The sequence below is a fragment of the Saccopteryx bilineata genome, chromosome 3 (assembly GCF_036850765.1).
Source record: "Saccopteryx bilineata isolate mSacBil1 chromosome 3, mSacBil1_pri_phased_curated, whole genome shotgun sequence".
Lineage (NCBI taxonomy): Eukaryota > Metazoa > Chordata > Mammalia > Chiroptera > Emballonuridae > Saccopteryx > Saccopteryx bilineata.
Window position 1 is genome coordinate 206,024,019 of NC_089492.1, and position 72,089 is coordinate 206,096,107.

The 72,089-nt window shown below is 39.4% G+C and overlaps 1 protein-coding gene and 2 pseudogenes across 2 annotated transcripts; all 3 read left to right on the forward strand.

The window, feature by feature from the left end:
• Window positions 1–8,250: 8,250 nt before the first annotated feature.
• LOC136329979 (small ribosomal subunit protein uS2 pseudogene) lies at window positions 8,251–9,093 on the forward strand (annotated as a pseudogene).
• A 234-nt stretch (window positions 9,094–9,327) lies between these two features.
• Window positions 9,328–16,410, forward strand: LOC136329981 (adenylyl cyclase-associated protein 1-like; annotated as a pseudogene).
• A 6,112-nt stretch (window positions 16,411–22,522) lies between these two features.
• On the forward strand, window positions 22,523–50,588 carry CDC7 (cell division cycle 7). Of its 2 annotated transcripts, XM_066268631.1 has the most exons (12): window positions 22,523–22,630; window positions 23,346–23,520; window positions 29,291–29,374; window positions 32,113–32,248; window positions 36,502–36,595; window positions 36,680–36,822; window positions 38,893–39,145; window positions 39,774–39,869; window positions 40,816–40,994; window positions 42,070–42,152; window positions 44,627–44,776; window positions 48,989–50,588. In XM_066268631.1, exons 2-12 carry the CDS (start codon window positions 23,406–23,408, stop codon window positions 49,381–49,383), a joined length of 1,728 nt encoding a protein of 575 aa, XP_066124728.1. In that variant the 5' UTR covers window positions 22,523–22,630; window positions 23,346–23,405; the 3' UTR covers window positions 49,384–50,588. The 2 variants fall into 2 exon arrangements, with proteins under 2 accessions (XP_066124728.1, XP_066124729.1); XM_066268632.1 differs by lacking the exon at window positions 29,291–29,374.
• Window positions 50,589–72,089: the final 21,501 nt, after the last annotated feature.

A 72,089-nucleotide genomic window follows, 5' to 3' on the forward strand; every position in this document is an offset into this window, starting at 1 on the left:
GGTGGTCAGAGAGAGAAGCACATTGACCATCTCATTAGCCAAAAGCAGGCCCATAGTTCCCATTGAAATACTGGTCAGTTTGTTGATTTAAATTTACTTGTTCATTTTAAATATTGTATTTGTTCCCGTTTTGTTTTTTTACTTTAAAATATGTGCAGTGTGCATAGGGATTTGTTCATAGTTTTTTTTATAGTCCGGCCCTCCAGCGGTCTGAGGGACAGTGAACTGGCCCCCTGTATAAAAAGTTTGGGGACCCCTGCTCTAATCAATTGAGCTACCTGGCCTGGGCCCCATTCAGTGTATTTTTTACCTCAGACATTATCTTTCTAATCTTTAGAAGTTTCATTTTGGTCTTTTCTATCTACCATGTCTTTCCTTAACATGCTGTTATATTTTTCTGGTTTTTTTTTCTTTTCTGAGCAACTAGAGTTTATTTATAATAGCTGTTTTAGTGTTCTTGACCATCCTGTCATTGGTGTCACTTCTATTTTGTTTCTGTTGGTTGATTTTTCCACCCTCGTTACTGGGTTGTCATTTTCTTCTTTGCATACCGGGTAATTTTTCAATTTTACGTTTTTGGGTGCTGGAGTTTTTTTATATTTCTTTAAATATGTTGAGCTTTGTTCTGGGACATAAGTTACATGAAAGCAGTTTGATCTTTTCAAAGCTTTCTTTTAAGCTTTATGAGGTAGGAGCAGAACAGCCTTTAACTAGGGCTAATTTGGCCTCTGGTTAAGTATATCCTTCTAAGGAACCTTCCTATGCCTGGTCTCCAATGAGATGTCTTCCCTCTGGCTGTTGGGAATGAAAATATTCTAAACCCAATAAGAGCTCCTAAATTGTAGCACCTGTTCTTACCTGGTGGGTCTTTCCCACCCTTGGATAGTGTCCTCACATGCATACACTGGCTGTTCTTCAGCTAAGATTCGGGGGAACCCTCTGTGGATCCGGCCTCTTCCTCTAGAGCTCCCTCTTCTCCGGTGCTGTGCCCTACTGACTTTACCTTGGGTCTCCTGAGTTCTCTGCCCCGGGAGACTGCAGACTCTTTAGATTCAAGTTCTTTTTTTTTAAATTTTATTTATTCATTTTTAGAGAGGAGAGAGAGAGGGAGAGAGAGGAGAGAGAGACAGAGAGAGAGAAGGGGGGAGGAGCTGGAAGCATCAACTCCCATATGTGCCTTGACCAGGCAAGCCCAGGGTTTCGAACCGGCGACCTCAGCATTTCCAGGTCGACGCTTTACCCACTGCGCCACCACAGGTCAGGCCTAGATTCAAGTTCTTATCCTAGCGCTACAGCCTGGAAACCATGCAGTCAGCTCGGGCAATTGCAGAACTTGCATTCTTTTTGTTTTTGTTTTTTAAATTTTCTTTCTTATTTTAAGAGTAACAGTCCTGCTCTGGCTATTGTCCAGAGTCTGAAAAACTTTGTTGTCTATCTATTATACAGGTTTGGGGGAGGGTAGACCCCACTGCTGTTAATCCATTTTGGCAAGAGTAGAAGTCTCGTTCGCATTTCCTGGACGCTAACGCGTTTGAGCACCTTTTCATATATGTTATCTTCATTCCCGTTGCTCTCTGTGGCACACTTTTCTCATGTCTTTTGCCCATTATATGTTAAATTGTCATAGATTTCTTTAAGGACTTAAGTTTTATTTTTAAAATATAGATTGTGGATATTTTTACTATTAGATGTAGCAAACTTTCATTTGGTAGCTTATTTTTTCACCTATCTATTGATGCCTGTGTCAGAGCACAAGTTTTAAATTTTGCTCAATTTTTTTTTTTTTTGCTGAATCTTTTATTATGATTTTCAAACTACACAGAGGTAGAGAGAATAATATATTGTGTACCCATGTAACCATCACCCAAGTTTAACAGTTACCACTATTTATCAATATTAATTTTGTTCCATTTATCCCCTTACAAAAAAAAAAAAGAAAGAAAGAAAAAAAAATTAAAAAAAAAATAAAAAGCCTGTATTTTCCTTTCTTAAAATATTGCTGGAATGTGATTAATGAGGGACTGCCATGCCCTGTTAAGAAACATCCCTCTGTCCTAACCTGCCCCCCCCCCATTATCTCCCAAATATGTTTGACGTTGTCCTACAACAACTGAAGGTCTCTGAAGGGCAGGACAACTTGATATCTGGCAGCGCAAATGTGGAATGGCTTTTTAAAGGGGTGTCCGGCCAGCTCCAAAGCCTCAAACTGCCTTAAGTCAAAAGGAAGTCCAGACGACCTCTTCTCTAGGATTCCTTCCTCTCACCAAATTTATAAGCAGAACAGTTCTAATTGGTTAAAAATATAAAATAGCATTCCTCTCAATTTGTCATAAAAATGTAAACATTTAGGAGGGATCTCTGAATGAAAGAGTGACAGGACATTCTACTTGAGAATAAGCCGTGTAGAGAAATAGAAGAGCAACTGAGAAAAGATAGTGACTTCCTTTCTACTGTAAAACAGAAATTTTTGCCTTTCATTTCTAAGGTTTTGTATCTATTATAAAATTATGCACTTTTTTTTAACTGGAGTACCAGGGAGCACAGTCTAAGCAGTGATACCCTCTGCACCTCTGCAGATGAGACTTGTCTGGGTGTGTCTGCAAATCCCTTGGGCCAAATCCTAATAAATGAAGGCCATGGAGGCAGAGTTTGCTCAAACCTCAATGTGCACAGGAATCGCCTTTTAAAAGTGCAGATTCTGATTCAGTGGGCCTGGAGTGGGGCCTGAGAACTTGCCTTTCTAACCAGTTCCCATGTCATGCTGATGCTCCTGGTCCCCAGAGCACATATTGAATGGCAAGGCTAGAAAAACAGACTGCAAACTCGGAGTCCAAGCCGGTAGCAGATGTGTGATGTGGCATGTAGGAGGAAGAGAACCAGGAGCACTGATGTCCAAGGGCAGCAGAAGATGAGTGTCTCAGCTCAAGCAGTGTGCAAATTTACCCTTCTTCCACCTTTTCATTCTACTCACTTTTCGTTCAATGGATTAAATCATGCCCATCTAATATGGTGAGGGAGATCTTTATTCAGTCTACTGATTCAAATGCTATTTTTTTCTGGAAATACATTTACAGACTTATCAGAAATAATATTTACTACCTATCTGGCCATCCCTTAGCTTAGTCAAGTTGACACATAAAATTAACCATCACCCTATGTTTGAAAAACATAGAAAAGCTTACTTTACTCTCTGCCTAACAAGATTATTGGAATATTACACTAAAAACATTTATGTGACAAGAAAATTACAATCTCTGGTTCATAATAGGCATAGCTTTCTTTCTTCTTTTTATAAAAAATTTATTTGTTGATTTTAGAGAGGAAAGGAGAGAGACAGGGACATTTATCTGTTCCTGAATATGCCCTGTCCAAAGAATAGAACCCACACCCTTTGTGTATGGAGAAGTCGCTCTAACCAACCAGGCTATCCCGCCAGGGCTCTTTCTTCTTTTTCTTATTATCTGCTTCCCTACTCAATGCCCCTGTATAAGAAAAAAACTTCTTTCCATCAATCATGAGAAGTTTTTAATCATTTTCTTTTTCTGCTGTTGCAATATTTTCAAAGCAGACCTCAACTAATTTTATGCTGAAGTAATTTTTTTTAATTTATTCATTTTAGAGAGGAGAGGGGGAGAGAGAGAGAGAGAGAGAGAGAGAGAGAGAGAGAGAGAGAGAAAGAGAGAGAGGAGAGACAGAGAGGGAGAAGGGGGGAGGAGCTGGAAGCATCAACTCCCATATGTGCCTTGACCAGGCAAGCCCAGGGTTTCGAACCGGCGACCTCAGCACTTCCAGGTTGACACTTTATCCACTGTGCCACCACAGGTCAGGCATGCTGAAGTAATTTGATAGGACCTTTGCTTCAATCTGTAAAATGTCCCTATGCTGTCTGCTCTAGTGAATCCCTGACACCTCGGTGTGGAACACCCACAGAACCCACTCAATACTCTGATATTTGCCACCTGGAAGGGTAGTACAAGTTGACCAATGAGGAACAGAATTTAGCAATGGATAAATATTTGCTGTTGCTTTTAAACCCACGTGAAAAGTTCTTTAACATATTTCAAAAGCAGCCTTAGAAGATTCTATAGGATCATTAGCCAATCACCCATAGGGTGGCCAACCCCTTAACACATCCTTGACTTGGCTTCTTCTTCCTGCCTGAATGCCTGCTCCTTGGAGTCATACTGTTGAATAAGGTCACTGGCCTTAAGGAGAACTCAGACATAGACACCATTTGTATATGTCTTAGCTTTAGCAAATGTTATTTTCCCATAAGTTAATGTACAGAATATTTGAAAAGTTATTATTGCATCAGTGCTGGGACTAAGTTGTTTAATGCAAAGAGTCTAGAATCCTGGGTTCCAACAGAGTACTACTTCTTTTCAGATGCCTTAAGTAGAATGTTAAATCTCTATTAATTTCTTTCATTGGACCTTCTAATCTCCTGTTGAAAAAGAGCAAATGCAAAATGACAAGTATAGAATGGCATGGAAGAGGGAAGTGGGCATATTCCATGAATACATTAATTTCTATAATTGCCTACTCAAGATTTAATAATAATTTAAAAAAGAGACAGGGAAATTTGGAATGCTGGTTGTTAGACCACTTTTCCTATAAAGTGCTCACTTTGTTCAAGCAAAATGTAAAGTTTAAGGGAACTTATTCTTAATTTTCAATATTTATGGTGACTATCCATGGGTAAACTGCAGTTGAAATGTGGTGGAAAAAACACATTGGCCAGGGGTCTTGTTACGAGGAACTATCTTGTAAAGTTAACTTATTTTGACAACTTCCAGATGTGCTTCCTCTGACCAGAAATACTGAAATAGTGGAGCATGGCACAGATCACAGAGACATGATTTCTTGCTATACAGAGGAGGAGTGTTTATAGAATCAATTGTTTTCTACTTAAACAAACTAAAATTAGAATATATTGATTTTAAATTAATATTTTTGGTAACACTGCTGTTTATTTGGGATGTTATGATTTATTATATTACATGCAAGAAGGAACCAATCATCCTTATTCCTGTGCCTCTGTTTTCCCTTCTCTTTAGTTTTTTGTTGTTGTTGTCATCCTCAGACATTTTCTTAGCCACGTGATGGCTGAAAGAGATGGTCACTCTACATTCTCAAAGCATATAGCTCACCATCTTCACAGAGGGCTAGTAGGTAAGAGATGCTCTTTATCTCCTTATAACATATTCTAAAACCATAGTTCATTTTTCTTTGAGGGAAGCCTGCTGAGGGTCTTGTAGGCAGTGAGGGTATAACCCTGGTATCAGAACACCCAGAGGAGCTTCCAGCTTTCTAAAGAGGTATCATAAAATTCTCAAAAAAGTTTATGATGTAACTTTTTAGAATTTCTTCAAATTGTAAGCCATGTGTGCTATTCTATCCTTTTTCTAGTTAGACTGTTTTAGAATGTATGAGTGACAACATAAATAGGACTTAAACCATCAAGAAAGATTAGCACCACTGTTATTAAAGATGTCAAAGTAGTTTTACTGGCTTTACCACAACCCATTCCCAGCTACGCAAGCACAGGAAGCAAAGACTCTGGATCTTTGCTTTCACTTTATTTATTTATTTATTTATTTATTTGTGTGGGCACGCACATGTGAGAAAGAGACAGACACTAAGGGAGAGAGAAGCATCGACTTGTAGTTGCGTTACTTTAGTTGTTCATTGATTGCTTCTCATAGGAGCCTTGAATAGGGAGCTCAAGCTGAGCCATTGATTCCTTGTTCAAGCCAGTGACCTTGGACTCAAGCCAATGACCAGGGCTTCAAGCCAGCAACCTTTGGGCTCAAAGCTGTGACCCCATGCTCAAGCTGGAGAGCCTGCACTCAAGCCAGTGACCTTGGGATTTCAAACCTGAGACCTCAGCATCCCAAGTTGATGCTTTATCCACTGCACCACCACCAGTCAGGCTCTTTGCTTTCCCTTTAAAGAGGCACTGAGTATTTGCTGGCTTCCTCCTCCTCATGTCAAAATTAAACACCAAAGTCATGATCCATCTATTGTCACACGGTTAACAAAGGCTTCAGCATATGATTCAGCATGTGGTTCATGCCATAGTTCCTCCATCTCTGCTTTCTGTATTTTTTTTTACATGGAGAAGGTGAAGCTATCCTGTCAAGGAAAAAAGATTTGTCATTAGAAAGCACTAGTGATAATCCTAAACTGTAAAAATTTCTTCTGTACTTTTTAGTGACATTCATTTAATTTGTGTGTTCATGCCACAATGCAAGCTACTTTAGTGATACACCAGGAGTTGGCAAATTTTTTCCAGAAATACCAGATAGTATATATTTTTTTAATAGTAAATACTTTAGACTTCTGGGCCACACATCTCTATGGCAATGATTCAACCCTGCCATTTAGGGCAAAAGCATCCATAGCCAAATAAAACTTTCTTTGTGGACACTGAAATTTCGTTTTCTCTCTCTCTTTTTTTTTTTTTTTTTTTTGTATTTTTCTGAAGCTGGAAACGGGGAGATACAGACAGACTCCCACATGTGCCCGACCGGGATCCACCCGGCACGCCCACCAGGGGCCACGCTCTGCCCCTCCGGGGCATCGCTCTGCCGCGACCAGAGCCATCCTAGTGCCTGGGGCAGAGGCCAAGGAGCCATCCCCAGCGCCCAGGCCATCTTTGCTCCAATGGAGCCTTGGCTGCGGGAGGGGAAGAGAGAGACAGAGAGGAAGGAGGGGGTGGGGGGGTGGAGAAGCAAATGGGTTCTTCTCCTATGTGCCCTGGCCGGGGAATTGAACCCGGGTCCGCTGCACGCCAGGCCGACGCTCTACCGCTGAGCCAACCGGCCAGGGCCGAAATTTCGTTTTCATATATAGTAATTGTCATGTGTCATAGAATATTATTCTTTAAAATTTTTTTAATAAATTAAAAATGTGAAATTTTCTCTTAGCTCACTATGTACACAAAAACAGGCAGCAAGACTGATTGGGTCCATAGACTAGTTCACAGTCCCCTGATGCACCAATATCAAATTTTGGGGAGTTAAGTTTACCATTGTGCTTAAAACTTCAATTGTGCCTGTGCCTACGTTCTAAATTCTATTGTAGTATTTGGGTGGAGGGGCAGGGATTTACAACCTAACTGTAAAATTCTTTTGGGGGATGAAATTTTGTATTTATAAATTAAAACAGAGAAGACAATTGTTCTAAATCTGAAAAATCACTAACACTAAACAGCAATTAACATTGCCATATTAAACTATCTTGACAAATTGTCTTTAAAGTAACGGGCATTTACATTTTTAAGTTTTTAAAATAAAAGCTGACTAATTATAATCTTATTCTGGAATATTAGAATACACAGAAATATTCAAAGTTTTATACAATATTGACTTGTCATTTTTAAATTTTACTCTCCAGCATGTTTCCTTCCCAGCCAAAAGACACTAAAACAAAGGCCCTGAGCTTAACATTTCTAGGGGCTTTTCAAAACCTTAAATCATCTTCTTAAAAGATAACAAGCACTTGAAAGTCAAATCATTATGAGTTCATAGTAATGGATATTTTCCCCATGAATGGCTGAACTGAAATTGTCAGCCCATTTCAGAGTTGTACCAGATGCTAGCAAATTTCAGTCCCTGGAGTTAAAACTTGACACATAACAGTACTTGCTCCTTGACCTCCCAATCTTAGTGTTTTACTTTATATTGGAGCCTAGTTAATGCAAAGGATATCTCAGCTTTCATAAATTTGTGTTTAAATTTCAAAAAAATATGACTTTGGTTCTATGAGCATCTCTGAATTTTAGTAATAATAACAGGATTTATTCTAGAGTATTTGAAAGCTGTATGTTTTAGGAGAAGAATATATTACTTGTTTTCTTTTCATACTACAATCACCTTCAACTATGGCATGTTTATTTCATCTTATAAATACATTTCTCCCTTGGTAGATTTCCATACATTTTTTTTTACAGAGCTTCCCATTCTTCATGTTTTTAATTTTGAAACTGGGTTACAACTACCTAAAGGTACACCACAAAACTGGTAGATGAACAGGTAGGTAAGGCAACAAGATAGCTAGATAATTATACTAAATAGCTAGGCTTCCTTTTTTGTTTGTTTTTACTTAATTCTGTGCTATAAAACTTCTCTTTAAACTATGTTACAAAAGAATAGCACAAAAATCAGTATCTTCCTTTCTGCCTACCCAGAGATGGTCCCATGTAGCATTGTTCTTGGTTCCCACATAACTTAAAGGGAAACTTTCATAATGTCTGGAGCCCTTGATGTACTGCAGATGAAGAAGGAGAATGTCCTCAACTTCTTTGCAGTAGGAACCTACTTAAAGGACATCAGCCTTGACTTCCAAATGAAACAGTACATCTGCAAAAGGCAAAGTGAATCTGAAGAGAACCTTGGAAAAGCCTCTGCAGGCAGGTCATGTCATTGTTGCCATTGAAAATCCCACTGATATCAGTGTCATTGACTGGGAACACTGGCCAGCCGGCAAGCTGTGCAGGAGCTTGCTGCTGCCACTGGAGCAACTCCTCTTGCTGGTACCTTGCTCCTTGAACCTTCACTAACCAGATCTAGGCAGCCTTCCGGACCAAGACTTACTGGTGGTTACTGACCCCAGCACTGACCACCAGCCTCTCACAGAGGCGTCTTATGTTAACTGCCTACTATTGCTCTGTGAAACATACTCTCCTTGGTGCCAGGTGGACATTGCCATCTCTTGGAACAACAAAGGGGCTCACTCAGTGGGTTTGATGTGGTGGGTGTTGACCCAGGAAGTATTGCACATGCATGGCACCATCTCCCGTGAACACCCATGGGAAGTCATGCCTGATCTTTTACTTCTACAGAGATCCCAAAAAGATTGAAAAGGCTATGACCAAAGAGGAATTTCAGGGTGAATGGACTGCTCCAGGTCCCAGGTTCACAGCTGCTCAGCCCGAGGTCACGGACTGATCTGAAGGCCTGCAGGTGCCCTCTTGTCCATCAACAGTTTCCCACTGAAGACTGCAGTGCTCAGCCCATCCCTGAAGGCTGGTCTGTAGTCCCCTCTGCTAAGACCACTGAGTTAGTAGGAACCACCACTGAGTGGTTTTAAGCCTCAAAAAGGAAGGAAATTCTGACATATGTCCAACATGAATGAACCTTGAGATCATTATGTTAAGGAAATATACTGGGCACTAAAAAAACAAATACTATATGATTCCACTTCTATGTGGTACCTAGAGTCAAATTCATAGAAACAGAAAATAGAATGGTGGTTGCCAGAGGTTGGGAGAAGCAGGAAATGGGGAGTTATTGTCTAATGACCGTAGAGTTTCAGTTTTGCAAGATGAAAAGTGTTCTGGAGATGGATGGTGGTGACTGCTACACAACAGTATGAATATACTTAATACCACTGAAATGCACACTTACAAATGGTAAGACAGTAAAGGTTATATGTATTTTACCACAATAAAAAAATTTAAAAATATATAGTTGAGGTCTATTATAAACCAAGACCTTTGTAATAAGTCCTGAATTCAAATGTTGTGAGTTTATCTATCTTTTCCTAAAGCTCATTTTTCTGGACCATAAAATAGGTCCAATAATTAAAAGAATTAATGAGATAACACATGTTAAGATCTTACTACAGTACCCAAGACAATGCCTATGACAGTGTCCATTAAGTATACAGCTCACAAAAATTAGGGGATATTTCAAAATGAATATGAAGTGATAAGAAAAGCGTTTGAGCCTGACCAGGCAGTGGCACAGTGGATAGAGCGTCGGACTGGGATGTAGAGAACCCAGGTTCGAAACCCCAATGTTGTCAGCTTGAGCACGGGCTCATCTGGTTTGAGCAAGGCTCACCAGCTTGAGCCCAAGGCTTGAGCAAGAGGTCACTCGGTGTGCTGTAGCCCCCAGTCAAGGCACATATGAGAAAGCAATCAATGAGCAACTAAGGTGCTGGCAATGAAGAATTGATGCTTCTCATCTCTCTCCCTTCCTGTCTGTGTCTATCTGTCCCTCTCTCTGTTTCTCTCTGTCACAAAAAAAAACATTTGATTTTTTTTTATTAAACAAGAACATCAGAAAAGCAAATGACAAGTCAAAGAAAGTTGTTTGATTATGCAAATGAGATGGAAAACCAACTTTTATTTTATTGGTAAAATGCACTATGACTATACAAAAGGCTGAAAGTACTGGAGTATCTGCATGTTCCCTGATCCCCTAATTTTTGTGAGCAGTATATATCCCCTTCTCTTCCTCTAATTATACCAATAATTCAAATATACATTAAATGGGATGGAGAGGAAATTCTTGGAGGCTTTCCCTTATAGCAATGCTATTGAACTTTCCTAATTTCTTTTCAGGACACCAGGATGTAAGGGAAGTCCCCAGGTTTAGTTGTTAGAAGTATGCCTCCCAGTGCCACTTCTATGCTCTTTTACCTATAAATGCCCATTTTCACCACTATTCTAATTTGAGACTAAGCTTAAATGTGATTAAATACTACCTCAATTACAGCTGGACCCCAAAGAAAGCACTGGGGGTTAGAACCACTTAACCAAGTTCTGTCTCAACTGTCACCACATTCTTAAATACAAACAGGCCTATTTCCAGGAGCAGCAGGCCAAAAAGAAAGGCGTGCCACCAGCTGTCAGAACTCCTGTGAGTCCACACCTTGTATACACAGTGTCTGTTCTGTTTATATTCTTCCACCATTGATCCAGAGCATACTCTCTTGTGCTGGGTGCGTTCTCACAGGAGAGATGTGTCTGGAGCAAAGTGCCATGGTAGTGGTCCTTTTAGGACCACGACTTTGACTGCTACCAACTCTCATTTTCAGAGGAAGCCAAAAAAAAGCAGAGTTGAGTGTCAATCCATCACCCAGACAAGCAAGACACACATAAGAAGCTCCTCCTGTGTCAGGGTTTCAGGCTGTCTACTCCCCAACAGGGACCCTTAACAGGGACCCCACTGCCCACTAATGCATCTCTCCCCACAATGGCTACATTAGAAGAAGGGATGTCTTTTTAATTGGCTAATTTGTTTCTACATCCACTCTTTAGAATCACTGACCTAGTTATTATTGCTTCAACTGTTTTCTTTTACAAAGGAGACCACACTTGGCAACACTAGAAACAACATTCATGTGGTCACATCAGCAATGATGAGAACAGGGTTGCTACTTTTGCTTTCTTGTAAACCTTTTAGTTCATAAACAAACTAGATACTTGCTCTCCTTTCAACATCTCCCAAAGAGAAACATAAACAAAACAGAAATGCCTTGTATACAGTGTAAAGCCTCATGGATGAGTATTCTAAAAAATTGAAGCTTTTCTAAGGAGACCATTTCAGATGATCTATTTCAAGTTCTCACTCTTGTTCTCTCTCTAAACATTTATTGAATAGCTCACTCAACTTATCGCCTCTTCCACCTATAGTTTATTTTATACACTCTCCCTAAAGTGATCTTAATAAAACTCAGGTTTATTTTTCCCTCTTCCCCGTTTAATACCCTTTGTTAGCTCTCTGCCACTCTCATTTTAGAATAGCACATAGTAAGGTTTAGGATGAGGTCCCTGTCTACTTTCTAGCTCAATGCCTACCAATCTTTCTCTATTCATACAAAAATAATTTTGAACAACTTATAACTCCCGGAACACTATTGTCTGTTTCAGTCCACATAGAATGCTTAAGAGAACGCCTCTTCCTTCTCCTGTTCACCTGGTGAACTCCTATTAATTTTTCAAAACCCAGCTTGGACTTTGATTGCCTCAGAAAAAGTGCACTTATTCCCATTTCACTCTTTCATTTACTTGACAAATTCAATAACATTTGACAAATATTTACTGACCTACTTAATATATGTCAAGTGCTGTGCTAGGGAATCTCATAACCACTGTTGTCATTCTGGCTCATACTCTCAGGTGCCAGGCACTGTTCTAAATAATATACATTTGTTAAGTCATTGACCTGAACAACAAGTCTATAAAGTAGATACTCTTGCTGTCACCATTATATAAATGAAGCAACTGAATCCAGAGAGATTTAATAGCTTTCTCATGGTTATCCTGGCAGTCCAGATTTAAAGTGTCTGTTCCTTACAGACCTTGTTCATATCATAATAGAGATAACAAGTCTACTGAGAAAGATTGACATTAACAAGCAATTATAACAAAAGGTGACCAAAGAAGGAATATAGGATGTTAAAGAAGCATGCACCTGGAGACCTAACCTATTCAATTGGTGAGGCTTCCCTGAGAAAGATGTGCTTAAGGCTGGGTCATGAAGGATGAGTATAGAAACTGTCCACTTCAACCCTTACACAGACTGTCAAGTTACATGAGAGAGGACTCTTCTTAGTCATCTCCTTACACAGGACCTATCCTATTGTGGGCATACCAAGTGTGAGATGGTATTTATTAAATGAATAAATAACTCAAAATGTTAGGAGTCTTCTCTGAGCTCTACCAGAGGCTTTAAAAACTTTCTTATCTAATATGTAAATAACAATCCTGCAAGGCAGGTATTTTCCTCTCCCACATTACTGATTGGGAACCTGAACTTCATTTCATTCATGGACTTTGTGTATCTAAAATTCCTTGCAGTTCCACTGCAGCTTCCCAATCAGCTCATGGACAGCTCTTTGACTCTTAAATAATTTATAATTTTATTTTTGAAATAAACATTTTCCCCATGAAACTCTAAGTGTTGTATCATATATATATTACAATGAAAGGCTAAGATTTTATGTTATACTGTGGGTGTTTATTTCATTTAATTGACTACTTCTGTCTTAGCCCATTCAGGCAGCTATAATAAAAATACCACAGACTGAGTGGCTTAAATAACAAACACTGATTTCTCCCCATTCTGGAGGCTGGAACAGTCCAAAGGAAGGCATAGGCAACTTGGGTGTCTGGTGGGAACATGCTTCCCAGTTTAAGAACAGCAGTCTTTTTCCTATGTCTTTACCCAGCAGAAGAGGTGAGCAGCTCTTGGGGTCTCTTTTATTAAGGACATTAATCTCATTTCTGAGGCTCCACCCTCATGATGTAATCAGCTCCCAAAGCCTTCACCTCCTAAATAACATCATATTGGGGATTAGGTTTCAATATCAAAATGTGAATATAAGGGGGATATGCACATTCTGTTTTTAGCAATTGTCCTAAGAGAAAATTTCTGTTTGTACTCAAAAGCTATATATTTGCTTTATCTTTATCCTAGGTTGTCTATCCTGGAAGAGTTTCTAAGAGAGTACCTCAGCTTAACAGTAAAGGTAAAAAAAAAGTGGGGAGGGAATAAGTCTTCAAATAACTTTTCTTTTTTATATACTCTTCCTTCCTTCCTTCCTTCCTTCCTTCCTTCCTTCCTTCCTTCCTTCCTTCCTTCCTTCCATTAGTAGGTACCTTTACAGAGAGAGAGGCAAACTTGAAAGTTGTGCTAGGAACTTATTCTTTGTTGACTATACAACTGACCAGGAATTCCCCACTTTTCCCAGAGTGAGAGGCTGCACCCAATTCAAATTTCCACAGGCTCCAAGGCTTCCATTTGCTAGATACCTAGTTTACCCTAGATGAGTTGTCTGTAATCACTTGGCATCTAAATACAGATTGCCTGGTGCCCAAGTAGTTTGAACTCCACTAATAAGATTATTCTCATGTGTTCCCTATAAGAAAAGAGAACAATAAGAGGGCAGGAAAACCTTTACTACAGCACGGACCCACAATCTCACTGGCAACAACAGATCTGTGGCTTTTCCTGCTAACCTTAGTTAATAAATTTCCCCAATAAAATTAATTATTTTACCCAGACTATGTGACTCCAACACTGTAGAATTCACTCTTAGCCACCTTGGAGGACAGCACTAAACTTTTTTTTTTTTTGAATGAAATTTTTTGCTTTACTTAGCAATCAGGAGTAGGAGGTTTTGAAAGGGTGCTGTGTTAGGGATAGAGGGATGTGTTCTGCTGACAATTGCTTCAGGACAAGTTAGGGATTTTTTTTTAAATACAACCAGATGCTCACAGGCCTGTGCCCAGGTAGAGAATGGATAACTGTCCCTCTCTCTCACTACTGCCTTCACTGGAAAATGCACAAGTGTTGGGGCATAAAGAGTAGAATTGTTAGTCCTGAATCACAACTACTGTTGTGTGAACATATCAGGTTCTTCTTTCAACTCAGCTGTTTTTCAAAAAAAAAAAAAATGCCACGTTTATGTAACTGAATCAATTTCATTTACCTCTGAGCCACCATTTTTCTGAGATAGTAGGGAATTTCATTCTCTGCATTCCTTCTAGCTCTTGCCAGGATTATGCAAAGGAGCAGGGATATGCAAAGGAGCTGTCTTACACAGCTCCATAGCACTGAGGAGACTGTTCAGCCCACCTGGGTCCTGCTCCTGTGCCAACGGAGACAGGTATCTTGGCAGGACAGGAAGCCAGTCTTCCTGTAAGCACTACCCAGTCACTTCTCCACTCAAGTCTTCCATGTTTGCCTGCAGGGGACAGGAGCTACCAAGCTCTGTCCTTGTGCCCATTTGAAAGACCTCATCCCCTTTTCCATTTACTTTTTCCCTTCCCCAAAGAATATTTAATTTATTTACTCATTTACTTACTTACTTATTAAGATTTTATTTATTGATTTTTACAGAGAGAGAGAAGGGGGAGGGAGCAAGAGGTATCAACTCATAGTTGCTTTACGTTAGTTGTTCATTGCTTGCTTGTCGTATGTGCCTTAACCAGGCAAGCCCAGGGTTTGGAACAGGCGACCTCAACATTCCATGTCGATGCTTTATCCACTGCATCACCACAGGTCAAGCCCCACAGAACATTTAGAATAAGATTAGAATGAGCACAGCAATTTGTATTTTACATGTTCTCTTTTCTACTTCCACTTTCTCTTCTTTTTTAATTTCTCCTTACCATTCCCTATCACTTACCTTTGAAGATGAAGGTTCAAAATCATTGGAGAGCAGCTATTTGCAGGCCCAAGGTGGTGCATTATAGCTGACATGCAAAACCTGAAAGATTGGAGAGGGCCCTAGGCCGCCTGGAGGCAGTATCGCATGCCTCTGACAGGCACTACGGATACAGAGACAGTGCTCCAAAAACAGGAGCAGTTACCTAAGTGCAAGCATTTGACTCCTGGCTTGCTGGTCCTGTGGCAGAGTATAGTACCAGATGATCAGCAACGAGATTGGAAGAGAAAGGCAGAAACATGTGTAAATGGTCCATACAAGTTTGAAGTTGAAGTGAGATCTCTTGGTTACAATCTCTCAGTGCCAGCCACCAGCAGGTGATAAGCTTTCTTATTTGTTGGCTCCCATCTCAGAGCAAATCCAAGAAGTGACAACCTTTCGGGAGAAGAACCAAGGAAGCAAGTTGTTCAATCATTTGTTAGCTGTCAGTGAAAGTATCCAGCCATATACAGGTTATGGCTCCTAAGCCTGGTCCTTATGTGAAAGAAATGAATGATGCTGCCGTGTTTTATACAAACTGAGTCCTCAAGAAGTACAGCAGTATGGATAAGAAGCATGTGGACTGGGTCTAAACTTACTTCAGTATATGGACAGAGCTGCAGACTTTCATTAAAAAGACCCATACCTCTGCAAAATGAGGCCTGTGGCAAAAGAACTGAGTGGCTTGCTCTCTGGACCCTCTGCTGGATCAGGTCCTTTTCCCACCCCATCAGGCCCATTTCCCTTAGTGCCTCCCAGTTCAGCATCAGAGGACTCTGCTTCATGCTCAGTACTGTTTGTACAGATTATCCAGGGAGACAGCATCACACATGCCATGAAACATGTCTCTGATGAAATGAAGACTCACAAGAACCATTCCCTGAAGGCTCAGAGTGGTCCTGTATGAAGTGGCCCCAAACCATTCTCTGCACCTAAACCAAGAGGAGTCAGCCTACTCCCTAAACCAGCTGCAAAGAAGGAGGCAGCACTACTTGAACCGGAAGACAAGAAATGAAGAGTGGATAATCAGGAGAATGTTTCCGGCCAGGTGATTGATTATACAGAGCTGAAACAAGTCAAGGTTGTCAACACAACTCTGCAAATCAAGGGCAGAGTTAACTCCATTATAGTAGATGACTGTGAGAAACACAGTCTGGTGTTTGACAACGTGTTGGGCATTGGGGAGATAATATTAGGGATGTCAACGTTCATGTAACAGGTAAAACGCCAACCATTTCCACCAACAAAACAGATATCTGCCACATTTGCCTAAGCAAGAATTCTTTGGATTGAGAGATAGTCAATGCCAAATCTTCTGAGACGAATGTCCTCGTTAGTACCGAAGGCGATGACTTTAATGACTTCCCTATCCTTGAGCAGTTCAGTACGCTATAGAACGGAGTTGGTCAACACAAATTACTGGATAAGCGATGTGCCACTGGGTTCTTTGCCCTCTCACCCACATGATGGGATAAATCTGTATCAAGGAGGTTCTTTACTAGATTTTTTCTACCTTTCTGCTGTTTTTCTGCTTTGAGAGGCACTGCTACCTGCCTTTACTGAATTACACTTCAGGCTGAGATTGGGTGGGAGGGCAGGTCAGCTGAGTTCCTGCAGGAAGGTGCAGCTTTTCCCTATCAGCTCAACCACATGGCCAGTCCATTCTTAAGGAACTACAGACCAGGGCTGATGTGTTTTAGCTTTTAGTCTTCGGGGGTTATTTTACTAGCAAACAGTTTTTTGGGAAGAATAAAGCAATCCCCAGGATTTAACAGCTCAGTAAATTCATACACGTTAATCCTTTCCTAACAATCAGCATGAAGGTAGCAGAAACTGGTGTGATTGCAGCTGGATCTTTAACCAGACTACTTTTTCACCATCGACAAGTGAGGGAAGAGTTGCACTGGTTGAACCTTGGCCATCTAGCACCCCAAGCAACATCGTCTCCTATCACTCACTATTCTTTTTACTCTGCTTTCCATCCTGCTCTGCCCAGAACCTGAGATGGTAGGTTCTCCTGTCCCAACTGTGTGGCAGTGCCCTGCACCCAGGCAGGTGAAAGGAGTATGGACTCTCTTTCTCTGGGAACCCTGCCTACAGAGATGACTTAAAAAGAAAAAAAGGGAAAACACCACACAGCTCCATGGAATCGGGCATTCCTTCCTCCTTCCGTGCTAGGCGCCTGTCATCTGTCTTCACTGTCTCCTTCGCCCTGTCACGCTCAAATCGCTTTTGGCTCTGGCCAGGCACTTGAGCAAAGGACTAAAAGTCTCCACTGCACAAAAATCTTGCTGGTTTTTTTAATCTTATGTAAGCATTAAGTGCTATGAAGAATAAAAAGAAATCTTTGAAAGAAAACATCCTTCTCCATAAGAGCATAGTCTAACTGGAGTGTGAAATGCACACAAGAGCAGTATAGTGCAAAGGACACGACACAATATTTAGTAAGGAACTAAATTGTTCAATACAGTTAATTAGAAAACAAAACAGGAAGTTAGAGGCGGGAACAAATGGTGAGGGGCAGAGACTTGACTGTGGGAGGGGTGTGAACACACAATACAATGCACAGAAGATGTACAATCATGCACCTGAAACATGTATAATTTGGTTAACCAGCATCACCCCAATAAATTCAATTAAAAAATAAATGACAAGAAAACAAAACTGCATGTGGTAGAATTACTTGTAGTCAGTCTATAAAGAGTTAACCATGAATTATGGAAGGGACAGGATCCTCGGCTCAGCTGTTTAGAGAAATGGACCCATCACTGACCTCAGAGGATGCATAGATAGAAAGAAAAGACAAAACAAGTAACATGCACACATACCTAGAGGCAGAATAAACATCCTGTGATGGAAAAATAGTGAAGGCATGGCCTGACCCCAAGTAAAAATTTGTGTTTTGTAGTAGGTACATGATTATGAATTCAACAATCAACCCATCTTCAATCTGCTACTGGAGATATAAGTGCAACTAATCATTAGAAACCTAAATTTTCATTGTTTATTAATCCCATAGACATCTATTGAAACTACTATGTGGACAGCATTATGAATAGTACATAGGGAAAGAGGGGAATTACCTACTATACATTAAATGAGCTAAGAATATCAAGCCTGCAAGCCTAAGCACTTTAGGTGACTTATCTTACATAATCAAATTTAATCCCTCTAGCAAAATCAAGCATGCATTTTGTCAATTTTACATTTTTGAAATAGTCTATCAGATAGTGAGTAACTTGTCCAAGCTATACAGGTAGTCTAAAGCTTATAAACAATTTGAAACACAAGATGCAGTCATTCAATATGTACTTACTGTGCACTTAATATAAAAGATACAAATAAGTTAAAGACTGTACAAATAAATACATGATTAAATGGGGGAAATAATTTTGTCAAAGATTATGATAATAGGCTTTGCAAGTGAATGTCACCAACTTCTAAATAATTATCACCCTTATTTCACATTATTGTAGAGTCAAAGGTGGGGATTCTAAAAGGATATGATGCTTAGATTCCATTTCCAGAAATCTGAGGTGCTGTAATGCCGGTGGCTGAGGCCAGGCAGGTTCACATTGGATTCAGACAGACAGTAGAACTGCAGAGCCAGAAAGGTTTGGGACATTTAATAGAGTCTCACAACAGTGGATGGGCAAACAGGCAGGAAAAAACTTCTCACAGCAGCAGGCAAACAAATCAGCAAAACAGCCCCTTACAGTGGTGGGCAGGCAATCCCCAATCTGTCCTGAGTCAAAGCACCTACAGGTTGTGCACACATGGCCCTGCCATGTGCTCATGCATTAATCATGCAAAGTGCAAGTGAGCAAGCCTAACACAGCTGTTTTCCCAACAGTGTGGGGTTCTCAGTTTTTAACAGCTTCTCAGGTGATTCTAATGTGTTGGTAAGGTTAAGGACCAAAGTTTTAGAACTGTGCTTCTGAGGCTTTAAAGTTCATACAGATCTCGTGGGGACCCTAATGTACTGTAGATTCTGATTCAGGAGGACTGGGGTGGGCCAAGATTCTGCTTGTCTTTCCTACTGCTGAAATGGAGGCACACATAACGTACTTACTAACAGAGGTCAAAGGAAGGGATACTGCTTGCTGCCTGGGGAGAAAGTGAATGAAGTAGAACAACTGGTTTCTCCCTGGCCTTCACTAGGTTTTAGAACCAAAATAACCTTTTCTTTTCACACCAAAATGGTTCTTTCCCCCAGCAAATTTAACTACCCTCTGGAATGCTCTTATCTCTGAAACCCAGTTTTTACTACTCTATGCACCATCTACTATCTCTAGCCTTCTAACTCAAAGAACCTCCATTATATCAATTCTTAAATTACAGAGTTTCAATCTTCATTTCACACTCTTTAATCTATCAATTGATCAATCAATCTATATATCAATATCTATTACCTTTCTAAAACCTTTCCTTCTTGCCTTCTAAAGATTCCATTATGCATCATTACAATAACTTTCTTGTAAACAGCCTTATTTGCCCTTCTCTCTGTGTCTAGTCATTCTTAGTTAGATCCAACTACCTTTTTCCATGTCTGTATTCTCTTGACTGAAGGTTACTTGAGAAAGTCATACCGCTATGCCATATGGACACCCTTTGAATTTATGACACTGCCTGACCTGTGAAGGCGCAGTGGATGAAGCATAGACCTGGAATGCTGAGGCCACCGGTTCGAAACCCTGGGCTTGCCTGGTCAAGGCACAGACAAGAAGCAGCTATGAGTTGATGCTTCCTGCTCTGCCCTCACACTTTTCTCTCTTTCTCTCTAAAATCAATAAATAAAAATTTTAAAAGTTAAAATAAATTCATGACACAAATTGAAAACAAGCACTAAACCCTGCTGGCAATACCGCACTTTCCTCTCACTTCTCACTCCCAGAATATACCTCTGATCTTCTTACTCCTCTAATCACTAATACCCACTTTTTTGCCTCACTCTCAGCTGAAGACCTCATCTCATATTTTATTAAGAATATCGATGTGATCGTGTAGGAACTACCTTATCCTTTCACCCACAAACAAACCAACTTCATCTTAATTCATCTTTTGTCTTTCCCTCAATGATGGGGATCTGAGTTTTTTCAAAGGCCTATATTCCCCTCCCATGTTCTAGATCCATTCCTTCATCCTCCTCTATAATTTCATTCCTGTTGGTATTCACTTTTTCTCTAACATCAAAAATTTCTATTTCTGTACAAGCTCATTCCCATAATAATATAAACTTTTATCTGCCAACACAACATCAATAACAAAATACTTTCCTTGCTCTACTTGACCCACTCTAGACACCATTTTATTTTTCTTATCTTCCCCCTCCCACACCGCCCCCTTCAAGAAATCAACCAAAAGAAGAAACAAAACCTAAAGACTTGTCCTTACATTCATATATATCTTTTGTTCTTCAATACACTCGTTGTTTGTGCCACACGACACCTTTGGAACTACACTTGCCAGAGACTCTAATGATTGCCATATTGCCGAATCCATTAGTCTCTTCTGTGTCCTCACTACTTGACTTCCATGCAGCATTTGCCATTGTTGACAACTTCCTTTCAATTCTAACAGAGCTTTCTTCTCTCATCTTCTATGATATCACTACCTTACCTAACAGGTCGTTCCTTCTCAGTCTCTTACTGGCTCTTCCCCCTCTGTTTAACTTTGAAATGTTGTTAATTTTCATAATCCAGCTCTCTATCTACAATCTTTGCTTAAATAATCTCATTTGGTCCCAAGGTTTAAACTTCACATATAAATTCATAACTGCCAAATTTATGTTTCAACCCATTACAGACCAATATATTCATCTGCTTACTTAACATTATCACTTGGGTATCTAATAGGTATCTTGGACTTATTGCCAATGCCCTCTAGCCAAAGACCACTAGGAACAAAACTATAGTTGGGAAAGTTGTGTTTATCACTTGTTTTAATAAGAATGCACACTATGGAGAACCATGGGGCATCTCAGCAAGAGGGTGTTAGAAATGTGGGCTTGTGTTAGATGATTTAGGGAAGGGTTCAAAGAAGAGGAATTTTGCTCTGGATTGGAAGCTGTAAGGAGGCAGGGGCAATCCTATAATTTGGTATTTTAATAAGTATTATCTAGAAGGCCTGAGTCTAAAACTTTAATTGATGAAAAAGCACCAGTCACTCATATTAGCCAGGATAGGGAAATACTTGCTCATTTTGTGGGGGCTTGGACAATGTTTGTTTTGTCTATGTTCAGACATGATTACAGAATGAACTTATTTCTGTCTTGATCCATCATGATCAGAGTGGCCCTGTCTGATGTTGATGTTCTGTGAAAGTTCCCCTCCTTCAAACATACCATGCTCATTCCTGACTTTACAATTTCTCTATCCTTTACCTGGTAATTTCTTTCCCTATAAGCTCCCATCATGGTACCTCCATTTGAGCCACTATCACATCCTTCCTTCTGAGCATTAATCAATATCTGAAAGACTGTTGTTCATTTATTCATTTATTTATTGTCACCTCTCACTGGAATTTAGTTCCATAAAGTATTTTTCTCTATTGTGTTCATCACTGTAACCCCAGCCCCCAGAAACTTGCCTCACAGCCAAGGACTCAATAAATATACTGACTGGCCCTGGTCGGTTGGCTCAGTGGTAGAGCATTGGCCTGGCCTGCGGAAGTCCTGGGTTCGATTCTTGGTCAGGGCACAAAGGAAAAGCGACCATCTGTTTCTCCACCCTTCCCCCTCTCCTTCCTCTCTGTCTTTCTCTTCCTCTCCTGCAGCCAAGGCTCCATTGGAGCAAAGTTGGCCCAGGGCACTGAGGATGGCTCCATGGCCTCTGCCTCAGGCGCTAGAATGGCTCCAGCCTCAAAGGAGCAAGGCCCAGATGGGCAGAGCATTGCCCCCTGGTGGGCATGCTGGGTGGATCCCGGTCGGGCGCATGCAGGAGTCTGACTGCTTCCTGGTCTCTAACTTCGGAAAAATACAAAATAAAAAAAGAAACAAACAAACCAACTGTCACTGGGCTCATTTCCGTGAATACAGTCATAGACAACCAGCATTGAATTTTGTTTTAAATGAACCAGAGCATTCAACAAAAAGTAATAAATTGATCGTATTTATTTTAGAGAAAGGAGGAGGAACATCAATTTATTGACTTATTTATACATTCATTAGTTGTTTCTTGTATGTGCCCTGACTGGGTTGAACCTACAACTTGGCCATTGGGAGAAGGCTCTAACCAGCTGAGCTACCAGGCCAGGGGCTCAACAGAAAGGAGGAAAAGCAGGGAGTTAAAGTGAGTCTTTACATAGAGTGCCCAATGCCTTGCGTGACCACTGTATATGGGGATGTATAGACTCAGGAACCTGAGACTTTTCTGTTTCTTATTTTTCTTCCCTAAAAATTGTGTAGGATGCTTAACTTTCTAGTTCACTCTTAATTTTTTAGTAAAGGATTATTTCCGGGTTTTATTTCTGTAATCGCTTTCGGTCAGCGACCGCCTTGGAAAAGTAACCTAACACCCTTGCGCAAGCGCCCAGCCGCGTAATCACGGCGGCGCCGAGGGATTTGCACTGCGCATGAGCAAATAGAAGCACCAAAGGCGGGAAGTGTTGCGCAGGCGCGTTTGGCAGGCTCGCTGGTGGGGCGCTTAGAAGTGGCGACGTAGGCACAGATGTCATATTCCCTTAAACCGTGAGTTTTTCCGGCGCTTTGTTCCTTGGCGTGGGATGGTGAGGGATTAGAAAAGAATCCTGGATCGTGACTTCGGTCTTGTCGCAGCACAGTAGTCCCGGCACCTCCTAGGATTCCCGCTGGTCTGCGGCAGGAAAGTCGTGCGCCTGCACACTAAGTATCCCGTGCGGTCTCGGGCCTGCGGGAGGAAGGCCCTTCTCCGCCTTGCTCGCGGTCCGCGCTGCCAGAATAGCCCATTCATTCCCCTTTCCCTTCTGCCCTCCGGCGCTCGTGGCCGGTGTGGTATCAGTTCTCCACCAACTTGCATGGGACCTTGAGCGAGCTTCCTGGCGCTCCCTTCAAAGTAGTCAAACGATTTCCTCCGCCTGTCCTCTTCCTCGGGTCAGACGCTTATCCCCCAGGAAGGCCTGGCCCCAGCCCCCGTGCGCTGGAAGCCTGGTGCCAGGGCGAGGACGGTTCCGGGCACTCTGCCTCTGCATGCCCGCCACCCGGAGGCTCCCCCGGTTAGAAACTTCCCTTCGGTCCCTGCGGTATTTCTAGAAGTTGAAAGTGAAGCAAATGGAATCCTTAAAAATGGCCCACAGTTTTCCTCTAGAGATTTGAACTTATGATTCGTTTTTATGTGCTTACCCCTTTGGGGAAGTGGCATTTTGCAGTGCTTGGTTCAGTGAATGATTTAAACTTGTGTCCTTCTCCGGTATTCTAATTTTCACAGCTACTTTGCTCCCCCTGTGGACATGACCCCTTAGCTGTTTTTTGGCATCCCACTTCTGTGATGGAGGCGTCTTTGGGGATTCAGGTGGATGAACCTAAGGCTTTTTCTCCCCTGCGGGGCCGGTTGCAGTCGGAGGCCTCGTTAAAAAAACATGAGCAGAATTTTAAACTGCCAGGTATGTGTTTAATTTCAAAGATGTTCGATTATTTTAAAAAATACACACAAAACTCCCTGAGTCTAAAAGTGAGTTGTATGTATAAATCAAAGCATTTTTAGATTTAGGACTGAATTGCATTTCAGAAGGAAGATTGTAGTCCAGTCGTCATTTTCCAGGTGAAGTTGCTTCTAAATTTTCGTGATTGTCTAAGAACACCAAGTTTGTTGATACTCAAACTAGTTCTCTTCCCTTGTGTACCTATGTCTTCTCACCATGTTATATTACGCCTGGATTTAGAAATTGATATCGGAGGGATTTTCACTTAAGTATTCAAAGGCAGTGTTCAATAATAAAAGTAAAATGTTTGTAGTAGTAATAAAGCACTAAATCTCTGTATACATAAAATGTTATTTGACTCTAACCCCAGACCTTGATGTGAGAACCGTGTCACACAAATCCTCATCTTGGACACTAAAATGTACACTTGCATTCCTGCTCTAGCACAGTGCCTGGGACATAGTAGATCTTTCTTATTGTTAAATAGAGGAGTGCCAATTAACAGGTTTTTTTCCTACAAGATAGCTAAATCTTTTCTATCTTTGTCTTAACCATATTTAGTTCTTGACCAAAAGATACTAATTTTGACTATTCGTCCATATATGTATACACTACAAAATAGACTTTACCTTATCCTAGAAAAATATGACATCACATGCTTTTGATTTCTGCCTAAAACTTAATTCTCCTGTCAAAATGAGTACCCTTCCTGATGTCCCTATTTTTGGTGATAAAAGCCACTATTACCCCATTTATTTATGCTTAAAATTTTAGAGTTGTCTTCAGTTAATGCTTGTATTTGCTTCCCAACTTTATCTACTTTTTATTTTGATATGTGGCATTACTTCTTCCCATTCCCACTTCCAACATATTCACTTTGCTTTTGGATTATGACAAAGTTTCTTACCTGAACTGCCTACTTTTACCTTTTTTTTATTCGGTGTATCCTTACACTGGTTCTAGAATAATCTTAAAATGCCATTTTCGTCTATGTCAGCGGTTCTCAACCTAAAGCCATCGGAAAATACATATTTATTATACAATACATTTAGGCGACCCCTGTGTTTTGGTCGTTCGAGCCCCGCCGGGGTCACGACCCACAGGTTGAGAACTGCTGATCTAGGTTCATGGATGCTGTCCCTCTTCTCCTTCATTTTCTTGGAATTGCCTTTTTTTAATGGTCCACCTTTCCCTTGTCATTGGACACATAATACAGAAATACAGTCATTGTGTTATTTCCTTGTATTGTTTAGTACTCTGTGTATTTTGTTTCTTCAGTTATACTGTGAGCTCCTTGAAGGCAGTATCTCATAGCTCCTAATACATGTTGTGCATTAGGCAAAATGGATGAATGAATGAATGAATGAATGAATGAATCTGACTTGGTTCTAGCATTATGCTCAGGTAAAAGCTACTATTCTAATATTCTTTTGGAAATTTGGGAAATAAAGAGTGGAATGAATTTCATTTCAGATTTCTAAAGTTTTATGGCTTTTATTTAACAGCATTGAACATTATAAACAATGCCTTTGATAATTAATGACATGTTGTTTTTCATGCAGTTATTTTTTATAAACCCTGAATAAAAGCTAAGGTTATATCAAAAACATAACCAGTAAGTAGAGTAAAGCTGAGGGGATCCAGGCACATAAGTAAATCTAGTGTGATTTTCTTTCTTTTGATGGAATTACTTTTGGATAATGGGACTTTTTCTATGTTTTTATATTTTCAGAACCTGAGTGTCCAGCACATAATAGGTGCTGAAAATATTGAATGAATGAATGGTTTAATGCAAGGATATAAATAAAATACTCTGTGTAATGGGTGAATAGCATGACCTTTTGTTTTGGGGTATTTGTCATCTTTTTATAAATTTAGGTGTGATAAAATTGTACATGCTTACTAAAGAAAATTTAGAAAATATTATACTACTGTCTAAATATTGCCACTGTTATATATTCTTTTAGTCTTCCTGTGTATATAAGTATATACTTAAAAAAATTTTTTTAATTTATTTATTGATTTTAGAGAGAGACAGAAACAATCTGTTTCTGTATGTGCCCTGACCAGGAATTGAACCTGCAACCTTTGATGATCCAACCAAACTATCTGGCCATGGCAAAAAGAATTTTTTTAAATTACAGTTGACATATAGTCTGAGATCCAGGTTCAAAACTCAACAGTTGCTGGCTTGAGTGCAAGCTTGCCAGCTTGAGCATTGGGTCACCGACTTAAGCATGAGATCATAGACATCATCCCATGGTTGCTGGCTCAAGCCCGAAGGTTGCTCGCTTGAGTTGCCTCCCCCAGGTATGAGTGAGAAGCAATCAATGAATAACTAAAGTGACACACTATAAGTTGATTTTTCTTATGTCTCTCCCCTCTTCCCTCTCTCTCTCTTTCTTAGGAAAAAAAAAAAATAAGAAAAACCCCAGTGAGTCTAGTATCTGACACCATAATTCTCTATGATCTACTTTATATTCCTGTGACTACTCTTATAACTGGCAGTCTGTACTTCTTAGTCCCTTTACCTTTTTCATACAACACACAATTCTCTTCTCATCTGGCAACCATCAATTTGTTCTCTGGAGATACAGTTTAAAAAAAAACTAAATTGGGGTTATAATCAATTTATTTTTAGTCTCCATTTTTTACTTAGCAGTATATATCTTGAACATTTTGTGTGTAATTAAATATTCTACCGCTTGATGTAAGATGCTTAATGTTGCACTGCATAGTGTGCTATAAATTATTTAACTGCTTTTTTTTATTGAACTACTAGATTGTTTTTCTATTAAGAAAAATGCTGCAATGAACAAAATACCTGCATAGTATTGGACCAAATGTTTATTTTTTCATTCTTTCAGTGAAGTGAGTTGATAGCTGATAGTGAGGTAGCTGCTACTGTCTTTAACTTCACTGAAGCTTCTAAACTTGAACTTCTAGCCTGACCTGTGGTGACGCAATGGATGGGGTGTTGACCTGGAACACTGAGGTCATTGGTTTGATGCCCTGGGCCTGCCCAGTCAAGGCACATATGGAAGTTGATGCTTCCTGCTCCTCCCCCTTTCTCTCTCCTCTCTCTAAAATGAATAAATAAAACCTTTAAAAAAATAAAAAAAATTAACTGTAACTTCTAAACTTTAGCTTTTTTTTTTTTAATAGCTATTTCTGAATGGCCATAATGATGGTAATCATTCATTCAACAAGTGTTCCAGGGACTGTGCTGGAACTTCTATTGGTGAAACTCCTATTCCAGTGGGAGGAGGCAGACAGCAAACAAATAGATAAACCAGATACTTTTATAGTAGATTAATTTTCCAAAGACAATAAGCAGGATGGATTGAGTAATAGAGGAAGTGCTAATTAAGTAGGATGTCAGAGAAGACTGACAGTTGAGCCAGCCAGATGAAGTTATAAGGAAAGAGGATTTTAAGCAAAGAACAAAACAAGAGCAAAAGCCCTAAAGAAATAATGTTAATAACAACTACAACAATAAGAGTCACCATGATCATTTATTTAATATTTATGATGTGCCAGGCATTGTGTTAAAAGCTTTTCTACCATGTTATTTTATCGCTTTATATTCATTTTGAAATATCCCCTAATTTCTGTGAGCAGTATATTTAATCTTCACAATATCTCAATGGCATTGGTACTGTTATTCCCTTTTTTATAGATGGGTAATCTAAGGCTCACAGAAAGCTATGTGCTCAAGAAAGTTCGGACAGGCTAGTAATAAGTGGGGCCAGGATTTTAACTTAGGCCTCCCATCTCCAAAACTGGTACTCTGAATTACCATTATATTGTATTGAAATGATGAAGCTTCTCCAGTCCACCTTATAAAGTAGACAGGAAGGATGAGGGTAAAGTAAGTTTTAATATTTCCTTAATGGGCGGATATAGTGGAAAGAATACTGAACTAACCTTATTTATTCTCCAGCTTGTAATGTTCTTCCTCCCCCTCAAATTAGCCACTTGTCATCTTCCTTCTTAAAAACTGTATGACTTTCAGTTTTTCCACCCCACCCTACTCTCCCCTCACAATAATCTATGCCTTTTACCTTTTCTGTGTCTTTGCATACATAGTTCTTTCTTCCTAAAATGCCTTCTTCCACTTTTTCTACTTGGTGAATGCTTCAAAATACAGCTTAAGCTTCCTGGCACCTTCAGAAGTATTCATTCCCCTCCCCCCTTCTATCTAGTAATATATGCATTCCTCTATTATTAAAATTCTCATCTTGTATTAAGAATGAGCTTTGAACATTTGTTTCTTCCACTAGATTAAGCTCTTAGGAAACAGAGGCTATACCAAATTTGTTCATTTTTTAAAATGTGGTCATTGCGGCCCTGGCCGGTTGGCTCAGCGGTAGAGCGTCAGCCTGCCGTGCGGGGGACCCGGGTTCGATTCCCGGCCAGGTCACATAGGAGAAGCGCCCATTTGCTTCTCCACCCCCACCCCCTCCTTCCTCTCTGTCTCTCTCTTCCCCTCCCGCAGCCAAGGCTCCATTGGAGCAAAGATGGCCCGGGCGCTGGGGATGGCTCCTTGGCCTCTGCCCCAAGCGCTAGAGTGGCTCTGGTCGCGGCAGAGCGACACCCTGGAGGGGCAGAGCATCGCCCCCTGGTGGGCAGAGCGTTGCCCCTGGTGGGTGGTGGGCGTGCCTCGTGGATCCCGGTCGGGCGCATGCGGGAGTCTGTCTGACTGTCTCTCCCCGTTTCCGGCTTCAGAAAAATACAAAAAAAAAAAAAAAATGTGGTCATTGCTGAGCATTTGTTAAATACAATGTTTATTGTGTGAATGAGTCTAGGGACTTACCAGCAATACCTCTGTGAAGTTGGGCAGATGATTTAAATTCCCTGTATAGGCTTTCTTTACCTAAAAATCATGTAATATTTTCTATTCTGCCAGTATCACAGTGCTATTGTGAAGATCTGAAAAGGTAATACATGTGAAAGTGGTTTGAAAATATCTTAAACTGTTATATTGTGTGGAGTGTTGTGATAACTTAAAAGTAGCTGATGCTTGGTCTAGATATTGAGATAAAATCTGATGACTCAATTATGTAGTTTTCTTTTGTATTCAGTAGTTTATTGCATTTTGTATTATTGCTTCTCCTTATTTTAACCCTGTATATTTTTGTAAAGAGCTTGTATTTATTTAAAGTAACAATTTGTCTGCTGTCTCAGATAGAGGATACCACTAGTAATGGGACAGTTTTCAAAAAAATATTTTTTAATATCCCAAGAGTCTTAGTAGACCTTCTTCTCTCTTAGGGTCTTATATATGCTGTGAATATAACAACACAGAAAACTTTCCCAAGCTTGTAAGATTTTGTATCCTCGGAGAAAGGAAATACGTAGTTTTCAAGAAGACTGCATTATGTCTTTGTCATGCCATCTAGTGATCATAGCTCAAATTTTTAAATTTAGCTTCTTCATTGTGTTGTACTTTAGGCAAAAACAATGTTATTGGTTTGTTATACTAATTCCAGAGTTGTAGAAATTGTGTGTGTGATTCTGGAACTTATTAGTTCTGTCTGTTCAAGAAGTAAATTCAAGTTACAGCAATTTGATGGGGTTTTAATTATTCTTAATGATTTTAAGACTTAATATATTCCTAGTTATTTGTAACTTAATCGTATCTTAGAACTTACTTGATTGAATATTTTAATTTAAGAAAGTATGAAATATACTTATTAATTGTAACTATAAGTTGTTTTTTACTTGATAGGTGTTAAAAAAGATATTGAGAAGCTTTATGAAGCTGTACCACAGCTTGGTAATGTATTTAAGATTAAGGACAAAATTGGAGAAGGTAATTTGGGGATATATTTCATTATCTTTTTAAGGCTTTTTTTCCCCCTTCTGATTTCCTTGTTTATCTTGATGTTCATTATCTCTTATTGAAAAATGTACTGCTTTTTAAAATATTAAGACCATGTTTATATTACTACTATTAGTAGTAATGGAATAGTGACAGATTTTCTTTTCACCTGAAAAGAATGATAGAATAAATAAATATTTACAGGAAAATGAAGTCCTATTTTTTTTTCTTTTTTTTTGTATTTTTCTGAAGCTGGAAACGGGGAGGCAGTCAGACAGACTCCTGCATGCGCCCAACCGGGATCCACCCGGCATGCCCACCAGGGGGCGATGCTCTGCCCCTCCTGGGCGTCGCTCTGTTGTGACCAGAGCCACTCTAGTGCCTGAGGCAGAGGCCAAGGAGCCATCCCCAGGCCCGGGCCATCTTTGCTCCAATGGAGCCTTGGCTGCGGGAGGGGAAGAGAGAGACAGAGAGGAAGGAGAGGGGAAGAGGTGGAGAAGCAGATGGGAGCTTCTCCTGTGTGCCTTGGCCGGGAATCGAACCCGGGACTTCTGTACGCCAGGCCGACGCTCTACCACTGAGCCAACCAGCCAGGGCTGAAGTCCTATTTTAATCTTTATGCTTTTATGCTGTTAAGAGTATTATATATTAAAAATACATTATTAATGATAATTACTAAAAATGAAAAATTTAAGATTCAGATGGAGAGCTTTTATAAAAGGAAGCCAAGTCTTTCCTTTTTCTCTATTGCAGTTAGGTAGAATTGTTTATAGAATTGTTTATTGAAATATACATGAAACCTAAGATAGCAAAATGATGAAAATAAAGTGGTACAATATTTACAGGATGGTTAGTGTGAACATAAATTGAAAGACTGACAATTATTTTGATTGAGTGAAGGGTGAATTTGGCAGAATGATGTGAACGGATTGAGGATAAAAGATAATAGAATTTTTTGGTGGTTATGTAGAGAACTGCCTGAATATTTAAAAACTTTCGTATATTTCATTGCTTGCTTTTCATAAGGAAAAAATGTCATAAGAGAAAAGTCTGGGTCAGTGGGGGCAAAGACATTAGAAGATGATATGATTTGGGATGTAAGAAGCAGATCTTTACATCTTTTTTCCTTGTCTTTTTGAACACTGTCTGAGTATACAAAAACTTTGTTCTGGAAAACAGTGGTGTCCTAATAAATTGATAGCTGTTTCTGAAGCAGTGAGGGAAGGAGTGTGCTCTAAGGCAGTGGTCCCCAACCCCCGGGCCATGGACTGGCACCGGTCCGCAGAGAAAGAATAAATAACTTACATTATTTTCATTTTATTTATATTTAAATCTGAACCATGTTTTATTTTTTAAAAATGACCAGATTCCCTCTGTTATATCCGTCTAAGACTCTAAGACTCACTCTTGACACTTGTCTCGGTCACGTGATACATTTATCCGTTCCACCCTAAAGGCCGGTCCGTGAAAATATTTTCTGACATTAAACCGGTCCGTGGCCCAAAAAAGGTTGGGGACCACTGCTCTAAGGCATATAGTGAGTAGTATAATTCCCTTTTGGTTATTCATGATGAACATGTTAAAGTCTCTGGAAAATTTTGTAGTAAAACAATCTATCAATTTGTTTTTACTCAGTATTTCTCAAGTTTAATTGACTACCAAATCTTTTATTTTTTTCTCTTTAGTTTAATGCTAAAATTTAAAGCCCAGGCATTTCTGTAGTTTTTTTCCCCTAAGACTGTTACCATTTCTATTGCTAACAAACCAGTATCCAAGTCTTATGAAAGTAATTTCAAATGACATTATTATAGAAGAATACTTATTAGAATGGGTCATGGCATTATGCTAACCCAGTCAAACAGATTTACTATAGAGCTTTGGTTAAATTAATATATACTGCTCACAAAAATTAGGGGCTATTTCAAAATAAAAATGAAGCTATAAAATATCCCCTAATTTTTATGAGCAGTATAGGATCCCCTAAAGAACTGAGGACAGTTAAGTTGTTATAATGGCCCTAGCCAGCTGGCTAACTGGTAGAGTGTTAGGCCAGTGTGTGGAAGTCCCGGTTTGATTCCTAGTCAGGGCACACAGGAGAAGCAGTCATCTGCTTCTCCATCCCTTTTCCCTTTCTCTCTCTCTCCTCCCCTCCCCCCCTCTCCCCATCTCCCTCCCCCTCCCACAGCCCTGGCTCTGTTGATTCAAGTCCATTTATTCCTGGTCAAGGCACACAAGAGAATCAACAGTCTGTTTCTCTACCCACCCGCCTTCTCCCTCCCCCACCTTTTTCCTCCCTCCACTTCTTTCTTCTCCTCCTGTAGCCATGGTTCGATTGCTTGGAGTGCATTGGCCCCAGGCACTGAGGATGGCTTTGGAGCCTCCACCTTAGGTGCTAAAAATAGCTCAGTTGCTAGCATGGCTCTAGATGGGCAGAGCATCAGCATCAGATTGGAGTTGCTGGTTGGAACCCAGTTGGGCTGCATGTGAGAGTCTGTCTCTCTATATCTCCCCTCCTCTCACTTGGAAAAGAAGAAAAATTTTTTAAAAAATTATTAAAAATTGAAAATAAGTTGTTTCACAGATCTGTTTGCTCTTTGTGTTCATTGTTATTAAAATATTAGTGACTGATTATGATAATTTTATGGGTTCTAGTTTTGATCTATTTTAGCATTGTTTTATTAAAATTTTTAAAAACCAAATATTGAAAAATATAATAAATTGTTTTATAGGTACTTTCAGCTCTGTTTATTTGGCCACAGCACAGTTACAAGTAGGACCTGAAGAAAAAATTGCTCTAAAACACTTAATTCCAACAAGTCATCCTGTAAGAATTGCAGCTGAACTTCAATGCCTAACAGTGGCTGGGTAAGCAATTTAAAGACATTTTATTTGAACTGGCTGTATATAATATATGCAATTTTAAGTAGCTATCAATGGAGATGGTGATAGTGTCCATTTATTCCATGCATTCTTTAATCAGGTGTTTGCAATTTGCTAGTACATTTCCTCTGATCTTGGAATGGTTAGTTAAATTTATACTAATTTTGGCAAAGCTCTACTCCCTGTTCTTTTATCACTTTTTTTCTCATCTTCCTGCCAAATCTTTAACCATGGTGTCCATGGTCTAGATATTTAAAGAACATGTGGGAACTCATATTTCACTTCACCCCTGCTATAGACAGCCTCATCTCATATTTTATTTTGAGCAACAGAATTATCTGGCTGTCTTTCTCATTGGTGTCTCTTTGCTTGGTAAGTCTTATCAGCATGCGGACATGATGTATTATCTCTCATCCCGCGTACAGCCATCCCACTTTTAGCTGCTCTGTCATTTCTTTGCTCCCTTTCACAGACACTTCTCAAAAATGATCTACATGTGTTGTTTTCACTTCCACACTTCCCTTTCATTACACAGAGTGTGGCTGCTCTTCTCTGCTCAACTGAAACTCCTTTTGGTAGTCAGCCATGACTTCTTTGTTCCAGTTTCTCTCTGTTCACGTGAACTCTAGGCAGTATTTAACATAACTGATTTGAACCATTAACTTCTGACCTCTGTTCTGCCACATGCTTCTTTTTCTCTTCCTGTTTTATGTGCCCTTTCAATTTCAGTGTCCTTTGCCAGTTCTTCCTCTACCTGACCCCTAAATGTTGGAGTTACACAGTGCTCGATCCAGGACTTCACTTCTCTAGACTCTTGCTAAACTCTAGTATCCTGTATTTCCACATGACTTAAATACATAGTTATGATTTCCATATGTATATATATATAGCCTCAGACCTTTTAACTGGGGATTTGTGTATATCCACCTGCCTGTTTGACATTTTCCACTTGGATACAGAATAAACGTTTCAAACATAATATACCAAAAACTAAATTTTAATCCATCTTCACCTACCAAAAAGAAATCATATTGTAACAACTGTTTTTCATCTACCAGTATCAACGAATGGCACACCATCTCTATTTAGTTACTCAACCTAGAAACCTAGTAATCATCCTCAGTTTCTCTGTTTTTCTTTTAAACCATATTCATCACCAAGTCCTGGCCATCTGCCTCCAAATTATATTTGAAAACTCATCCACATCTTTCTATTTTCTCAACCACTACTAGATGCCAAGCCTAGATTACTCTAGTAGCCTGCTTCTCTCCCACCCACCCCCCGTTAATCCCATGGTTGCAAAATAGCCAGAGTGATATTTAAAATATTTTATATAGCCTGACCTGTGGTGGCGCAGTGGATAAAGCATCAACCTGGAAACACTGAGGTTTCCGGTTCAAAACCCTGCCTTGCCTGGTCAAGGCACATATGGAAGTTGATGCTTCCTGCTCCTCCCCTTCTCTCTCTCTCTCTCTCTCTCCCCCCCCTCCTCTCTAAAATGAATAAATACAAATAAATAAATAAAATTAAAAAAATAAAATAAAATATTTTATATAAAAATATGTATGTATGTAATATAAATTGGATACTGTTACTTCACTTAAAATCCTTCAGTGGTTTCCCGGGGTACTTTGAAAAATAATACTACCTTGTCCCATGCCAGTCTCCCCACCTCCCTCTCTGTGCTCCAGTTTTTTTAGTTCCTCAAATTTGTCTAAAGAGCTTTCTTAGCTCAAGGCCACTACCCATACTGTTTCTTCATTTGGGAAGACCCTTCACAGTGCTGACTCCTCATCTGAGCAAGGGTAGCACCACTTCCAAGAGGTCTTCCCTGAATTCATTTAAACTTGCCTGTTTTTTATTGTCACAGCACCTTTTGATCTTTTTTGAAACTCTTATAATTTGCCATTATTTGTTACCTTTTTTATTATCTGATAGTCTACTCCATGAGGGCAGAAGTGGTGTGAATTTTACTTCATTGAATTCCTAATGTCTAATGTAGTGTCTAGCAAATAACAGTGTCCACTAAATATTTATAGAATGAATGAACAAGCTTATTCTTGTTTCACCCTTCTGTTTATTATAGAAGATGAGGATGAGATGGTTTCTCTAAGGCATCATAAGAACATTTCTTTTTTCACAACTTTAAATAAGAACATTTCTTTTTTCACAACTTTAAATATCTCCCTCTATCCCATTTTCTTTCCCTGTACTTCAAAACAGTGCACGCTAAAGAAGTCTTTAGGTGATCCTGCTTCTCTTCTAGTTTCCACACTGGTTTTTTTTTTCTTTGACAGATATTTCAAGCAAAATGCCTTTTTTTTTCTAGAGAGAGAGAGGGACAGACAGACAGAAAAGGAGAGAGATGAGAAGCATCAACTCATAGTTGCGGCACCTTAGTTGTTTACTGATTGCTTTCTCATATGTGCCTTGACCGGGGGGCTGCAGCCAAGCCATTGAGTGACCCCTTGCTTAAGCTGAATGAGCCCACGCTCAAGCCAGTGACCTCGGGGTTTTAAACCTGGGTCCTCCGCTTCCCAAGCCAATGCTAATCATCCACTGTGCCACCACCTGGTCAGGCTCAAGAAAATTGTCTTAGTGCTCTAATTCTATTGATTCTATTTTCCCTCATTAAATACTGTTTTACCTCTTTCTTTCCACTTAAATTACTCTCTGAAATATTACCAATTAACTTCTTTTTGCCAAACTAAAATTCTTCTCTCTGTTCTTCCTCTCTTTGACCTGCATGTTGATTGCCCCTTTCTTCAAAACTCCTCACTTGGGTGACATCTCTGTCTGGGCTTCTTCCTCTTCCTCCTTATTTGCTCTCCAACCAGAGACTTTTCCAAGGTTCAGTTTTCTCTCTAGTTATTTTCACTACTTTATGTATCACTTCTCTGCCAGTACTATCGCTGAGTTTTTACTGAGATTAAGTCCTATGTTTATAAATCTTTTATCAACATGATAAGGTCTTACTTTTGAAGCTTCTTTTTCTGATTTCTGTACTTACTGTATTGATATCTATGTTGTTTTACTTAGGCTCAAAGTCATGGAAATCAACTTTACCCTGTTTTCCTTTTGTGAGATGCTATCAATCTCACATAGTAATTAATAGCATAGATCTGGAGCAAACTGCCTGGATTCAAATCCCGGTTCCATGATGTACAAGTTTAATGGGGAACTTTCTTAACCTCTCTGTGCCTCAGTTTCTTTACCTATAGAAAAGAGGGAGGAAATAATATCACTGTTCTCATAGTTGTTGTGAGGAGTAAATGAATTTGTTAATATGTGTGAAGTGCTTAGATCAGAGCTGGACATATGGTAATGTTCAATATATGTTACCTACTTTTTTTGTGACAGAGAGAGGGACAGATAGGGATAGACAGACAGGAAAGGAGAGAGATGAGAAACAGCAGTTCTCTGTTGCAGCACCTTAGTTGCTCATTGATTGCTCTCCCATCTGTGCCTTGACCTGGGGGCTGCAGCAGAGCAAGTGACCCCTTGCTCGAGCCATCCACCTTGGGCTTCAAGCCAGCAACCTTGGGCTTAAGCCAGCAACCATGGGGTCATGTTTATGATCCCATGCTTAAGCCAGCAACCCCGCGCTCAAGCCAGATAAGCCCAAGCTGGCTACCTCAGGGTTTCAAACCTGGGTCCTCTACATCCCAGTCCAGTGATCTATCCACTGTGCCACCACCTGGTCAGGCTATGTTAGCTATTTTTTAATTTATTAATATTACTGTCTTATCTGCTACTAATCTTGTTAATTCATTCTGATTCATCTTTTTCTTCTTATTCTGTCACTTAAAACTATAATTATCTCATGTTTGAATTATAGTCACCTCATATCTGGTGCTATTTTTGTTAAAAAAACTTTGTCTTGCTTGGCCTGTGGTGGCACAGTGGATAGACTGTCAACCTGGAACACTGAGGTCACTGGTTCTAAACTGTGGGCTTTCCTGGTCAAGGCACATACAACAGGCAATCAGTGAACAACTAAAGTGAAGCAGTTATTAGTTGATACTTCTTGTTCCTCCCCTTCGCCCTGTAAAATCAATAAATAAAATCTTTTAAAAATTTGTACAAATCAGTTAAATGTATATACTGTCCTATATGATAACAGTTTTAAGCTAGTCTTTTATTCATGCATTGCTAAAATTGCATTTAAAAAAGAATAAGCATAAAGTTTCAGTTTATTTGACCTTTCCTCTAAAGTTCACTGTGCATTTTTCCACTAGGGGGCAAGACAATGTCATGGGAGTTAAATACTGCTTTAGGAAAAATGATCATGTGGTTATTGCTATGCCATATCTGGAACATGAGTCCTTTCTGGTAGGTTTTGGTGTTTTCTCAAATTTTTTTTAACTAAATATTTAATTGAGAATAAAATTATGACCTTTTTAAACTTTATTTTAGGACATCTTGCACACTCTTTCCTTTCAAGAAGTACGGGAATATATGTTTAATCTGTTCAAAGCTTTGAAACGCATTCACCAGTTCGGTATTGTTCACCGTGATGTTAAGCCCAGCAATTTTTTATATAATAGGCGCCTGAAAAAGTAAGTATGAAAAGTTACCAGAAAATATTTACACTAGAGTGAATCTGTGCTATGGGATCCATCTCCAGGCACAGAGCACACTGCAACAGCCATGCACAGATTTTGCCTGTTTCAGATTTTCATTGTGATTAAGGAAAGGAAATATAGTAAAGAAGAAGATAAAATTGTATTCTTAAAACAGTTTACATCAGGCCCTGGCCGGTTGGCTCAGTGGTAGAGCGTTGGTCTGGCGTGCAGAAGTCCCGGGTTCGATTCCCGGCCAGGGCACACAGGAGAAGCGCCCATCTGCTTCTCCACCCCCCCTCCTTCCTCTCTGTCTCTCTCTTCCCCTCCCGCAGCCGAGGCTCCATTGGAGCAAAGATGGCCCGGGCGCTGGGGATGGCTCCTTGGCCTCTGCCCCAGGCGCTAGAGTGGCTCTGGTCACGACAGAGTGACGCCCTGGAGGGGCAGAGCATCGCCCCCTGGTGGGCAGTGCGTCGCCCCCTGGTGGGCATGCCGGGTGGATCCCAGTTGGGCGCATGCGGGAATCTGTCTGACTGTCTCTCCCCGTTTCCAGCTTCAGAAAAATACAAAAAACAAACAAACAAAAAAAAAAAAACAGTTTACATCATTAGATGTTCCATTGCTCAGTGGAAATGCCACTCAGCTGAAAGAAACTTAGAGAGGGTCTAGTCCTCTTTGACCTTACACGTTTTTCCTATTTCCAGACTTCATTTTTCTCTTCTAGTAAATGAGGGGATTGTACCACATTATAGCCGATTTTCTGTTTCAACCCTAAATTTGTATTTATGTATATTTTTATGCTGATTATATGTATATGTAGAAGCATTAAAAACTTAAATATTGCTGTTCATTTAATGGATCATCTTAAGTGTGGTAAGAATAGAACTATTACTTTTTTCCATAGGCCCTTCTACTGCTGAGTTTTCTCTTTAATTTTTTAATTAAATCAGATTTTAATACCATGACTTTATCTTTCTTTTAAACTTGTTTAATGAAAAATTATTTGCTATGATGATGTATCTGGCACCATCGGAGAAGAAAGGATTATGTTTATATCCTGAATTCCTTATCTGTCTTGTCATTACAGGTCACTGGAAAAAGGGGATAAAAGATTTGTGTGTGTGTTGGGAGGGTACATCTTTTCTTGTTTTTAATTCTAGTTAGCTATTAAATCCTTACTTTGTCTGTAAAACTTATTTCTCTTTTTCTTTTATTTTAATTTCTATTTTTAGTGAGGGGAGGGGAGGCAGAGACAGACTCTGGCATGCGTCCTGACCGGAAACCTCCTGGCAAGCCCACTAGGGGTCAGTGCTCTGCCCATCTAGGGCCATTGAACTATTTTTTAGTGCATGAGGCGGAGGCCATGGAGCCATCCTCAGTGCCTGAGACCAACTTGCTCCAATCAAGCCATGGCTGCAGGAAGAGAAGAGAGAGAGAGAGAGAGAGAGAGAGAGAAGTGAGAGGGGGAGGGGTAGAGAAGCTGATGGGCACTTCTCCTGTGTGCCCTGACTGGGAATTGAACCTGGACTTTCACAAGTCAGGTCAATGCTCCACCACTGAGCCAACTGACCAGGGCCTCTTTTTTTTTTGTATTTTTCTGAACTGAGAAGCAGAGGGACAGACTACTGCATGTGCCCAACCAGGATCCACCCAGCATGCCCACCAGGGTGTGATGCTTTGCCCATTGGGGCCGTTGCTCCATTACAACCAGAGCCATTCTAGCGCCTGAGGCCGAGGCCATTGTGCCATCCTCAGCACCTGGGCCAACTTTGCTCCAATGGTGCCTAGGCTGAGGGAGGGGAAGAAAGGTAGAGAGAAAGGAGAGGGGGAAAGGTGGAGAAGTTGATGGGCGACTCTCCTGTGTGCTCTGGCCAGGAATCGAATTTGGGACCTCCACATGCCAGGTTGATGCTCTGTGACTGAGCCAATCGGCCAGGGCCTCAATGTTATAAATTCTTAATTGATTACCAAAAGAATGAGTTTTTGCATGCATGTTATCTAAGTATATTATGATGCTACTAAATTTTAATTGTCACAGAGAACTAAAAACTTACTTTTGTTTCTTAGGTATGCCTTGGTAGACTTTGGTTTGGCCCAAGGAACCCATGATACGAAAATAGAGCTTCTGAAATTTATCCAATCAGAATCTTACCAGGAAAGTTCTTCACAAAATAAACCCCATGTAATCACCAGAAACAAGATTTCCTTGAGTGGCCCAGCAGCACCCAAGGAGCTGGATCAGCAGCCCAGCACTAAAACTTCTGTTAAAAGGCCCTACACAAGTACACAGATTCAGATTAAACAAGGAAAAGATGGAAAGGTTCTACCTTTTTTATTTCTAAAGTACTAACACGGTGTTAGAAATGTATTTCTTCATCCTACAGAGGGAGATATACTACTAGAATAATACTTGCAATTTAAGATTATTGTTTACAGTTCTTATATATCCAGTTGGCTAGATTTTTTTACTAAGATTTGTAATGGATTGTTTTTCTATTTTAAAACTGAAATTTACTTGGTAGATTTGTGATGTCTTTGCTGTTAATAAGTACGTTATATAGCAAAAATGGAAAATAATAAAATTGCCCTGCATGGTTTAAAGTTCAGATTAATTATCCTTTTTACAAGAAAGCATGAATTACAAGGGAAGAATTTTTAAGTGTCTATCTCCATTTTAGCTGCACAGCAAAATGTAACATCTATGCAGATGGTTTTAAATTTTTTCAGTTATATATATTTGTGGACTGTGATAATATTGTACAGGTGTTAATAGTTCTGTTGAGACTATTTTCTCCTTTACAGAAAAGTGTTTGGTGCCTGAGAATGACTTGAATGCAGCTCTTTTTGTTTCAGGTCTCTTAACTCTTTCAGAACTACTATGGCAGAGTACAGCTGGCAGAAAGTGTTACAGATGTAATCCTTTTTTTCTTGTTTTCTTGGTTTTGTAGGATGGATCTGTAGGCCTTTCTGTCCAGCGCTCTGTTTTTGGAGAAAGAAATTTCAATATACACAGCTCCATTTCACATGAGAGCCCTGCAGTGAAAGTAAGTAATGTAGCTTATTAGTGCAATCATCAGTCAGTCATACACAGAAGGGACTTAGGGAATGGCTAGATCGCATTTATTATCAGGATCTTTTTAAAAGTAGAGTTTTGCTTTGCTAGAAGGTATTACTTGCTTTGAGTATCTAATCAACACTTATTTTCTCCAGTTTCCTTTTTCTGATGGAATTTTTCATTAGGTGATTGTTGTTACTCTTTCCCTAAAAGAACAAACATTTAGAACATTAAGGCCTTTTCTCTCACTGGATAGAATGGCAATAGCTAACACATTTTTGACATAGTTGATAGCATAAAGATGTTTGTAAAGTTTATAAAATTGTCACCAATGTTAAATGTTTTAAATTGTCTTAAGATAGCCTATCAAAGCTAGCTGGCATGAGCAACAAAATAAAACTCTTATTTTAGCCAGCGTAATTGTGCAGTTTACAGTTCTGAAATGGAGTTAGACACTAAAACCTAATTTTTATATTTTTGCAACATATCAGGAAAAGTTCTAATAAAGTATAAATCAAATATTTACCAAAGTAGGACTAATTAGTAAATTTTAGTGTTTATTCAACAGAAAAACCTAAAAGACCTTAAATGTTTTAATAAAAAATTATTTTAGGCCTGACCTGTGGTTGCACAGTGGATAAAGCGTTGACATGGAACGCTGAGGTTGCTGGTTCAAAACCCTGGGCTTGCCTAGTCAAGACACATATGGGAGTTGATGCTTCCTGCTCCTCCTTCCCCCTTCTCTCTCTCTCTCTCTCTCTCTCTCTCCTCTCTAAAAAAAAAAAAAAAATTAATATAAGAAAATTATTTTATTTATAATCCAATAGCAGATTAGGTAGTTTTAAAAGCTATGTATGCATTTTATATACTAGCATTTGAAGGCATCATGTTAAATGTCATGAATGAAAGTAGAAACTATGGCTTTTCTTTTACAGCTTATGAAGCAGTCAAAGACTGTGGATGTGTCATCTATAAAGTTAGCAACAAAGAAGAAGGCTGTTTCCACAAAAGTTCTGAATAGTGGTGTATTGAAGAAAACTACCAGTTCTTGCCCAGCTAGCCTGACCTGTGACTGTTATGCAACAGATAAAGTTTGCAGTATTTGCCTTTCAAGGTAATGTGTTTTGAGGGTACTATAAAATCACCAGCATGCTGCTAGCCAACATTAGAAATTGAGTCAAGTTTGTTGGACAATTGATTTAGTGAGTGAAAGAGAATACCACTGTTCTGTGAACCACATAGGCACTGATATCTTGAAAAGAAAATAACTGTTGCTGTATTGTTCATTTGACATGTATATGCTCTTTGGAAAACATACTTGCTCTTATATGTAAATAATTTTGGTGGGAGAATAACCTTTTTGGAATCTTAGAGTTACATATTGTGATATTGTGCTTGATTTTTTTTTTTTTTTTGGCCAGAGAGAGGGAGAGAGATGAGAAGCATCAATTCTTTGTTGCGACACCTTAGTTGTTCATTGATTGCTTTCTCAAATGTGCCTAGACCCCGGGCGGCAGCAGAGCTAGTGAACCCTTGCTCAAGCCAGTGATCTTGGGTCTAAGCTGGTCAGCTTGCGCTCAACCCGCTCACCTCCGGGCTTTAAACCTGGATCCTCTTCATCCTAGGCCAACACTCTCTCCACTGTGCCACTCCTGGTCAGGCTGTGCTTGATGATTTAATCTTTTGTTTTCTTTATTCCTGCCAATAGAATAACCAGAACCAAATAGTAGAGCTCTTTGCTCACACCCATCACCAGCTCCTTGCCACATAAATTTTTCTTTTCTTTTAGGTCTTGGCTTTCTTGAACCTTTCCTAATTAACTAATAAATGAGTTAAAAGTATAGTAGCGAATAAGTATATTACTCCAAATAGAAATAAATTTTAAACCTCCGAATTCCTGTTGAATTCTGTTTTTCTGTTACGGTTCCTACAATCTATCTCTTTTTATACTTAGAAGTTACCTTAAAAACCTTTGGAGTAAGGCCTGGGAACTAGGAGAGATGGTGGAGGATTGTGGAAGCAAAATTGAGGATTTTCATTGCACTGGATTATCATTGGCCTTCTAATAACTTTTATTTATATAGATATCTAGGCAGAATATATTGTGAACTAAATTGATAAGTGTTATTTTTTGGTCTTAAATAATTGAACTTTAACATAACTAGAAAAATCTACTTTGACATCATCAGGAGGCAGCAGGTTGCCCCTAGGGCAGGTACACCAGGATTCAGAGCACCAGAGGTCTTGACAAAGTGCCCCAATCAAACTACAGGTATGTTGAACTAGAAATACAGAACCCAGTTAACTTGATTATCCCAGGTATATTTTATTTTATGATCTTATCTATTTATAACAAGTATTGGAACTCTTTAGTTTTTAATTGTGTGAGTAGTTCTAGCAGTATGGTATTCCCATTTTAAAGATAATACTATTTATGAAAGTTTCTAATTCTAGTGTGTTTTTTAAAAAACATTTTTAATAGATCACCTTTTGTTATCTACTTACAAGATGATTTTACCAGGAATTTTGTTAATATCATTTTTGTGGGGGAATAAATTGTGTTTAGTACTCTTTGCTAACTTAAGATTTGCAAGATTTTATTTGCTTAACACCACAGAAATTTTCTGTGATGCTGGTGTGATTGTTTGTTTCATTAAAATTATTTTTTGTTATTGTGAAAACGATGTAATAGCATTACAAAGATTTTTGAAAAGATAGGGAAACAGGAAAGTTCACATGGACCTCGAACCTGGAAACATCTGACTGAATAACTGTGTCCTACCATTCACTTGGATTGTGGATGTTAAAGAATTGCATTCATTTATTGTGTGTATTCTGTGCTTGCTAATGATACAAAAAAAATGAATGAAACTGCTTATACTCTAGTCAAGACATATTCTCTAATAATTCTAAAATAACCCAGTGAGTATGGTTTTAAAACTTTATACAAGGTATTTTAGGGATACCTAACTATCCTTACCTGAAGGGATTTTGGAAAAAGTTTATGGAGAGAGAAGACAGTGTAAATCGAGGTGGGGGTTGTCATTGAGGCCTGAGCAGAGGAACTCAAACAGTACAGTCTAGCCATGAAGGAAACAGGAGTTTAGTGTAGCTAGAATGTAAGATGGAAGTCAAGGAATGATGAGAAATAAACCTGTAAAGAGGTAGACAAGGTGAGATCACACTTGTTAAATGGCTTGGACTGTATCCTGTAGATCAGGGGTCGGGAACCATTTTGGCTGAGAGAGCCATAACCGCCACATATTTTAAAATGTAATTCCATGAGAGCCATACAATAACCTGTGTACATTATGCATTATCCAATAAATATTTGTTGTCTCGGAGGACAGCTGTGATTGGCTCCAGCCACCCGCAACCATGAACATGAGCGGTAGGAAATGAATGGATTGTAATACATGAGAATATTTTATATTTTTAACATTATTTTTTTATTAAAGATTTGTTTGCGAGCCAGATGCAGCCATCAAAAGAGCCACATCTGGCTTGCGAGCCATAGGTTCCCGACCCCTGCTGTAGATGTTAGAAAGTTACGAAGGGAAAGAGATAGTAATTATTTTTTCCAGATGGATTATTTCGCATATGTGCAGAGGATAGATTTTGAAGAGTGGTGGCCTACAGTGGTCCAGGTGAGAGGAGGAAAGCCTGAAAGGGCATTAATGATAGGACTGAGAAGAAAAGTGAAGGCTTGGGAAGGCAGAGCTTGGTGAGTAAGGAGACGTGGGATTTGGGTGTGGGGTGGTTTATCAGATTCCTAGCTTGGGAGACATAGTCGGGTACCAGTAATCAAGGTGAAGAATAAAGAAGCAGCTGATTTACAGGGAAAGAAAAGGTTCGGGTGTAGTTGATTTGAGATCATTTTGAGGACATCCAGATAGAGATATCCAACAGAATAAAAGTAGATTGTAAGCTCAGGGAAGTCTGGTTTGGAAATTCAGTTAAGTGTCATCATAGAAATGGCAGCTGAAACCATGAAGTGGATGGGCCAATAAGGGAACATGTAAGGAGGAAGAGGTTGGAACGCTGGGATACCTCAGCACTTAAGACTTGGAGAAAACTCTGAAGGAGTAGGCAGGAGTGGCCAAGCAAAAGAGAGCAAATTTGGTGATTCTGGGAGGTCAATAATTACGAGAGTGGATGTCCCTAAAAAAAATGTTTGAGTATGAGGCTTAGCTGGTCTTAATTTTAACTGCCAGAATTCTGAAGAATAAAGTTTCTGTAGTGAAAATTAGGATTGTTAGCACCTGGCTGTGAAAAAGAGCTACTACTGTTCACTACCTTTCACTAAAATGAACCACTTTAAAACTACCATGGTGTGTAATTTTTGAGGAGCATCTAGTTTTTTTCCCACATGGCTATTTTCGGATTTCTTTTGATTCTCTATAGTGTACATTTACTTAGTGTTTTTCTAATGATGAAAGTCCTTTTAAATTTACTGAGAATGTTACTCAAGAAAAACAAATTTATTGTGTAGTAAAGATATTAGACTAGATAGTCTCAAATTCTGAAATTACATTAAAAGCATCTGGGGAACTTCTAAAAAAATCTTGATGCCTGAGCTCTACTCCAGAAAAATTAAGTCAGACTCTCTGAGGGTTTGGGCCTGGGCATCAGAATTTTTTAAAGCTATCAAGATGATTTGAATGTACAGTAAAGGCTGAGAACTACTGATGTAGATGATAAAATTATAGATTTGGGAATTTTTAAAAAGTTTGTTTTCTGTTACAGCAATTGACATGTGGTCTGCAGGCGTCATATTTCTTTCTTTGCTTAGTGGACGATATCCATTTTATAAAGCAAGTGATGATTTAACGGCTTTGGCTCAAATTATGACAATTCGTGGATCCAGAGAAACTATCCAGGCTGCTAAAACATTTGGTAAGCAGTTTTATATTATAGACCAAAACAAATGCTTTTGGTTCCCTCCACAAGTTACCTAATAAATTATTATGAACTTCTCTTTACAAATAAATATTCTGTATTTATAAAGTTCTTTCATGCTAGGTAGAAAATTTCTCAAATACTTAAAAATGAATTGCATTGTGTAAGAAAATTTTTTATCTCTTTTATACATATTTTTTTTAATCTTAGAAAACACAAAATGCTACTCTTCTCCAATATTTAAGATTTAACTCTTTAAGTTTAAATAAAAGAATAGGAATAAAATCTTAATTCCTTGTAGTTGTAGTCTGACTTTTATTACATAAATATTTTTAATAATATTTTAAAATTTGTTTAATATTTGTTTATTAAGCATCAGTTGCTTTGGGGCCTGCCTTAAATGATCTTTGTACTAACAAGTAAACAGTTAAGTATAATACAGTGCAGTAAGGATGACAGTAGGGACAATAATCGAATGTGTGTTAGTTGTCAGGTTTCTTAGGGTTAGTTTAGAAGAGAAAATGAACAGAACACCTTTACTGATGTAGTATTATTGTACGTATATATTGGACATGGGAAGTTATCTTCTTAGCAACACAAAGTTCTTGTAGTTCAACACTAGTGTATACAGTGTGTACCATCGGGCACTTGGGAATCATCTCAGCCTTACCTTGGCCAAAAACTTGAATTCAAATGCCCACCTTGTGTTTACTCTGCATGCACAATTTTGTTAATACTTTCCAAAGTGGATGGGTATGATTTGAGTCAACGCGTTACCACACAATATAAAACACTCCTTTGGGACATAATTTTAGTCAGCCCACTTCAAGAGTAGCTTGGCTGCCTTGTGCTCAACCCAGGATCAATGGGTCTTAATGAGGGGTGCAAATCAGAATTACCTGAGCAACTTCAAGACCTACATATGCTTGTATCATCCCATCCCTTCCTGGAAAATATGATTCAGAATAATATGTTACGTAGGAAGGGTTCAGGCTGTTGGTTAAAAAAAAAAAAAGTTATTTGGACCAAGACCTACTTCTGACTAAGAAAATAATTGTCCCTTGCTTTAGCACCAATATTGTGGTCTAATTCACTAAAAAAACTTAGTAGTGGTTATAAAGACAGCCTCGTAATAGAGACCAAAAAATGTTTCTGCAGCAAAATCAGTGCGCAATTTGTACCTTTCTTGCACCTATTAAAAGAAAAGACATTTTTTTCCTTTACCTTTGTCTACCTCCCCCCAACCCCCTTTCCCTTCTGGTAATCACCACACTGTGGTCTATGTCTTTTAATTTTGCTTTTTTTTTCCCTTAATCCCTTCACCACTTTCACTAAGTCCCCCATCTCCCTTCTGACAGCTGTCAGTCTGTTCTCCGTTTCTGAGAGTCTGTTTCTATTTTGTTAATTTATTTTGATCATTAGTTTTCACATATAAGTGAAATCATATGGTATTTGTCTTTCTCTGACTGGCTTATTTCACTTAGCATAATCTCTATGTCTATCAGTGCTGTCACAAAGGGTAAGATTTCTTTTTTTTGTGGTCAAGTAGGATTTCATTGTATAAATATACTATAGCTTTTTTATTTACACATCTACTGATGGGCACTTGGCTGCTTCCAAATCTTGGCTATTGTAAATAATGCTGCAACAAAAATAGGGATGCATATACTCTTTTGATTTAGTGTTTCAGGTTTCATCAGGTATATTCCCAAAAGTGGAATCACTGGGTTATAAGGGAGTGCTATTTTTAATTTTTTGAGGTAACTCCATACTGATTTCCATGGTGGCTACACCAACTTGCATTCCCACCAACAGTTTATGAGGGGAAGTTCTCTTTTCTCCACATCTTTGCCAACAGTTTTTTTATTTATTGATAATAGCCATTCTGACAGGTATGAAGTGATGTCTCATTGTGGTTTTAATTTGCATTTCTTTGATGATTAGTGATGTTGAGCATCTTTTTGTATGTGTGTTAGCTATCTGTATGCCCGTTCTGAGGAAGTGTCCATTTAGGTCCTTTGCCCATTTTTTAATTGAATTGTAAAAGAAAATTTTATCTAAGGAAAATAAGGTGAAGTACTACGTACATATATACATGGGAAAAGTGGCCATGAATGGAAAATAAGATTGATATCTTGGAAATTGTATTCTTACATGAGTATGTTTCTTCTCAATCCATTGAGAAAACTTTCATCTACTATTGAATAACTTCATGAGAAGTTTTTGAATGTGACGTTTATCAGAGAATACCAAAACATTTTGTTGAAGAGCTAAATAACCCCTGTCTGTAGTTGCAGTTATAATGAGGACCAACAATGAAAGTACATCTGACACAAACATTCCAGAGCAAATGTCCTGTAGCAGGCAAGGGCTTTTAGAGATTTGTTATTGTAATGTTTGTTCTCCTATTTTAAAAATGCTATATATAGTAGCTCTTGTCTCAGTTTTGTTAGTGTGACTTCTATAGTTATATCAGTCAAATCTTTCTGTAACTTTTGAATCCAGGACTCAAAACTTTAGCAGCCATGACTGTATTATCCTTTATGATTCAAAGAAATGACTTGCCTAAGATTATCAGTGAAAATTCTAATTCTCTCTCTTGTTGAGTAAGCTGCTCCAGTGTCTTTAACCATTAGATCAGGCCTCATGATAGATTGTCATTAAGTGCCTGTTGAGTGTGTCTGATAAATTCAAAAGACAAATATTTTTTGATAGAATGTATCAGTTTAAATTATTTTCCTTGAATAATGAGTCCACTCTTTGGATATATAAAAAAATTACTTGGGCATATTGTGTAACTTGGGGAGATACTATAATACATAGTGTTAATAATTATTTCATGACTTCAGAGTAGCCTGTAAATAACATATGTAGGAATAACATTATATGACTATTCTCCTCTGGCTGTAATTTTTTAGAGAGAGTAAGAATGATAAAGTAGATTTAAAAGTAAAAAAAAGATTGATATGTTGTATCTTCAACCAACTTAGTTTTTGGTAATTTGTTTCCTTTGTCTCTTCCCTGCCTGACATGTCCTTCCACCCCCCCACTTCAGTCACCCAATCCAGTAGTTAGACCAGAATGTGTATACCTAATAACTTTGTATTATCCTGAGCTAGAGGAATTAATTGCTTTAACAATCCACATTGTTAACGAATGCCCCAGAAAGGAATCTGTATGCTGTGCTACTCATTGTTTAGAGCCACATCTCTGTTTAATAGGAAATATAAGGCAAAAATAATAATTTTTTATTGCCTATTTGTATACTTTAACTTATTTTTGCCTGTCTAATAATAATCCTGTTGGGAAATTGTTTCAAAGATATTTTGAAAAGCTGAGATCTTGTTTGTCTATTCATTCATTCAGAAACGTTAATTGGGACTTTATGTGTGCCAGCTATTGTTGAGTCTCTCTTCTCATAGAACTTAAATTCTAAAGGGGAAGACAAAATAAACACATACATATGGTCATATAGATCAGTGGTATTGAGGAAGATAAAAGGGGAAAGTGAGCTAAGAGGGCTCAGCTATTTTGGATAGGTTGATCAAGAACAGCATCTGTAAGGATGTGATATTTGAACAATGCTGTGAAGGGCTGAGTAGTGCTTTTTTGTCCAGTCCAACAGGCAGTAGAGAACCTAGTATGCAACAAACATTGTTTTGGTTTTGGGGAATCCAAGATAAATAAGTTAGTCCCTATCTTCAAAGAGCTCATATTCAAGTAGATAAGACAGATACATATTTTATCAGTTACAACACAGGATAGGAAAAGTAATAGTAGAAATCTTCACAGAATGCAGTAGACGTTCGGAAGGATCAACTCTGAGAATGTCAGGCTTCACAGAAATAATTGTTGCTCTGAGTGGAGTGTCATGGGCACAAGGTAGCATGCAGGGCATCCTGGCCAAGACGGGAACCATGTAGTCAAATTCATGTAGAAGCTGTAGCTTATTAGATTAAGGAAGGATACGATGAAGTTGGAAAAGTTGGCAGAATCAAGTGAGTCCTTAGCTTTGTAAGTCACTGCTTTCTACTTAGTATCTCCCACTTTGATTTGACCTTCAGCTATGTAGTGCAAAACACAACTTAAAATAGCGTGTGCTACTCTGTCTCATACTCAGTGTAAATATATCCACAAAGCAGTGGTTGGACTTGCGTATTTCTTGTGAGAGAGGCTTAATATAAAATATATGTAATTTTTTTGTTTTAGGCAAATCAATATTATGTAGCAAAGAAGTCCCAGCACAAGACTTGAGAAGACTGTGTGAGAAGCTCAGAGGCATAGGTACAAACGTTCCCAAATTAACAAATGATGTACAAGGACCTGCTTCTTCTGACCCAGCTTTTTCAGAGAAAACTGATCATAGAGATTCTCAGTTCATACAGATGCCACAAGCACAGCACTCAGGGAATTCATTGCATAAAGGGAACAGAAATGGCTGTGGTGGTCATTTTGATACATACACGACCAATCTAGAAGGCTGGGACAAAGTACCTGATGAAGCTTATGACCTGCTCGATAAACTTCTAGATCTAAATCCAGCTTCAAGAATAACAGCAGAAGAAGCTTTGTTACATCCTTTTTTTAAAGAGATGAGTTTGTGATTATTGTTCTTCATTTAATGTTTGCTGTAGTCTATTGTGAGATGGGTAAAAGAGTTCTTTGTATAACTATAAGTTCTTGATTAGGGACCAGGGCAGGATGAATAATTTATTTTAAAATCTTAGTGTTTGCTCTCTTGGCAAATTATAAAATATGGATTAAGACTACTTAAGGTGCCTGGGATAGTTCTTTGGACTAACAACATGGTCTTTGAATTAGATCTACCCAAGGAGAATCAGTTTCCCTAATTAACATTGCCATTTGCAGAAAAAGCAGTTTCAGCTTAGTATGTAGGGGTTCAAGGTGCAAGTCTTAAAATTAATGGATGTGTTGGGTATTAAATGAGTCAGAAGTCTTTATTAGTTTTCTTGAACCATGAGCTATGTGTACTTTTGGAAAACTCAGCCTAGTACGGGTGCTCTAACCATAGTGTAGGTTGATAATTTCCCCTTCTAGAGGCATATATTATTCCTTTTATGAACACTAAAACAATTAATGAGAAAAACGTTTAGTGGGGAGATCACTTAAACTTGAATTTAATTTGTCCATTTATCTATGTTTACAGTTGGAAACAAAATAATGCATACACTGGTTGATAAAGGGAAGCCACAGGACCAAGGTGAAGATGGATAGTCCAGAATTCTTTTTCTCTCAAAGTATATGCTTCTTTTTCTTTTTTAAAATACTATCTTAGGTATAATTAGGTTGCTGTTAAAATGAAGAGTGAACACAGAATTGAGAACATTACTGGAGATCTTTTCTCTATCTAGGAGCCATCCAGATCTCTATATTCTGTTTTGGCTTAGTTCCTGCTCAATGAAGGTTGATTACTGGAGTATTGACTGGGGTGGAAAGAGATAATAAAGTAGACAGTAGAAAAGGACCAAAGAAAGAGGTTTATGTGTATATATTCCACAGTGCTATTTGTCAGTGACAGCATATCAAACTCTATGAGAAGTGTAGGCCTATGGATCTGTCAAGAAGTTTCCCATGATTAGAAGTCACAGGGTATAGAACCAGCTTAGGACATAGAACATTTTATTCTGAACATTGAAGTCAGTATGTCAACCTACTCTATTTGGTAAGTATAGTATGTATAGTATATCAACCATTACCATTGACCTGCTCTTACGCTGTAATCTTTAAAATAAAACTTGAATATTTTTGAATTGGTACGTTTAATAAAGTTATCCTTTTATATATTTTATGTCAGTCTGCTCATTTGAAATATACCTTTAAAAAAAAGTGCTGACCTCTGGGAGTATATTCCTGAGACTGATGAATGCTCTCCAGCAAATAAGTAGCAGATTAAAAAAACAATCCCTGGCCCAGGTAATATATGAAAGATAGAAGTAGATTGTTTTAAATAAAAAAAGTGCTCATTGACTTCATTTATAGGATGTTTATCATAAATATTAAAGCAATAAACCATATCAATAACTAAAATGAAGTGTTAGCTAAAAAAAGATTTTCTTAATGTAATTTACAATCAAATTAATGTATTCTCAGAAAATTAACAGGAAGAAGAATTTACCAAGATGCAGGTAAGGAGACATTGTCTAAGAAAGCTTAATATTCAGGGCTGTTTCAACTTTGCATTAATGTGATTTTGGTCCATGTGCAGGGGCTGTAAAGGGAGCTAGTGCTTTAAGAGACACCCAGTATGACATTGGTTCTCAAGGAATTTCAGTCCCACCAGAGAAGGTTGCTTCAGGATGGGGTGCTATACAGATAAAAGTGTGCAAGGAGCTTTCATATGCTGCATCTTCGGGTTTTTCAACCTGAATACCATTTTGTAACGTAGTGATCTCTAAAAGATATTAGGCAAAATAGTCATTTTTAGATAAGATTAAGAAGGTAAGTAATTATTGCCATTTTCTATTATGGAAGTTACTAGAATATTCAGCTATTTTTCTTTTTCAGCTCTTTAAAGTTCTTATTGCTCAAACTCTTGAGAAAAATTATTACGGATGTTGTGCTAGCTGGTTAACTCAGTTGGCTAGAGTGGTATCACAAAACACCAAGGTTGTGGGTTTGATCCCCCGTCAGGGCACATACATGAACCAACCAATGAATGCATAAATAAGTGGAACAAGTCAATGTCTGTCTCTCCCTGCCCTCACCTTCTCTCTAAAAATCAATCAATTAAAAGAATACTTTAAAAAAACTGTTGAGGGTGTTTTCATTTAATAAGCCTTAGACATTTAGAACTATTAATATAAAAAGCTACAAGTATTGGTTTTCAAAATGGGCTGCAGCTCTCTAGCACTTTTCACTTTTTATTATGTACAGGTTTGGGGTATACAGCTTAGTAGATAGATAATCATATATTTTACATTGTGTTTCCCTTGATAGTTCCAGTGCCCTCCTTGCTTTTTCATTTTATTTTAGAGAGGAAAGGACAGCGTGAAACATCAATTTGTTGTTCCACTGTTTATGCATTTATTGGTTGATTCTTGAATGTGCCCTGACTGGGAATCAAACCCACAACCTTGGTGTATCAGGTCAATGTTCCAACCAACTGAGCTTCCTGGCCAGGACCCCATCTTGTATTTGTAATAAAACATTTCCTTTTGAGGAGAAGATTATGGTTGTCTTAATGACCAGAATGAGAATGTGGCTCAAGAATGGTTATTCCAAAGAATTAAATTTAGTTTATTTCAAAATCTGAACAAAAGCCATCAAGTGATGTTAATCTCTTGCATTTTTGGCATCTGCGTTTTGGGAACAAAAGGGTGTTACAGATGTCAGTGTATTGATTGCATAAACTTCTGAAACCCACAAAACTCGTAGGCTTAGATCTTTGTAATTTCTGCTGTTTATATAATTTCAGCCCTACAAGTCACTGAAAAGTTATTTATCTTAAACTGTGGCCAAATTTGGCAGGTAATGCTGTTTGCCAGTGTCTGCAGATATAGTTTCCACCTACATTTGTGCATGCTGTCTGTGGTCTAGGAACACTATTTAACACCAAGCAGAAATGTCAACTCTGTTCAGAGTTTTCCCTATGTTGTTAGGTCTGATGTTGCTGCATCCTGATTTTGTCAATTTGTGTCTGAACTGCCTGCCCTTCTTGAAAGGTGGGTGTTATCACCCATGTGACTAGATAAGTAGTTAATGCTACGTTAAATTGCAGCAAGATTTTTTAACAGAGTAATCACAGAGTTCAGTGCTAAGGCAAGTATTTAGTAAATAATCACATTTGAGATATCTAAACTGAAAAGTCATGATATTAGGAAAGCAGTAGCAAGTTGGGTGAAAATATTATAAAGATGAAGTTTAGAAAAACTATTGCAAAATAGTTTGAGCTCAGTTTGACCCAATTTATTTTCTCAGAAAAAAGTGATCTAAAAGAATGCCTTGTCCTTGATGTCTGTTTTGAATGCTTTAAAAATTTTTTTAAATAATATATGGAAAAGAATTCAAAAGTATAAGCAAAAACTTATTTGTCAAGTGTGTACATAGCTTTTATAAGGCAAGAAAGATGACTAGAAAACATGTCAATGGTTTAGAATTTCAATTTAAGTATGTACCATGTGTAAAATGTCCTTTTAAATTTAACATATATTGTCCAAACCCATCTTGCATTCCATCTTGGATCCTACTGAAGCAATTCTTTGAGGATAGTAACAGATTTAGCACAAGAAATGTAATGCCATTTTATGAAGCCAAATAGATAATAAATAGCTTCTAGATTTATCTCCAATTCTAGATTTAGAGGAGGCCAATATCATTCACTTTAGTGGGGAACCAGGGATGAATCAGGGATGGGCTCCTGACATCCTGAAATGAACAGGATTAACACTGTCAGCTGAGCATGTGTGGGGTGGGAGATAGCACAAATCAGAAAATAAAGCCATCAGGTAATTTCTAATCAGAATTTTTATATATGTTCCTTATATACAGTCTATGGGTGCCTTTTTATACATGTATATTAAATTATGTATTCACCATTTGTGTAAATTCCTTTTGTAGCTTCTCTGAAGTTTGTAGCATGTGCTCTAGAAATGACGCCAACTAGGACAGGACCAAGACAGTAAATGAGAAACAGATGTATGGCTCTGGAGCCTCACATTCCTATTTTAGCTCTCTCCGTGAGCAAAAGGCGCAAAGGGCTGGGGAAGCCAGCCCCCTCAGAGTTTCTCGAACCAGTCCCTTTGTATTTGTATGCATATGAGGAATCTAGACAAGTATTAGCAATGCCACTTTCCTCTTTTCCCCAAGGTTTGTGATGTGAATATTTGGTGGTCTGTGACTGTCCTTTGTGTCATTTATTTTCTTATTTCAAAACTCCAGATATATGAAAAGATGCTCATCTTCTTTAGCTATTAGAGAAATGCAAATCAAAACGGCAATGAGATACCACCTCACACCTGTTCGATTAGCTGTTATTAGCAAGACAGGTAATAGCAAATGTTGGAGAGGCTGTGGAGAAAAAGGAACCCTCATACACTGTTGGTGGGAATGTAAAGTAGTACAACCATTATGGAGGAAAGTATGGTGGTTCCTCAAAAAACTGAAAATAGAACTACCTTATGACCCAGCAATCCCTCTACTGGGTATATATCCCAAAAGCTCAGAAACATTGATATGTAAAGACACATGCAGCCCCATGTTTATTGCAGCATTGTTCACAGTGGCCAGGACATGGAAACAACCAAAAAGCCCATCAATAGATGACTGGATAAAGAAGATGTGGCACATATACACTATGGAATACTACTCAGCCATAAGAAATGATGACATCGGAACATTTACAGCAAAATGGTGGGATCTTGATAACATGATACGAAGCGAAATAAGTAAATCAGAAAAAACCAGGAACTCTATTATTCCATACGTAGGTGGGACATAATAGTGAAACTAAGAGACATTGATAAGAGTGTGGTGGTTACGGGGGGGGGGGGGAGGGGGGAATGGGAGAGGGAAAGGGGGTGGGGAGAGGCACAAAGAAAACAAGATAGAAGGTGACAGGACAATCTGACTTTGGGTGGTGGGTATGCAACATAATTGAACAACAAGATAACCTGGACTTGTTATCTTTGAATATATGTATCCTGATTTATTGATGTCACCCCATTAAAAAAATAAAATTATTTAAAAAAAAACTCCATAAATAAGTGTCCATATTAAATGTGTACTCATAAAAGAAACATCACTTTTATGTGTAAAAGTAAGCAGCATCTTACATTTCTGTTGTGTATTATGAGGAATCGTTTTCATGTTTGTCTCTATACAGTGTGGCTAGACTGGTGCCTGGAATTTATTGAGTGGGTGTTCAAAGAATATTTGTCGAGTGAATTCATTTAAGTTACATTTAATTAATTAACCTTCTTGGCAAGATAGCCAAAAAGCTCTTAATTAAGGGTGTCTATTTTTCTAAGTTTCTTACCAAATGGTAAGAGAAATGAAATGACTCATAACTTCTTACATAATCTCTTTCCAGTAGACTGTCTTCCCCCCCCCTCCCCAATAAATATGTAATTTAAATAAAGGCAAGATTTTGATGCCAGGCTTTAGATTCAGAATCGCTCTAACTGGCTCTTTCTCCAGACCTTTAGTTGTCATTCCCTATGACGCCTTTAACTCTGTGTCTCTGATCAATCCAAATGACCACTTCCTTGATTCCTGTACCCACATTAAATACTTCTGGAAGGTAGAACCTCCCACCCCCACCCCTCACACATTTATCACTACATTAGAGACTCAAGTACTCAGTCAAAACTTTGGTTTGACTAGGAATCTGAAACCAGGGGTAATTTCCAAACCTCACCAGAGTAATTCCAGCCTAAGGACAGTCCCTTTCACCCTCAAACATCTACAGGATTAAACTGTTTTCCCCGGTAGTCTGTTTTAAGATTTCCCAGCTCTATGAGTTCTGATTTCTCTCCAGTTTGCTGATGCTCCCTTCTCATTGCTCTGACCTCGGTGCAGACAGAACAGCTGGGGGATGTTCTGTTTGTAATAACCCTTCACATCCTTGCATAAGAGGCAAGTGAGCAAAATTTCATAATTATTATAATCATGTTTTTAGCTCCTGTGTGCTAAGCATCATAAAAATCAAATCAATATGTTATAAGAACTTATAGGAATGTATAGGCTACTATGGGAAATTCTTAGATACACACCTGATTATTCTTTGCTTATGGAATTCATCTTCATATATACAGAAGAAACCCATTCATTTTAGATTTTTCTGAAACAGCTTAATTCCAAAATGTCAGCCCTCATTGATGTGTTCTGAGAATTTCAACATTTCTGCACCCAAATTGCATTTCTGAGAATGTCTCTCTCAACTAGAAAGTAGTGTGAAATTGTTAGAAGTGTGTTCTAGTTCGTTAGCTTTGTAAATATGTCCACTGTAACCTGTGGCGTTTGAGGCTCCCTCTCCTTTGGGAACTAGTGGATGTATGTTATCTAGTAAGGGGAGAGTCTTCCCATGTCTAATGAGTACCAAATAGAGCATAAAGGATTTTCACTGAGATTATCACACTTCAAAATATAGATGTAACAACTTGGGAACTAATGCCCGTTACTCACCCTTTGTTGATTAAAAATAAACCCTGACTACAGGCAACATAGAATAAAGAAGTCAGCTAAGTCTGGCTCTTCCCTGGACAGTGAACCTTGGTTTCCTCAACTGTGAAATGGGGTTTGGCTGCCTACCTCATTGTTTGGAGGACTGAGCAAGAGCATGCTTCCTAAGCACTGTATAATGTTGACACAACACATAATTATTTTTCTTCCTTTCTTCCCCTAGTTTTACTTCATCTACCTACCCCCTCCCCCAAAAGGAAAGCATGGCCTGAGAATATTCTTATATATTTCTTCCTTAACTTTTTTTTGTATAGCTCATTAGGGTTTTTAAACCACTGAATGGAAAATTGCCATAATCTGGGATGCTGTGATCCTGACACTAGTAATGCTAAATTTTCTATGCACTGTGGAGTTCTGTGTGTCCACCAGATGGCAGGAGTTCCTTTGGCATGTTCTATCAGCTGTCTGGGCAGGTTTGGACTGGTGTATCAATAAAGCTACTAAAACAAAAAAGAAGGTACACAAAAATACTGGCCCTTACACAATTAAGACAATTTTACCAGGCAGAGGGGGAGCTGATGATCATTTACTACACCCTCATCTTTTCCAGCCATAAACTTATATACTATGTTCTTCTTTCTCCCCTGAGCTTTTGTGTATCTTGCTTTCATTGCCTAGAACACTTCACCTAACCCCAGCCTCTGTCACCTGAATTACTCCTGTTCATCCTTCAGGATTCAGGTCAGACACCACTGCCTTTAAGGAAGACTTCCTTGACCTCTCATTTGAGTTCAGTGTACCACACCCTTTCTCTCTGGTCCCCAGATCCTGTTCTTCCTTCAGTACCCTGCTCAGATGTTGCCTCCTCAAACAGGCCTCCCAGTTTATTCATTTGTCATCTCTTCCTCTAGAATCTAGAACAGTGCTAGGGACAAGTTGACACTCAGAGCCCATGGTAAGGAGTGATTACTCTCATAGCACTAATAGCTTCCTATGTGGCACAGCTTGTATCATCGGTCTGTCTTACCTATACCACCTACTAGTCTGTACACTTTATGACAAGAAGAATCATGTCTATTTTATGCACGATTGTATCTTCAGTGTCTGGCACATAATCAGGCCTCAAATATTTATTACACATAGCATGACTACAATGAAACAAATGATTTTGTATCTTTTGTTGGTGTTTGTTCTTTGAAGAACTCAGTGAAGCAAAGGAGAAGTGGTAACAGGATTTTATAGCCACCTTCCACCTTTTTTTTTTTTTTTTGCTACAACAGCATCTATACATTCAGAGTTAACCAGGTAGACTTTGAGAGTGGTTATACTAAATCAATATGTTTTATGTTGACCTGAATTCTTGAATGAACTTAGAATTAACATCAAGTTTTGTAAGCATTTAAACATAGTTTGCAGAGCAAGAGTTTGGGATGCCATGAAAGATCTGAAGTGGAAGAAAAGATACTTGTGAGGAGTCATCTGGTGAGCAAACAGTATGGTGATGTGCATATATGCAGCGGGAGAACCATGTGGATTTAGACAGCTGTGGGAAATAAGGCTGAGGCATAACATTCAGGAAAGAAAAAGACACATTTGAACATTAAAAGCACTTCTAAAGATGTGCTCTGGGTGTCGAGCAGCACATGATGCTCATGTCCACATGAGTCAGAGGCCTGCTCATCAGGGTCCCAAGATAAGGGTAGAACTTGGCTTTAGCCAGAGTCAAGAAAAGCCTAGGTCATTTCCTTTTTTTTAAAAAAAAAAATTTGACAGAGAGATAGAGAGTCAGAGAAAGGGACAGACAGATAGAAAGGGAGAGAGATGAGAAGCATCAATTCTTCACTGTGGCACCTTAGTTGTTCAATGATTGCTTTCTCATATGTGTCTTAACCAGGATTATACAGCAGAGCGAGTGACTCCTTGCTCAAGCCAGCGAGCTTGGGCTCAAGCCAGTGACATTGGGCTTCAAGCGAGCTTGGGCTCAAGCTAGTGAACATGGGATCATGTCTATGATCCCACACTCAGGTCAGTGATCTTATGCTCAAGCTGGTGAGCCCGTACTCAAGTCGGCGACCTTGGAGTTTTCAACCTGGGTCCTCAGCATCCCAATCTGAAGCTCTATCCACTGTGCCACTGCCTGGTCAGGCCCATTTTTTTAAATTAAAGATCCCAATATATTGTTTTAAAAAGAATGACAAGATGACAAAAGTTTACAAAAAAATGATTTTTAAAAAATATTTAATCTAATGAATTAACAACTTTAACATATATATAATTTATAATGAATATTATATACCAAGTCAAGCCACATGACATTGTCAGTATGCAATCATTTTTTGACCTAGAACAATGATTTTGTATAGTTAGCCTAATACAAACTCACCTGTAAATAAATGTCAGAAATATTAATCTGAGGCCCTGCTATTCCTTGTCATGACTATGGGGACTGACCTAAGTACAGCCCTGCTCACCTTCACTTCCCCAGTACTGACTGGGGCCTTCAGGTTGAGGCCATTTCATCTGTGTGTGAGTGTGATCTTTCAACCTCCAAACAAAACTATTCTAAGCTTTCGGACCCAAGGGTGAAGGCAGAATACCTGGCTTAAAAAAGCTACCTTCCAGGCCCTGGCTGGTTGGCTCAGTGGTAGAGTGTTGGCCTGGTGTGTGAATGTCCCAGGTTCTATTCCTGGCCAGGGCACACAGGAGAAACTCTCATCTGCTTCTCCACCCCTCCCCCACTTCTCTCTCTCCCCCTCTCCTTCCTCTCTGTCTCTCTCTCTTTCTCTCCCACAGCCAAGGCTCCATTGGAGCATAGTTGGCCCAAGCTCTGAGGATGGCTCCATGGCCTCTGCCTCCGGTTGCAATGGAACAACATCCCAGATAGGTAGAGCATCGCCCCCTAGTGAGCTTGCTGGGTGGATCCTGGTCAGGTGCATATGGGAGTCTGGTCTGTCTCTCTGCCTCCCCACTTCTCACTTCACAAAAATTAAAAATTAAAAAAAAAAAAAGCTACCTTCCAGAGATGGGAACCTACATAAGTATTAAGGGAGAAGAGATGTCTGCTATACCTTTGTACATCTCCTGTAGGCTTCTCTGTTTCTAAGTCAAAGAAAATGCAGTAATGCCTCGCTCACAGTGAGTCTATAGAAATATCAATTGACTGACTCATATTTTTTCCTCAACTGGCCACCTCCTCGCTCTCTACTGCCAAGGGTGAGACTGGTTCTGGTTTGTTCTGTCTCTTTTCCCTTTCCCCCTCCCCTTACTGTATGCACTCTCCTCCCCCACTAATCTCCCTGCTCCCTGCTTCCTTCCCTTCCTCTGGGTCCCCTTGGCCCCTGCTGCTTCCTGTAACCACCCACTAAAAGTAAGCCAAAAGGACTGGTAGTATGTAAAGAAGCCATGGTGTTCCCCACCCCCCATATCAGATCCTAATTCATCTTCCCTGGCCTGGAGGGGTCATGAGGTACACTTGGTGCTCTGTAAAACAAGGTTGTTTTCAACAAGATGCTTAAATTCTTCTCACTCTCACCACCACAATGCGAGATGGAGCCAAGTATGTTGCAACACCGTGGTCTTGGGCCTGCAACTCTTAAGGTAGGAAATATTGTGGCAAACGCCCTTATACAACAATGTTATCGGCAAAGGGCTTTAACCTTCTCACTGACAATTCTAGAAGGCTTCCCTCCTAGTCTGTGCTTACAGATTTTCAGAAGCGCCCGCCTGATGGAACAAACATCTGAAATCCTCACCAGAGTGTAGGCAGGACTCCTCCAGCAATTCCCCTTTCCTTCCCAGACACTGAGTTTATACAGTCCATCTCGGTGGGGGCTTGGCAGTGGCACATGAGCCCCTGAACCTGATGCTTCCCTGAACACACATTTAAGGGGTGCAGATGTTTGAATTGGCAGCTAGGCTGCAATAGGTGGAAATAAGAACACTGTGTTCCTCTCCATGTGGAGTCATGTATAGCTTCTCCAGCAGATGATGAAGTGACAATAAGAAGGAAAATCTGGACTCCAGTGTTTTCGTTTCCCTCTGGATATAAATTTTAGGGAATCTCTCCATAATGTGAGACCTCATTGCACTCTGTACCTCTTTTGAAGCATCACTTCCTTTATCCTGCCTTGCATTGTCGTGATATATACGCCTCTCTCATCCTAGGCCAGCTCTTAATTGATTTCCGCATTCCAACCCCATCCCTTTCCCCACCCTGCGTCTAGCATAAGCATTAATAACTATTTGTTAGAATGTTAAAAGTTGCTTTGGAGCTGTTTTCACCCAGCCGCTCCATTACCCAATTTTATTTGGGGAAACTAGTGTTTAAAATATTAGAAAGATGCTGTAGGAGACTGAAGTGGAGTGTGTGCCAGATTTCCAGTTTCTTTTATCTAATGCACAGGTCTTTCCCCCAAGCGATCACATCAGTGTTCTGTTATCCTGTCCCTCCCAAACATACTCCACCATAGCTGATAGACTCAAGGCTTACACTTGACCAGGTGGGGCCCACAAACTTTAACTTCTAGGTATTTGCTACTTTAAGGGAGTGCGCTTGAGCTCAGGGAAGATTCAAAGAGGTATTGCTGGAGTTGCTTTTTGTTCCCACTTCACCTGGGCTCTGGTCCTTCATTCAGTTCCTCCAGTGAGGGGAGCTGTCTCAGCATTCTTTCAAAAAGTCTTTAGTCTTTTTTGTGCTCAAGTTCGCAAGGGTCAGTTTCTGTGCACATACTCAAAGACCTGAGCCAATACAAGGATTAAAATGGACACAAAGAAAGCCTACTGGGCTTTGAGGCCTGGCACTGTCTTCTCCTTAATGTGTGATATAGTACAAGTCACAAACCACTCTGGACCTCACAGACTCATCTTAAAATCAGCAGAGATTCAGATCAATGCTGGTAAGAGTACATTGAAGAATGGACAAAGTTGTAAGGTGCAGAAATGGCATAGAGAGTTCATTCTGAGCACAAGGAACAGTACAAGTGAAGACGTGGGTATAGGAAATCAGAGGCCTATTTGGTACACAGAGAGATCCCCTCTGGAACATGAGGTTCCTTGTTTTAAAGTATAGGTTTTATTACTATTTAGGCATGACAAAGCCAGCAGAGTAGGAGAAGACTGCCACTGTAATGATAGCTATACCCACAGATCCTAGGAGAAGGGAGCATGCATGGCAAGGGGCCACACGGGGAAGCGTCAGAGTTGGGCAGGAAGCAGGAGTAGGAGAAACATGGGCAGGAGACTTTACTGTGGTTTGCATGGAACAGAACAGGCAAGATAGAGTAAACAGGGTTAGAGCTGGCTAGTTTGGGTAATTTCAGTGGGCTCAGGGTCATATGGTTTGTCTCTCATTGTCTGGTCTAACCATGGGGTATGTTGAGCAGGGGAGAGTGGCTCTATGTGTGAGAGTCCCATAGAGGAGGTAGTTGAGGGTAAGGGCTCTGAACTGGTTGGTTTGCCTTTGAGAGGAACTTTTAATGGTTAGCTGTTTACTATCATAAGGAATTGGCTAACCTGGAAGGGGCAGTCCCTCTAGGGTCAGCAAAACCCCAGATGTCAGAGAATCAAAATACAAAAAATAAAACACATGGGTGATACGTTCCTATAGGAAAGTAGCAGGACTTGAGGGAGGAGGGAGGAGTTGGGTATAGATCATGAGTAGCCACAGATGTTAAGCTAAGGGGTTTCAGCCCTGGCTGGGTAGCTCAGTTGGCTGGAGTGTTGTCCCACAATGCCAAGATTGCTGCTTCCATCCCCAGCCAGGGCACCCACAGGAGTCAGCCTCCCCCATTTCCTTCCTTTCTCTCTAATATCAAGAAATAAAGAATTAAAAAAAGAAAAAGCTAGAGTTTTATTCTCCAAATTCTTTAGCCCTGGCCGGTTGGCTCAGTGGTAGAGTGTCAGCCTGGCATGCAGGAGTCCCGGGTTAGATTCCCGGCCAGGGCACACAGGAGAAGCGCCCATCTGCTTCTCCACCCCTCCCCCTCTCCTTCCTCTCTGTCTCTCTCTTCCCCTCCTGCAGCCGGGGCTCCATTGGAACAAAGATGGCCCAAGCGCTGAGGATGGCTCTGTGGCCTCTGCCTCAGGCGCTAGGATAGCTCTGGATGCAACAGAGTGACGCCCTAGAGGGGCAGAGCATCGCCCCCTGGTGGGCATGCCGGGTGGATCCCAGTCGGGCGCATGTGGGAGTCTTGTCAGACTGCCTCCCCGTTTCCAGCTTCGGAAAAATGCAAAAAAAAAAAAAAAAAAAAGAAAAGAAAAAAAGAAAGAAAGAAAAGAAAATTCTTCTGCAGCCCCTGAAGCATTTTGAGCAGCAGAATGATGAAAGAGCTGTATATTGGGACAATTACCCTGGTACTTCTGGACAGGAGGAAGTAAAAAGTAAGGATCAGATTAATAGGACCTAGTGATTAACTACTGTATTTCCCCATGTATAAGACGCTCCCATATATAAGATGCATCTTAATTTTGGGGCCCAAAATTTGGAAAAAATATATTACATAAAGTTATTGAACTCAAGTTTTATTCATCATAAAATTCATACAAATTCTCATCACTGTCAAAACTCCCATCCATTAGCTTGTCCTCATCTGTATCTGATGATGAATCACTGTCTTCAACAACGAGCGCAAAAACAAGTGGGAAATGCAAGTAAAAAAACTACAACCACCGTATAAGATGCACCCAGTTTTTAGACCCCAAATTTTTCAGAAAAAAAGGTGCATCTATACATGGGGAAATACGGTAGATGTAGAGACATATAATAGCTCCAATATTTGCAACTGAAAGATATTATTACTCCTAATCAATACAGGAATCTGAGAGGGCACCTCCCAGAGGAGACTTGGGAGAAAAGTGGGCAGAAATGATGAGATGGATGTCAGAGATGTCGAGAGAGAAGTGGCACCAGCACATTCATGTGGCCATGACCAACAGGCAGTTCCCATGTGTTGTTGCTTTGTGTGGTTATAGGGTATGGTGTGTGTCTCAGCTCCCCAACTAGGTTAGAAGAACCCTAAGGGACTTCTTGTCTTTGCCCCTCCCAATAGCTGGTACAGAGCCCCAATCCCTTGGTCCTTGTCCTTTGGGATGCTGGCCTAGAGTATTTCTCAGAGGGGCACATCCACCATGATTTGTTCACATGAAAAAGGAACCAATCTGGGCTCTCTCATTACATAGCAGAGGTCTAAAGGGGTGACAAAGTTTAAACACACAGTGTCCAGGTAAGAGACTTAATTACAGTGAACTTGGCCTTCCTCACTTGTAAATGAAGAAGCTTGCTAAAGTCTTTTCTGGTGCTAAAATTCTATGAATTATCTTTAAGACTTTGTGATGCTAGAAAGGTATCTAGTGGATCAGGGAAGTTGCTCCCTCTTGTCTTGCCAATATCAACTTAAGGCAAGCCTTTTCCCTCTTGACTCCTACTAGGGCTTGTTAGCTTGAGAAGCAGTCAATTTTAAAGTATTAGTGCCTTCCTAGTTTCCTTCCTATACTCTTAATCTTGGTCTCCTCTTACGCCCACCAAGTTGGCCCATTTGTTGGGGTGAGAAGTAATAGTGGGATTCAAATAATTAAACAATTGATTCCTTGTCTTAATGACCATTTTTAAGTATAAAAAAAGATATACTGAAGTTTATTATTTCATGCATTTAATACTTAAATAAGAACAATAAAAGATATATAAAAAACTAGATATTGTTATAAGAAAGTTTTAAAATATTAATAAAAATATTAAATTTGTGATTTCCACATTGGGCAGCTGCCCAGGTGCCCACCTTAGAGTGAACTCTGATTATAAGTGCCGTTTTACAACTGGTTCACCAAACTCACCAACAAATTAGGTATTGGTTCTGCCAAACCGGTGTAAACCAGCTGAATCCCACTACTGGTGAGAGGCTTCCAATTTCCACTTCAAACACAATAGGCAGATGATCAGTCACTGAATCAAATCAGGACATCTCTGGAGTGTCTTAATTCTACTGTAAGTACATGGATTCAAGTGGGCTATTTGGTGACAAAGGTACCATGATGAAGAAGAAAACAGATAAGATAAAGAGGAAGAAAGGAATGAACATTTATTAAGGGCCCTCTACTGGGTTCCTTGGATCCCTTTATTAACCACTCCCACAGTACTTTGAACTGTTGTAAAATCATCAAAACTATAACGGTACGTGCAATGTCTCTTTTCATTAGAAAGTATGCTCCACAAAGACAAGGACTATACTATGTTTATCTCGTTCAATTCTCTAATTTGGTTTTTCACAGAGTGCCAAGAAAATGGTGGCTGCTAAGTAAATATTAAATGAATGAAAGAATAGCTATGGTTAATCCTAATAGTTCTGCAAATTATAATAATAGGATTTCCATTATACAGAAGAGGCTGAGGCTCAGAGGTATGCAGTAACTTGCATGCCTATAGTCACATGGTTTGAACATTCAGGAATCAGATTATTGAAGATGGGTGATAAAGTTGGGCTCTTCTACCTCCCATTGCATGTCCTCTGTGAAAACTGCCCGAGCAAGAGGGCCACTCCATGTTTTATGTGTGTTCTTTGAAACAGAAATGGACTACAGCTATTTGAATCAAAAGAGATTTATTGAAATGCTATCTGGCCCTGGCTGGTTGGCTCAGTAGATAGAGTGTTGGCCTGGAGTATGGATGTCTCGGATTTGATTCCTGGTCAGGGCACACATGAGAAGTGACCATATGCTTCTCTCCTCCCTGCTCTCCCCTCTCTCTCCTCTTCCCCTCCCACAGCTGGTGGCTCCATTGGTTTGAGTGTTGGCACCCAGTGCTGAGGATAGTCTTGATCCACTAAAAATAGCTTGGTTGATTCAAGCATCAGTCCCAGACAGGGGTTGCTGGGTGGATCCTGGGTGGGGTACATGCAGGAGTGTGTCTCTCTACCTCCCTTCTTCTCACTTAAAAAAAGAAAGGAAAAAAAGAAAAGAAATGATATCACAGGCTTATAAAATAGAATAATAATTGAGAAACTGGGATAGAAGGGATGGCATGCAGGGCAGAGCTGACACTCAAATAGCAGGTACAAATTATGGAGGATAAAGGGGCCACATCCTCAACCTGACAAACTCAGAGAGGCCTGCATGGCAAGCCTTAAAAACTCAGAGATGTAGCCTGACCTGTGGTGGCGCAGTGGATAAAAGCATCGACCTGGAATGCTGAGGTCGCAGGTTTGAAACCCTGGGCTTGCCTGGTCAAGGCACATTGGGAGTTGATGCTTCCTGCTCCTTCCTCCCTTCTCTTTCTCCTCTAAAATGAATAAATAAATAAAAATTAAAAAAAAAAACCCTCAGAGATCTAAAGTAACCACATAAGATGATCTGAAATGAAAACTTTCTGGCTAGAGCAGGTCATGGCAGGTAGTCATGTTCCAGTCCAGTGTCTTCCCTGGCAAAGGCCAATCTGTACCCTAACTAACCCGGCCTATTGTCTATTTGCATCTATGATAACATACCTTTGGAGTGTCAGGGTAATTTCCTTTTTGGAGGGGACCCTTCAGAGCACCACCACACCACCACACCAGAGCATAAAACACAAATGCCCTCCTGTTACTGTTATCTTGTCATTTGTTGACTGATAACTATGTAAAAAAAAATTGTGTTTTCCTTTTACTTTTTACCCAATCCCAGAGACACCCCCCCACCCTGCTTTCTCCAGTCTCCCTAATCTATTACCAATGCATCTCATGTCAGCCCCTTACACCTCCTCTGTTGATTGTAATGTATAAAATAAGCTGCAAAACTGCCATTCTTTGAAGCATTTTCTCAGTCTGTTCAGACTTTGCTTCCCAGCAATTGTGACTCAAACTCATCAAAATTCTTACAGGTTTTGACATTTCTTACATTGACAAAATAAAGGTTGGGTGAAGAAAGCCTTGGAGTCAGATCATTCTAATATGATTGTCCCCATTTTTACCCATCACTCAGCTCTAGTATGTGCTTTGTGCCATGATTACCTACACAGGATACATTTAACGTTGGCCATGAGCTCTGACTTCTCAACATCACAGCAACCCCACTTGGGAATTGGGGCATTTCTTAGGAACCCAGAGAGATTTAAGGAGCCCCAGGATAGTCATATGGTTTTGGAATCCAAGGTTTTGGTCCATGGTCCCAAATGTCTTCATTAATAAAAATGCTAATCAGGTCAGTGAGAGGCTTGTAATTCTGCTACAATACAGAGAGCCTGCAATTCTATATTTACAACAAGGCCCTAATATTTTTAAAGAACTAATTAGTCCAAATTTCCCCTTAGCAAGTATCTACTATATTGTCAGATTCTGGCCTAAGCACTTGGTATACATTACCTACAATGCTCACAACTGCCTTGGTATTTACTATAAGCCTCACTTCACGGAGGCTCAAAGCAGTTAAGTAACTGTCTCAAGTTCATATAGATAGTAAGTGCTAGAATCAAGATTCAAACCCAGCAGTCTGACTCCAGAGCTTTGCTGTTTTCTGCTGCACTTAAATTCATAACTGTCTCTCACAGGTGTTTTCCCTTTTCCTGTGACAACTATACTCTCTCTCTCCCCCTAAAGACCTCTCTAGGAGTCTCCTGGTTCTTCGTTTTAACAACTTTGTTGACGTACAATTGACATACTATAAATTCATCCATCATATGTGTACAATTTTATCATTTAAGTAACTTTATACACTTGTACAATCACCACAATTATCATAATAATCTGTTTTAGAACACTTCCATCTGACAATGTAAGAAATGTCCAAACCTGTAGAGAATTTTTATGAGTTTATTTGAGCCAAACTGACAATTGCCAGGAAGCAAAATCTCAACAAACTGAAAAAGCATTCAAGAGAATGGCAGTTTTGCAGCTTATTTTATACATTAAAGTAAAAGAAGGAGACGTAAGGAAAGGTTACATGAAATCCATTAGTGGTAAATTAAGGGGGTGGAAGAAAGCAAAGTGGGGAATCTCGGGGATTGGATAAAAAGGCAAAATAGAGAGACACATTTACATTGGTGGGTACAGGATAGTTAATAATTAACATTTACAGCACATAGAGATGATATTCGGGGAACAAGATGAGAATGGGGTTCTGCGGTCTCCACTCTGACATGCGGTTATATTCTGAGGGGTCTGGAAAAGATTACTCTGACATTTCAAAGGTAATGCAAAAAGACGATAGACAGATACACTTAGGCAAAGATTGACCTTTGTTGAGGAAGCTACAAGCCTGGAATATGACTATGACCCACTTTAAGTTAGGAACTTTTATGTTCGGACCATACTATGCGGTTACTTTCAGTCTGAGTTTGTATAAGGTTCATTATGCTGGTCTCCACTGAGCTTGTCAGGTTTAGTATGTGGCCTGTTTTTGTCCACACATTCCACCAGAAAGTTCTCTCCTATTTTTATGGAGATAATCCTGGTTCTCACCTCCTCTCCTCTGATCTGCTTTTTGTCTCTATACTCTGCCTTTTCTAAAATGTCATATAAACAAAATCATACAAAGTATTGTCTGCCATGTCTGACTTCTTATACTTTGCATGTTTTTGAAATTCATCCACATTGTTGCATGTATTATAGTTCACTCCTTTTTTATTGCTGAGTAATAGTCCATTGTATAGATATACTAGCTTTTGCTCCAGTTTGGGATAGAGGGGAGGAAAAGTAATTTTACCTCTCCACTTCTGAGTTCTTAGCTGCGATTCCTATAATAAAAGACAGATTAACAAGAGAAAAACAAACAGAAATTTGAGAAGTATACACAGAAGATATCCAAGAGAAAAATGTGTAACTACCTGAGTTGGCCTAAGCCACTGGCTTACATCCATTTTCAGCTAAAAAACAAAGTTTTGTGTGTGTGTGTGTGTGGGGGGGGCATTTATAAGAAGTTACTAGGAAAATCATGATAAATAAAGAGAAGTTTCTTATGCAGTTTTAAATCAGTGCCTTCTCCATTGATATGATTCTCTTGTGATTTAGAGTCATCCTTCTCTTCCTAGTAAAGAAAGGAAGACATCCTCACAAATGGAGATTTTCTTTATAGATGTAAATTTCCCTGACACAAAGTTAACTTCTATCATGTTTTCAGAGCTTCTCCAGTGTCTTCTGTTACTCAAAATAATTCCTATGCCAAAGCGGCATATTTTGAAATAGCATATTCTGCTACCTTAATGGCTATTATAAATAATGCAGCTGTAAACATTTGCATGTAAATGTTTATGTAGATACAGATAATTTTCCCTGGGTAAATATTTGGAAGTGAAATGGCTGGACCAGATGGTAAATATATACTTAACATTTTGAGAAACTACCAAACCATTATCCAAATTAACTATACCATTTTATATTCCCAAAGGCAATGTGTGAGAGTTCAAATTTCTCTATATCCTTGCCAATGCTTGATATTGTCAGTTTGTTGTTATAGCCATTCTAGTGTGGGTAGTAGTTCATTGTAGTTTTAATTTGTATTTCCTTATGACTAATGATGTTGAGCATCTTATCGATCATGCATATCTACTTGAGAGAAAGGCTTATTAAAATCTTTTGCTCATTAAAAAAATTATTTTATTCTTATGAATTCTAAGAGTTCTTAACATATTTTGGATACAAGTCCTTTATCAGATATATAATTTGCAAATATTTTCTCACTGTCTGTGGCTTGCCTTTTCAATTTTTCAATAGTATCTCTGAAAAGCCAAAGTTTTTAATTTTGATGAAGTCCAAGTTATCAATATTTTTCTTTAAAGGGTTATGTTTTTGGTGTTGTACCTAAGAAAGCTTTACCTAAGCCATGTTCACAAAGCCTTTCTCATATGTTTTCTTCTAAAAGTTTTAGTTTTAGCTCTTAAGTTTGGGTAACTGATTTATTTTGAGTCAATGTTGTAAGAAAAGAATATAAGTGGTTTTTGTTTTTGTTTTTGTTTTTTGCATACAGATATTCAATTGTTCCAGCATCACTTACTGAAAAGGCTTTTGAATTGCCTTTGCACCTTTGCAAAAATAAAACAAAACAATTGACCATAAATGTAAGGCTTTATTGCTGGAGTTTATTCTGTCCCATTGATCCATATGTATATATTTAGGTCAATACCATACTGTTTATTGTAGCTTTATAATAATCATTATTTTTCAAAATAATTTTTATTTCTCTAAGCCCTTTGCATTTTTATATAAATCTTAGAATTAGTTTGTCAAGTCCTACAAAAAACAAAAAAGCCTGCTGAAATTTTGATACAAAATGTTTAAATGATAGATCAATTTGGGGACAATTTCTATGTTAACAATATTGAATCTTCTAATCCATGAACTTGGAATTTCTCCATTTGTTTACATCTTCTTTAAGCTATCTCAGCAATATTTTAAAGTTTTCAGTTATAGATCTTGTACTTCTTTTGTTAAAAGTATTCCTAAGCATTTTTTATACTATTATGAATGGAATTGTTTCCTGGTCATTAATAATGTGTACCCTGCAGGTAATTCTATAAAATTTGCTTATTGGGTCTAGTACACTTTTGTAGATTTCTTAGGCTTTGCTACATACAAAATTATGTTATCTGCAAATAAGGACAGTTTTACTTCTTCCTCTCCAATCTGTCTGTCTTTAATGTTTTTTTTTTCCTGCCAATTTTACTGAATAGAATGTCCTGTATAAAGTTGAAATGAAATTGTGCAAGCAAACATTCTTGTCTTTTTCTGCCCTGTTCTTTGGACAGATCCTGATGCTGTCTTTTCAAAGGGAGCTCTGATGTCTCTTCCAGAAAAGGAGAAGGTATTGCTGATACCCAGGATGTCACAGGACAGCAATGTTCCAGCTGTGGTCTGAGACTCTCTTGTCATCTCTCTTCTCTCCACACCATGCTCCCTGTCTTAAGAACCTTTTTCCTGTCCCCACAGCCAGTCCTTCTGCTTCTTTAGGGTAATCCTCAGTATATCCTCCCACTTTCTTGACTCCATGCCTAAAAGATTTACGCATCCCAGTCTGACGCTCTATCCACTGTGCCACCACCTGGTCAGGCACTAAAAGATTTCAAGTTCACAAAAGTACCTCTATTTCTCAGCCTGACCAAGTGGTGGCAAAGTGGACAGTGCGTCAACCCGGGACACTGAGGACCCAGGTTCAAAACCCTGAAGTCTCTGACTTGAGCCCAAAGGTCGCTGGCTTGAGCAAGGAGTCACTGGCTCATCTGGAGCCCCCCAGTCAAGGCATGTATGAGATGCAATCAATGAACAACTAAGGTGCCGCAACTATGAGTTGATGCTTCTCATCTCTGTCTCTCCTCTCTCTCTCTCTCTCTCTCTCTCTCTCTCCCTTAAAAAATAAAAAAGAAGAGCCTGACCTGTGGTGGTGCAGTGGGATAAAGCGTCGACCTGGAACACTGAGGTTGCCGGTTCAAAACCCTGGGCTTGCTTGGTCAAGGCACATATGGGAGTTGATGCTTCCTGCTCCTCCCCTTTCTCTCTCTCTCTCTCTCCCTTCTCTATAAAAATCAATAAATAAAAAACAAAAAACAAAAAAAGAAAAAAGAAGAAAAAGAAAAAAAACCTATATTTCTCTCTCAAGGTCCATCTGGATTGCCTCATCTTCTCAGCATCAGAGTTTTAGAAACTCAGAGGAGTAGCACAGACTTCTTTGCCTCCCTTCCTCAGGGATTCGGCAAGGGGGAGCTGAAAAGCAACTGAAGTGCTTGGAACTCTGATGAAAGCACTCTCTAAACCCCAAAAGGAACTGAGAATGAATCTCAAGAGAAGATCCTGACAGCTGAGACCCTCCTAGGCTCTGTGGGTTCCTGCAATGAGCTCCTCTTTAAACTCTAGCTGCCTGTGCTCTCTTCTGTCCCATGATCTATGGAGCACCTGCTAAATTCCAAACAGCCTCACCCTCCTGAAGCCGGGTAACCCACCATGCTCATCTCAGGGTCTTTGGTTATATTGCCTCCTCCCTCCTGGAATGCCTTCCCACTCTACTTTGCCTGGTCATAGCCTGCCCATCCATCAGCACCCAACTCCAGTTCTCCCTCTTCCACAAAACTTTCCCTGATCACCCTGGTCCCTAGAGATCTCTCCACAGCTGTACTCAACTGCCACCCAAGTTAGTACATGAGCACAGCCGGTTTATACCATGTAATTAGTATGGATTTTCCCAGACCACTTGGATGTAAGAAACTTTACGTTTATTTCTGCTAAATCATAACCTCTGGCTTGGCTCTGTCCATCAACACTGAAGAGAAATCGAATATCACCATTAACAAGGATGTCTCCACCTACTTCATGTTCGTGTAGTGGCTGGAGGGGAAAGTCTTCAGTACACTCAACTCTGCGAAGTTATTCAACATCTACTCCCCAAAGCCCATTGTTATGCAGTGGGAGCCAAGTTCAGCTGCCATGCTGAGCTCAGGGCAACCAGCCAATGAAGCCTTGTTGACAAACGGACAGATGTTGTTCTCAGTTCCCTACTGCTACCTCCTGACTTAGTTTTTGTGCCTTCCCACCAAACAGAGCAGTTTGCCCGTCCTCTTTGACTTGGCATAGGACTCTGCAGTGGCCACTGCGGATTGGCTAACTTAGACCCATGTGATTGTGGAAGTGGGCGGAGCTGGCACCGCCTTTTTAGAGCACTTGGAGGTGTTGCAAAACAGTAAATCCCGAGGCCTGCAGAGTCAACCAGTCCCCTTCCCTGGCAGTCCCAGTCTCCTAAAGGCTGCCCTGAGGCGTTGGGCAACTCCACCCTCGACCCTGGAGTGGAGCGGGAGCCAGAGCCAGAACCTAAGCCCAAATTGTCTCACGGTTCATGCTTTTTCTGCCTGCGGGGTGCATGCGTGTCTCACTGCCTTGCCAGTGTCCCCATAGCTCGCAGAGGGCCATGACTTACAAAAGTTGCTTTTCTCTAATCATTTCAAGGCAACCTGGCATGAATCCCTCATTCTCCTTTGTCAATGAGGCAGAGACTCAGTTGTTCACTCAGCTTTGTCTTAAAGCAAGGCAGCTCTTTCCCCTGCCCTTCTCTCCCTCAAAAGCCTGATTGTGCCTTTCACTTGACGCTGCTCTGAAGTGTGTGGAAAATCAATTTTTTTCCACCTTTCACTTCTGCCACCCCAGGATGGTTGGGAATAAGGACAGGGAGGTGTGAAGTAGGTTGGAACAGTTTGCACTTGACTGTTCTCTAGTTGGGTGTTATTTTACTT

Bases quoted from the DNA above. Each gene is read 5' to 3' on its own strand.
- CDC7 (XM_066268631.1), top strand. From the start codon at position 23,406: ATGGAGGCGTCTTTGGGGATTCAGGTGGATGAACCTAAGGCTTTTTCT. The intron at 36,596-36,679 runs GTAGGTTTTGGT...ACTTTATTTTAG, and splicing joins TGGAACATGAGTCCTTTCTG to GACATCTTGCACACTCTTTC. The intron at 40,995-42,069 runs GTAATGTGTTTT...TGACATCATCAG, and splicing joins TGCAGTATTTGCCTTTCAAG to GAGGCAGCAGGTTGCCCCTA.